Source organism: Gossypium arboreum, chromosome 8, assembly GCF_025698485.1.
Source record: "Gossypium arboreum isolate Shixiya-1 chromosome 8, ASM2569848v2, whole genome shotgun sequence".
NCBI classification, from domain to species: Eukaryota; Viridiplantae; Streptophyta; class Magnoliopsida; order Malvales; family Malvaceae; genus Gossypium; species Gossypium arboreum.
In genome coordinates, this window is record NC_069077.1 from 91,553,487 (window position 1) to 91,625,575 (window position 72,089).

The following is a 72,089-nucleotide window of genomic DNA, read 5'->3' on the forward strand; positions in this document are numbered from 1 at the left end:
GTGTTGAATGTCTTGGTTGTGGATGTTAGTTGTATGTATATGCTTGGATTTGTGCTATGTTATGTTGTGTAGGTATGTGCATTAAAGGGTGGCAAAATGGCTTGGTAAATAGCCTTATTTTTGTCCACACGGGTAGCCGTGTGTGACACACGATTTGCCCCATGGGCATGTGTTCCGGCCGTGTGTCCCCTGCACCCTAATTTTTGCAAAACAAAATGCTCAATATGGAGTACACGATAGAGACACGGGCGTGTCACGGGCGTGTGAAGTATGTTCCTATTAATGAAAAATCATAAATTCTAAATCGACCACACTGCCTAGCACACGGGCGTGTGACTTACCCGTGTGCCTTCAATTTGTTCTTGGGTGACAAACAGAGAGTTACATGGGTTCGGGATACAGGTGTGTATGACCATACAGGCTACACGGGCATGTCCCATATCCACGCAGGTATGTGACCCCTATTTAGTGAAAAAATTTCTAAGTTTTGTAAAATTTTATAAAGTTTTTGGTTTAGTCTCAAACCACTTCCAAAGTATGTTTTAGGCCTCATAGGCTCTATTAGGGACTTATAATTAAATGCAAAAAGTTTTAATTTGGACGCAAATGTATAACCCAAAATTGTATGTTTGTTCGTGTGATAAGTCCGGTAATACCTTGTACCCTGTTCCGGTGTTGAATACCGGTAAGAAGTGTTACAGTATTATTTTGTGTTCATATTTCACTTTCCTTGATATAATATATTTACATTAAGCAAATTCAACGTTTGTTTCTATGTCATTGATTTTGTTTTTATTCTTAGTTTTATTCTAAAACTTGTATAAATCAATATGACATATGTCCTAAATTTCTTCTTGATTTACTGTCTAATATTTTAATTTAGATAATTATTATGCTCAATACTTCCAGTGGCATGTATGTGTCATATTTAAATTATTGCATCTAGTTGGTATTTATCTTGTTGCCTTGAAGATTGTTGTCTTCACTTTTATCAGGTCATGGAGGACAGGTATGTATGCATGTATGTATGTATGTATGTATGTATGTATGTATGTATGTATGTATGTATGTATGTATGTATGTATGTATGTATGTATGCATGTATGCATGTATGCATGTATGCATGTATGCATGCATGTATGTATGCATGCATGTATGTATGTATGTATGTATGTATGTATGTATGTATGTATCTATGTATGTATGTATGTATGTATGTATGTATGAATGTATGTATGCATGTATGCATGTATATGCATGTATGCATGTATGCATGTATGCATGTATGCATGTATGCATGTATGCATGTATGCATGTATGCATGTATGCATGTATATGCATGTATGCATGTATATGCATGTATGCATGGATGCATGTATATGCATGCATGTATGCATGTATATGCATGTATGTGCATGTATGCATGTATGCATGTATGTGCATGTATGCATGTATGCATGTATGCATGTATGTATGCATGTATATGCATGTATGCATGTATGTATGCATGTATGTATGCATGTATCATTTATGCATGTATGTATGCATGTACGCATGTATGTATGCATGTATGTATGCATGTATCATTTATGCATGTATGTATGCATGTACGCATGTATGTATGCATGTATGCATGTATATGCATGTATGCATGTATATGCATGTATGTATGTATGCATGTATGCATGTATGCATGCATGTATGTATGCATGTATGTATGCATGTATGTATGCATGTATGTATGTATGTATGATGTGTATGTATGTATGTATGTATGTATGTATGTATGTATGTATGTATATATGTATGTATGTATGTATGTATGTATGTATGTATGTATATATGTATGTATGTATGTATGTATGTATGTATGTATGTATGTATGCATGTATGTTTAGAAATGAAAAAAGCTTGTTCTATTCTCTTACCACCAATGTTATAATTTAAGTATGTATCTGTTGAGTTGGACCTTGCCAATCAGGTATTGCAGCACCAAGGATTTTTGTTGTTAATTTAGGGATATATATGGTGTGAGAGGGTCGAAAAGGGTTTTTTGCTGTTAATTTAGAAGATTGTTTTGAATGTTATTTTGCTTCTCTTTTTGCTAAAAGGTTAAAGTTTAAACATCATTTACTAATTAGTTGAGTTAAGTTGGTTTATGTGTTTTGTTTTTGGCTTGTGGATATCGGTCCATCGACTAAACTAATCATTGAGAAGCTTAATTTTAGTATTAGAATTTTCTTTTTCTTATTTATCCAATACATATTTTCTTACATCCTGTCCAATATATTTATATAACTAGTTGCAAATTGCTCATGGTTGTAATTTTTAATCTTTTATGCATCTTTTCAATGTTGAATTAATTGCCTCTGTTAAAAGTTATGTGAATCCTTTTGCTTTTAGAACTTTTGACCGAGTCTTACATACATTTCAAATGCAGACTTTTTTGCAAATCCTCAAGACTCTATTGCTAGAGCCAACAGTGGATCACAGCGTCTAATGCTCCACAATTGGGATCCAAAAGCTGTTTCAGAGGTTTAAATTCATCATTGAAGCTTCTAATGAGCAATTGTTCTTTTTTATTCTTTAACAGTTTTCATAGTGGCATGTGCATTTGAGTGTTTGGGGTTGGAGTAATGAATGGGTTGGAGTAACAAAGATAAAGATGGGGTTTGATCTTTAGGAAGTGAGAGCCATGAAACCGAGAATAGGGTTTTTATGTTCTAATGGACCTGTTTTTTACTTGTTTGTGATCTATTATTTTAGGAAATTTTTCATTTGTTAGAAGAAATAAAGAGAAGCCAAATCTTGGGCCTTTTAGGGTTATATCATTTGGTATAATTGTTTAATCATTTCCTTTAGAGCAATCATTAATGCAAAGCTTTCTCATTAACATCATCTTTTCCAATTCTATAATGTAGATGAACAAACATTTTTGTTTCTTTTAGTGGAAAAAAGAAAAATAAAAAGATGTTGTTTTTCTTTTCGATGCTTTGTGACTTTTTCCTTTTTTTAATCAAAATTTCGTGTTTAATACAATTAACTAATTTTAGATTATAACACAAGTAAAAAGTTTTATATAAAATTATGTAAATAACAAATGAAGCTTTTGTAAATCATAAAATTGAGATAACTTGATATGCAATGGATTCAAATAATAGTGTACTATTTTAAAATGTAGTAAATAAAATATTTTAAATATTTTAATATAATTACATATAAAAATAAAAATCTTTTAATATAATTTAATATAAAAATAATTATATTAAGAATGTTATTAAATTATATTTAATAATAATCTTATTAAAATTTAATAACAATAACCATATCTAAAAAACAATTCCGCTAAGGGTATTATGGTCATTTTAGTTTTTCCTTATGCTATTACATATCTATTCCATTTAACCAAACACAATAATACTATTACAATTTTATTCTATTACATTCAACCAAACAATTGAATTACTTATTACAACTCTATTCCACTATAGCCCTATTCCATTCCATTGAACCAAATGTGCCCTTAATGTGATGAGTATGCATGCATGAAAACCCAAATGAATAAAACTCGAACCACAGTCCAAATAACTTTACAATCCAAAAGAAAAACCAAATGAATTTAAATAAAACTTATGTAATGCATGTATGCATGTATGTGCATGTATGCATGTATGCATGTATGCATGTATGTATGCATGTATATGCATGTATGCATGTATGTATGCATGTATGTATGCATGTATCATTTATGCATGTATGTATGCATGTACGCATGTATGTATGCATGTATGTATGCATGTATCATTTATGCATGTATGTATGCATATGCATGTATGTATGCATGTATGCATGTATATGCATGTATGCATGTATATGCATGTATGTATGTATGCATGTATGCATGTATGCATGCATGTATGTATGCATGTATGTATGCATGTATGTATGCATGTATGTATGTATGTATGATGTGTATGTATGTATGTATGTATGTATGTATGTATGTATGTATATATGTATGTATGTATGTATGTATGTATGTATGTATGTATATATGTATGTATGTATGTATGTATGTATGTATGTATGTATGTATGCATGTATGTTTAGAAATGAAAAAGCTTGTTCTATTCTCTTACCACCAATGTTATAATTTAAGTATGTATCTGTTGAGTTGGACCTTGCCAATCAGGTATTGCAGCACCAAGGATTTTTGTTGTTAATTTAGGGATATATATGGTGTGAGAGGGTCGAAAAGGGTTTTTCTTGTTAATTTAGAAGATTGTTTTGAATGTTATTTTGCTTCTCTTTTGCTAAAAGGTTAAAGTTTAAACATCATTTACTAATTAGTTGAGTTAAGTTGGTTTATGTGTTTTGTTTTTGGCTTGTGGATATCAGTCCATCAGACTAAACTAATCATTGAGAAGCTTAATTTTAGTATTAGAATTTTCTTTTTCTTATTTATCCAATACATATTTTCTTACATCCCTGTCCAATATATTTATATAACTAGTTGCAAATTGCTCATGGTTGTAATTTTTAATCTTTTATGCATCTTTTCAATGTTGAATTAATTGCCCTCTGTTAAAAGTTATGTGAATCCCTTTTGCTTTTAGAACTTTTGACCGAGTCTGTTACATACATTTCAAACAGACTTTTTTTGCAAATCCTCAAGACTCTATTGCTAGAGCCAACAGTGGATCACAGGCGTCTAATGCTCCACAATTGGGATCCAAAACTGTTTCCAGAGGTTTAAATTCATCACTGAAGCTTCTAATGAGCAATTGTTCTTTTTTTATTCTTTAACAGTTTTCATAGTGGCATGTGCATTTGAGTGTTTGGGGTTGGAGTAATGAATGGGTTGGAGTAACAAAGATAAAGATGGGGTTTGATCTTTAGGAAGTGAGAGCCATGAAACTGAGAATAGGGTTTTTATGTTCTAATGGACCTGTTTTTTACTTGTTTGTGATCTATTATTTTAGGAAATTTTTCATTTGTTAGAAGAAATAAAGAGAAGCCAAATCTTGGGCCTTTTAGGGTTATATCATTTGGTATAATTGTTTAATCATTTCCTTTAGAGCAATCATTAATGCAAAGCTTTCTCATTAACATCATCTTTTCCAATTCTATAATGTAGATGAACAAACATTTTGTTTCTTTTAGTGGAAAAAGAAAAATAAAAAGATGTTGTTTTTCTTTTCGATGCTTTGTGACTTTTCCTTTTTTTAATCAAAATTTCGTGTTTAATACAATTAACTAATTTTAGATTATAACACAAGTAAAAAGTTTTATATAAAATTATGTAAATAACAAATGAAGCTTTTGTAAATCATAAAATTGAGATAACTTGATATGCAATGGATTCAAATAATAGTGTACTATTTTAAAATGTAGTAAATAAAATATTTTAAATATTTTAATATAATTACATATAAAATAAAAAATCTTTTAATATAATTTAATATAAAAATAATTATATTAAGAATGTTATTAAATTATATTTAATAATAATCTTATTAAAATTTAATAACAATAACCATATCTAAAAAACAATTCCGCTAAGGGTATTATGGTCATTTTAGTTTTTCCTTATGCTATTACATATCTATTCCATTTAACCAAACACAATAATACTATTACAATTTTATTCTATTACATTCAACCAAACAATTGAATTACTTATTACAACTCTATTCCACTATAGCCCTATTCCATTCCGCTGAACCAAATGTGCCCTTAATGTGATGAGTATGCATGCATGAAAACCCCGAAACAGAATAAAACTCGAACCACAGTCCAAATAACTTTACAATCCAAAAGAAAAACCAAATGAATTTAAATAAAACTTATGTAGAATAATTATATAGTATAAAGTCCGTCATATTCCATGTGTCGTGTTCGGTCCTAGTCTTGAGCATTACTTGAGATGTTTGAAACTATGGGGTGAGCTAACTAACTCAATGTGAGTCTAAACAATAAGAACATTCAATTATCCATAAAAATATCAATCAATAAATTAATACAACATGTCACATAGCATAAAACACTATCTTTCGAGTGTGTCATGAACATAATGCATTACAAAAAGAATCTTACCCAACCATCTACTACACACCACGAGTTCTCTAGAACCCATTTTCAAAAATCCAAACATTGCGAGCTAAGTTCGATGTGGTTAAACCACCATTATACGTAATGCAGTTAAACTACCATTCAAAATGCCATATAATCGTCATTCTCCTCATTACTCCCAGTGCAGTGCACTGACAACATATATTTGGACTTAATAATCTGCTATTACTCCACAGAACTCCTCCGTCATCCACAATATAACACCCCATGCACATGCGATATGTCATACAAAGTACAACAAAGAACATGTTTCCATTACATTTACATTTCAATAGCATGCTTTACACTCCCTCATTATATCATTCAATTTCATTCAGTAGTAACACTTATCTAGCATTCGATTTCACCATCAATATGATGACATTCTAACAAGCCTTAGTTTCATAACCATTTCATAAGCAATCTTTCCAGTGCATGTATAACGGACTTTCATTCAATACATTTCATGGCACATCACTCAAGCATACAATTGTTATTTACATATTAATACATTTTATGCATACCACCAGCATTCATTTTATATATAAATCATCTACGTCATTTCAAACAACATTTCACATATAAATAAGTAATTAATCATGAAAATTTTACAATCGTACCATTTAATTAGGGCTCGAAACATACTTGATTCGGCCACCTTAAAATCACTTACTTAGCCATTTAAATAAGCCCGACCAGTAAACTTAAATATCAATTTAACTACTAAAAATATGATTTAAACACTCAAGTTTACAAGTTAGAACTCACACTTTAATTTCGCACAACCGCTACACTACTTGCGAAATCTGCGATTCCTCCTTTAAACTTAAATTGAACTTAAGTTAAAATACAACATTTATTGAGTTAAGATGATGTTAAATTAGCTTTAAAACACCGTCCATGGGATTGACCAAAAAATTGCCATATCTCAATTAAGAAATCCAAATTAGTTAGTTCACTTACACTGATTTAGTGAGAAACGGAGGCGCAAAGGGTGAATGTCTCACCGTTTGTTTTGAGCATTTAAGTCAGTGCCTAACACAATAAAATACTAAAAAATCAGTAACTAATCATTCATTTAAAACCTTAATTCAATCAACTAACACATTCCCTAATGATAAAGTCGAAACTATCAATCTGTTAGATCTAAGTCGCCAAATGAAGGAAGATCGAATTTGCCTAAATCATACATGATTAAAGGCTGATTAGGAAGTGGTTTAATAGATCTAAACCTTTCTGGAAATAAGTGGTAAAAATAATAAAAGTCGGTAGTCCCTAATGGTAGTTCAAAGAGATCTGTATTAGGGCTGAAAGGAATCTATTTTAAACTTGAAAAAATTAAGTAAATCAAGGTTGGACTCAGTATTTTAAATCGACATTAGGGCTCAAAACGGCAGCCACAAAAAGAAAGGCTTTAGGGGCATCAACCACTACCAACGACGGCTATTTTGGGGCTGCTTTGAAAGATTAATAAAAATTAATTTGAATGTTAGAAAGTTATCATTCAAGTCATTAAAAAACATCAAAATTTTAGATTGGGAACAATAGGTCTTTATTAAAAAAAATTGATAAGATTTATTAGAGTTAAATTTATGATAAATGGTGAAATTTTAAATACTCTTAATATTCGAGGGTGTCAAGCTCCTACTATAACATTTATTAGGGTTAGGTTAACAAACAACAAAAGTATTAATACAAAGCAACTCAACATCCACAACTATTGAGCTTTATTTGTATACATTAGATATTGAAATTTTGTATAGTAATTACAATTAAAATTACCTTCATCATTAAACGCTCTAACATCGATGGTCTTTTAGATGTTGAGATTACTTAATCATTACACGATTCTTACTCGAATTCTTTTCGGAGATGCAAAGTTAACACAAGTTATGAAGATATAATAAAAATAATATGATATATTCTAGTAAAAGAACCATCACACCAAAACAAAAATATACAACCACTTAGATTAACAAACCAAAGAAAAAAGGAATCGGTCGCGTGAAAGAAGATTTAACTTACACGTGTCAACATGGGCAAGGATTAGTCAAATTTCCTACCCCAGTAATGTATAGCTATTTTTGAATTTGATATTCTGAACCTCTATTTCTTTTTGCAAATTAAAATAAATGAAACAAAAAACAGTTTCAACGAAATTGCTTTTCTATACAGTAATTAAATAAAAACTTGGGGAGGCGATAATCAGATACAGTCAGACTACACCTACAACCTATGCTTATTCATCAAAAAGTGCTTTAAAAATAATTGGTTCTCAAATAGATTAGTGCCACGTAAGCACACACAAATTTTTAATAAAAATATGATATTGAATTTTCTCTGGTTTTCGCTATATGTACAGGTTAACAGAATTGTAGCAGAAAGGCCTAAAATATCAATCTCCCAGAGAGAAAAAGAGAAAGAAAAAAGAAAAAAAAAAGGTTCAGATTTCTTCGCCGGTAAAAAACCCGGAGGCGTTTCTCCGGCGAGGCGTTAGGGTGTAGCTTCCAAGTAGCATGAAAAGTCATCGTCGTCATCGAAAAGTTGCGACGGTGAAGAATGATTATAAGCAACTAGATCGATTTGAGTCAGGTGAAGGAGATAAGATGAAGAAGCAAAGATTTAAGAGGAAATTGTTGAGGTACGAAGAGTTACCGGATTATTTGAAAGATAACGAGTTCATCTTGAATTATTACCGATGCGAATGGCCATTGAAGGACATTTTATTAAGCGTTTTCTCATTGCACAACGAAACGATAAATATCTGGACGTAAGGGACTCGATCCGAATTTCAAAGGTTTCATTGGCTTCATTTTTTTTTTTTTGATGATTATGTATTATTTTTGTAGGCATTTGGCAGGGTTTTTAATATTCGTTGGATTAACGGTGTTCAGTTCCATGGAGGATTTTGGAGATGGAAGTTTGATCACCAGTTTTTCCAAGTAAGGACCTGATTGTCATTTTCAAATTTTTCTGGGTTTTATGGATTTTAATGCAAGAGAAAGAAGCCTAATCTTTTGCGTTGGATGTTTCCAGAGCTCAAGTATCAGGACCGTTGATGATGATGATGAATGATGTAAACGCCTCTGATAACAAGCATAGCATCTTCCAGGTCAGTTCTTTTTCATTTTCTTTATCTAGCATTTCAAACTTTCTCTGTTTTTTTTTTTCATATTTTGAAAAATGTTGTTCATCTATAATTAAATTAACAAAAATAAATTCGTTAATGCTAAAAGAAAAATTGGGAGTTTTGGAAGGGAAATGGGCATGACGTGACAGCTAGTTTTGTTTAGATGCGTTAGTGGATTACGGTCAGAGATAATATCCTGAATTAAAAGATTACTGGGTCACACCATGTGATTCTTTCTATCGGTCGGTGAAAAACACACAGTTCTTTGTTAAATAATATTATTTTTATAACCAAAAATTTAACTTTCTGTTAATTTTATAAAGTTGACATCACATGCTAAGTTCAATCACTCACATTATAACAACCAAAATTTATCATCTATTTACACTTAATTAAGTTTAGAATGAATGATACCAATTTTATATAATTATAAAAGTATATAGAATTCCAATTTAATTATAAAAACAATGATTTATTTTTTATCCACTAGTAAAACTACACAATCAAATCTAAATTTATGTCAGGAGTCTTTAAGATTAATAAATTAATAAAAATGAATATTTATTTGTCTTGAGTTTGTTGTATTTAAAGTGGGCAGAATAGTTATTCATTTATAATATATATTTATAAGAATAATTTTTAAAATTATAAATAAATTTTGATTTAATATATATTTTGATATATGAATTTTAATTTTATGTAATTATATATATATATATATATGAAACTTTCATTATAATTCAAATGTATATATAAAGTTTTAAATTTTAAATTTTTCAATCATTAACATTTGAAAAAATACATCAATTTATTTTATATTGAATAAAATGTAATTATTTGTGTATGAAATATATAAACATAAAATAATGGTATATCAATAATTATATTAATAACTTGTGAGAATTAGATCAAATCAAAATTTAATGAATAAAATAATACAAAACTAAATTTTAAATATAAAATTACACATTAAATTAAAATTTATCCCTAAATTTATAAAGTTATATTAGTAATTTAATTTCTTAAAAGAAGTATCTCTTATTAACCGCTCATTTTAGTTTCACTCTTCTAACAAAAACTCTAGAAAACTATTAGTTTAGTTACTTCTGTTTTTCTACTATTTCCTTTTTTATTCTAATTATTATTTTATAAATATAACTAAAAATATTATTAAAAACAAATCAGATTTAGAGTAATAAAAATAATGTGAGTATTTAATCCTTTAAAATTTAACAAATAGCTACCACTACAAATAATTATTCAATATATATAATAAATATAAATAAATATAGATTTATATTATATTGCAATACTTACTTTACAATAATTAATTTAAATATTAATCTCAAAACTTTGATTCAATGTGTAATTTAATACATTAATTTTAATTTTATGCAATTATATACATGAAGTTTTGGTTGCAGTTCAAATACATACATGAGACATTAATTTTAATTTAATTGTGAACATTTAAAAATAAATACATTAGTTATAGTGATCTAAAAATATATTAATTTATTTTCATATTTGATAAATACAATTATTTGTAAATGCAACATGTAAACTTAAAATAGTGTTATATAAATAATTATGTTAATAATTTATAAAAATTAAATCAAAAAGAAACGAAATTCACATATAAAATTATAAAATTAAAGTCTCTCTAATAACTTTACATATCAGATAAAAAGTTCAATATAGTTTTAGATTTATATATTAAATTTATTAGGTGATAACATATTTTCTGAAAATAATAAATTAAAGTATCAAACGGATTTTTATGCTTTGTTATTTTTCAAATGGGAGTATTGAGAAAATTAATAGCTTTTGGTGAGTAATTATTTTTGAAATTAAAATAATAAAATATCTTTATTTTTATTATTTTGACTTAAATTTATTTTTATGTATTTTCTTTAATAATTATCTATATATTTTATGTATAATAATTTATTTGGCCCTTTAATTTTACAAAAAAAATCATTTTAGCCGCTCATTTAATTTTTCACCTTTTTTAGCTCTTACATTGTTTGTTAAATCACCAAAAATAAATTGAAAAGTTAACATACACGTGGATACCATTAAGCAATTAATTAATTTTAAAATTTTAAAAATTATAAAAAGTATTAAAAGTATAAATATTATTTTTAAATATATTTTAAAATTTTATTAATTGTTGATGCTTCCACATATAGGTTGATGCCATGTCAGCAAAGTTAACAAATATTAACTTTTGTAAGTTTCAAGGCTAAAAGAGGCAAAAAAAATTAAATGGAGGGTTAAAATAACTTTTTTATAAAGTTTAGGATCAAATAAATTATTATGCATTTTATTCAAAATTTTCACTTATTTGGTACCACTTTCAACTGGGTCCAACTCACTTATGAAATTATTAAAAGTTCAATATTTTATAAAGCAATAAATATAATTTTGAGTGTATTTTTTACACTGTAGCAAAATATGTGCATATTATGATATTTCAACTTAAAAACTCAAAATCTTCCTTCTCTCAACTTTGTCATTTCAACTAAAGCCACAATTAATTTTTATTGTTACATGCCTTTTAGGCATAATAATTTATTTGACTTTCTAACTTAAAAAAATCATTTTAACCCAACGTTTATTTTTTATGCTTTTAACTCTTAAATTTGCATTATTTGTCAAATTATTTTAAAATGAATAAAAATTAACGTTTGTTAACTTTGTTATGTGACATTCGCATGGATTGTCATGTTAGTAATTAGTTAATTTTTTAAAATGTTAAAATTTTAAAATTCAATAAATTTTAAAATATTTAAAATTATTAAATAAGTATAAAAATATAAAAAATATTTTAATTATTTTTAAGTGCATGTCAACAAGCATCAATTTTTATTTATTTTGAGATGATACAAATTAAAAAGTTAAATGAGAAAAAAGAATTATATGAAAAACTAGAATAATTTTTATAAAATTAAAATTCAAATAAGTCATTACGGGTAAATTTTTGACTCATGATCTTGTACTAAATTAAAAATATTACTTGGTTACTCCAAATTCAATAATATTTTAATAATAGTATAGAGGTGCTAACCTTGAAAATTGACTAGACTAGAGATTCTCTTGACATCATCAGTGATTTTGTTTTTTACGTTTTGTGAACCTCATTTTGCTAAAAAAAAAAAAAATCTAACAACCAACCTTCTCCACTGATTGTTAATTCTTTTGAAACTTTTTGCTGATTTTTTCTTCTTTTTTTTTGAAAAAAGTTACGTCTTTTGAATTTTTCTCTATTTTTGAATTTTATGCATTTTAAAAATATCCTATTATAGTTTTCAGGATATCTTTTATAATTTTAAACTTTTTAATATTTTAAAAATTTGTGAGATTTTTTCTATTTTAAGATTTTCCATTTTTATTTTTTAAATTATTTTATGTAATAATTTTTTCACGTGACATTTTGTTAACTCCTTAACGTTTCGCAACTTTAGGTATTTGATAAAAGGAATTTAGAATTAAAGTGATAATCACATAAAGTTTAGGACTAAATTAACTTTTAATCCTAATTAATATTTGTAAGATTTTTTATAATTCAAAAAAATTACATCTTAGGAGTAATATTAAATAATATAAATTTAAAAATATAACTTTTAACTAATTTTAACAAATTGTAAATATTATATTGCTGCAAAAAGTAAACGGATTGATTCCATTGGTCGGGGAAATGAAACGCATGGGTGTTAGCGATTGAAGAATCTGTAGTTGATGACTTCTCGAAATACTCCTAAACTTTGCTTCTTCGAGAATTTCAGTGCCGTTACTCATTGGCTCTTAGATATATTTAATTTTCATAAAAATTAAAATAAAATTTCATTTTTAAAAGGAAAATAACATTTAAATCACTTATTTGAGATTAAAATACAAACCGCAATGACAAGTAACCAGTATAATTATAATTAGACTTAAGTAACACTATACGCAAACGGAATTATAATTGTAATTCACATATATCTATAATTACAACTAAAATTAAACTAATACATGCATAAGCGAATAAATTGATAATAAAAATTTTAGATTAAAACTTACACAAACATCGATGCATCTAGTGGAACTTAAACTTGAATACAAAGCCTCACTTATAATAGTGTTTAAATTATTAAATATCCCTATTGAAAAAAAATTTAAAGTATTAATTTAAAAATCTAAAGTATCAATTTTACTTTTAAATTTTAACCTAAATAGTTGAATTTTTCAAAAATCAATTGAACATTTACATTTTTTTCTATTTAATTGAATCATTGAGCGATAAAATTTTATTTAATAAGCCCTTTGACCATTAAAGAGTAAAGACAACCATTTTATGGGTTATCTTTACCATGTTGTACCTAGGATTGTGTCACATGACACAATTTAACATTTATATTAAAACTATAGAAATTATAAAATTAAAAACAATTATAAATATATATATAAAGTGGAAAAAATATAAAATGATTATAAATGAAAAAATTATATAAATTATAAAATTATTAAAATTGCAAAAATATTAAAATTTATTAAAATGACAAAATATTAAATAAATTAAGAAAAATAAAAATATAAAAAATATTTAAAATGTAGATAATTATTGAAAATATTGTAAGGATATAGAAAAAATATGAAATACAAAATTATATAAAATTATAAAAATTTATATGCTTCTTTCGTTGTGACTTGCCTTCTCAACCTATTCCCTACTTTAGTTTGCATCTCAAAACATTCTATTATCATCGGCGAAAAATAAAGGGAGTGCAAACTTTGGAGAGATCCACGATAAACGAGCATAACAACTACCTTCGGGGATAAAATGTTAGTTAGTTTTCAAATAAATAAAAAAGTGGTTCTTACAATTTTGTTTCATATATTTTAATTTTTTATAATTTTATGCTTTTCATAATATATTGTAAATTTTATTAATTTGTAATATTTTAATAATTTTATATACTTTTAAATTTTTCCATAATTTTTACAATTTTATTTCTTTTTAATTCATTTCTTTTATAATTATATAATTTTTAAATTTTATTTTAATAATTTTAAATTTTTAAATTTTTAGTATTTAATATAATTTTTAGTTATTTATATATTTTTTATAATTTTCTATATCTTTTATAATTTTTTACTTTTCTATATTTTGTACTTTTTAAATATTTTATATAACTTTTATGATTTTTATTGTTTTATGATTTTTTAATAATTTTAAATATAAAATACCATATTTCATCATGTGACATAATTCTGGCATGCCTTATAGCGAAAATAACCCTTCAAAATGGCTTCAATTATTCTTTAACGGTTAAAGAGTTTAATTGATTAAAATTTTAACGTTTAAGGACTCAATTGAATAAAAAAGTATAACCACTTAATTGATTATTTAAAATGTTAAATGACTTTAAAGGCCCTTTAGTTTTAATTTCATTAAAAGATGTTCAAAATTAAATTGCTGTGTAAACTTTTAATTTTAAAATGAATGCAAAAAGGTATACTAATAAATTTTTAGTAAATAGGTTATAAAGTTGATGATGCCGTTCTGAAGTGATAATTTAGATTTATTCCAATTAAAATTTCTAGATAGATAATACTATTGGAAAATATTTTGAATAGTATACAGTTAAGGCATAATGACTTATTTGATTCTTTAACTTTATAAAAAATTATTTTAGCCTTTCATTTAATTTTTACATTTTTAACTCTTAAACTTGTATTTTCTTATTAAGTCATCCAAAATTGATGGAAAAGTTAACTTTGCTAAGGTGACATACACGTAGATGACACGTCGACATTAATTTTCTAAAAATTTTAAAAATTCAAAAGATTATAAGAAATATTTAAAAAATAAAAATAATTAAAATTATAATAAAATATTTTAATATTTTTAAATTTTAAAATTAATTAAATGATATGTCGTCCACATGGAAATTCACATGAGCAAAGTTACAAACTTTAATTTTTCCATCCATTTTGGAGTGATTTAATAAAAAAAACAAATTCAAAGGTTAAAAGAAAAAAAAATGAAGGACTAAAGTAATTTTTTTATAAAGTTGGAGGGCTAAAAATTATTATTCCTACAATTAAATCTCATTACATACGTCAGAACCTAAATCAATAACACTTTTAAGTTGTCTAAATTATATATTTCATATGATGCCTCGATCATATATATATATTTCAAACCTAAAATTTTAAAACAAAATGATAATTATTGGACTAAAAGAATTAAATAAAGTATATTTGTTAAAATTTATTTGTAACCAATATTATCTTAAATTAATATATTTATAATTAAAATTAAATAAAAAATTATTTAATAAATAATAATTTGAATAAAGTTAAACTGGATTAAGAAAATCCTATCATAGTCAAATGTGTAATTTGACATCCCAAATAATCTTCTTCTAATCAATACGCTGGAAAGCCAAGGACTCACAAAGCTTGAAACATTTTGGCTGGAGGATTAAATATTATTTTATCATTGTTTTTCAAAGATGTTAAAATATATGGTTTAAGATCATGTGTATGGGGTTGTAATAAAAATATTTAAAAGTTAAAATATTCATTTTAGATATGATTATATAAAGTAAATATAAATTAATTTAGATGATATTTAAATTTAGTAATATTTATAATAAATAAATTATAAATTGACTCTTGTAAATTGTTTGTAAAATGAATATATAAATCATATTTTAGATATTAAAACCATACAAAACTAAAATTATTGTAAATTAATAAAAATTTATAAGTAATTAAATAATTGACTTCATTATCATCATGACGTCATGCTATTTTTTTGTATTAAACAATATTTAAATTATAAAATAAATATAATAAAAATTTATAGTAACTCTTTTTTAATTAACTCATTATTAATATTATGATATATAAAATATAAAATCTTAAATATTTTTAAGTAATTAATTAATACAAATTATTTATAAAATTTAATATATAAATCATATTTATAATTTATAAACCAACGATAGATTTATAATTTCATACTCAAACTAACTTTTGAAAAATCAAAAGTAATGGTGACTGGTGAAGTGATTCAGTCATTTGTGACTGCATATTAACATGCTTGATATCCCGAATAACCTAGGCCTCGGTATATATATCTGCTGTCCTTTGATATGTAATCAGTGGCAGATATTGGGACTAATTTTTGAGGGGTTCAGTAAAATTTTAAAAAAATGAGTTTTCTTTTTGAAAAAATTGGGGCGTTCAATTAGAATTTTTAATTTTTTTTTGAGATTAATGAGAACTTTTAAATATTTTAAGTGAGCTTAATTAAGATTTTTAAAATAAAATGAGAATTTTCAAAAGTTTACGGAAAATTTTCTAAAAATTTCAAGAAGAAAAATCATGATTTCCCAAAATTTTGAGGGGGCAAGGCCCTACAGGGCTTTTAAACTGTCCGCCTTTGGATGTAATTAACAATTCAGATGATGTGATCTCTGTCAACAGAGAAATTTTGCATCAAATACTGTAAATTTCAATGTTTTCTTCAATGTGCATTTCCCACTTCCATTTTAGTAGGAGCAGTAAATCATGGGAAGGAACTGAAATGCAGTATGACTTTGAATTTGATGTTTGGTTTGCAGGGTTCAGAGTTGAGGCACATTCCTCAGTTGGACTTGAAGAAAGACGGGTATAACGCAATTCCAAAGTGGCCCTGGTTTGTTTTCTTGTCTGGTGCAATGGGGTGCTTGGTTTGCAGCTCGGTCTCACACCTCTTTGCTTGCCACTCCAGACGCTTTAGCCTCTTCTTCTGGCGCCTAGACTATGCAGGCATCTCTCTCATGATAGTCTGCTCCTTCTTTGCTCCCGTGTACTACGCTTTCTTCTGCCATCCGTATTCATGCTTTTTCTATCTTACTTCCATATCGGTGCTCGGAGTCCTTGCCATCATCACTCTGTTATCACCAACTCTCTCAGCATCCCGTTTCCGATCTTTTCGAGCTTCCTTGTTCCTTGCAATGGGCTTCTCAGGGGTGATCCCAGCAGCACATGCAGTTTCTTTGCACTGGGGCCATCCGCATATATTTGTATCTCTCGGTTATGAGCTCGTGATGGCGTTCCTATACGCTGCAGGCGCTGCGGTTTATACCAGCAGAATACCGGAGCGGTGGAAGCCTGGTGCATTTGATATTGCAGGGCACAGCCACCAGATCTTTCATGTGTTTGTTGTTCTCGCGGCACTTGCTCATTGTGTTGCTACCCTTGTGATTATGGATTTTCGTCGGGAATCTGCAACCTGTGCGTATTAGCATTCTACTGTTAGGTAAACAATGTTTTGATGATCAGGGGGATTTCCTAGTTCTCCCAGTTTTTGGCTTATTAAATTCTATCACTTCCAACAACATTTTCCTTAACAAACTGCAATTGGTGACCTCCAAAATTATATTTGATTGCCCATTGATTTTCCATCCATAGCTTTTAGGCTAAGTTATACACTTTTATAGATGGAAAAGCTAAAAACAGAAATGATGTTGTCTTATGTTACTCCTTAAAATTAAATTTACCTTGTGCTGACTTATAACTTATCAAAAATTATTTTTTGAGAAAACTTAGGCCAAAAACAGTACAACAAGCAAAGATGGTAATGATTCGATTTTGAGAAAATTTGAACTTGAAAAAGTTTGTGTCCAAAAATATATGAGTCTAAGTTAATTCAATCCCAAATAATTCAATCTTGATACAAATTTGACCTCAAACCTGTAATGAGGTAAGTTTAAAATTGATTCAATCCTGAGCTCAAGATAGATCCGATCTCAAACTAAAAAAAAAAAATTTGAATTTAAAATTAAATAGACATTAATAATTAATATAAGGACTGTCTCTTTGGCTTGAATTTATTATTCCATACACAGGCAGTAGAGTCGTCTCTTCGAGTGCCGTCTGACATATTAAAAAATAGGTGAAACATGGCTAAAAAAAATGTTAATGAAAAAAATCAAAGTGAACTTAAGTTTTTACACCCTAAGATATTATAAATTCAAAACAGTTAATTAAAATGCCTAATTAAACTTAGACAGAAGTTTAAAATTAACAAATTTATAAATCGAGAAAAATGGTGGGATTGAAGATATCAACTCTGACAACATTATTTTTGAGAAAAAATAGTACTAGTTTCAGGCTTTAGTGTTTTCATGCCTTAATCATTTATAGTTCAAGCACTATAGAGAGATTGATATCAAGGCCATGACATTTAATAATTCCAACTACATTAATTGAATGAGCCAAAGAACAATGTGAAAGATATTATTAAAAGTCATTTTGAGTACAAAAATTTTAAAAATATTTTTATATTTACTTTTCAAAGTTTTAAAATTTTAAAATATTTTTAATAATTATGACTAAAATGATAAATTTTGTAATATTAAAGGCTAAATTTGATAAATTTTTAAATTTAAAATCAAATTGATAAAATTTAAAAACATTACAAAATTAAATATAGAGCAAACTTAATAGTTAAGTGACGATTTTTATACATTACCTATTTATATATAATATAAATATTAGATAAAAAGATAATTATAAAGTTTACAAATAAAATGCACTAAAAAAGTTTACAAATGAAGGATAAATAAGTCGCCATAAATGAATACATCACAATAAATAAGAAAACATCAAATGCATTTGAATTTAGACAACCTTGTAGAAGTAAAAACTTTGTTTTATATTTTTATTTTTTAAAATTATATATATTTAATTTTATAATAATATAAATAACTTGTTATTTTATAAATAAAAACGTATAAACTTATTAAAATACATCTAAAATGAATTTAAATATATGGTTGTCCAAATTCAAATGTGTCAGGACAACAATTTATTCATGTTCATCATTGATATAAAAAAATATACTTTTCATTAATTAATATATTTTTAAAGTTTTATTTTTTTATTTTTTCAATACATGGTATACTGAGGCTGTCACCATTCACCATTGGATTGAACATCAGTACTATATTAGTATAAATTAATAGTGTTAGTGTAGAGATATTAATATGGGTGATAAAAAGCAAGTTCAAGTATCAACTAAACTCAAAAAATTTAGATACCAATTAAATATTTTTGAGCAAATTTAGAGCATAAATTATATATTAACAAAAAAAAACATCTTTTCTTTGTTTCCATTTCCAAATTTAGAACTTTAATTGAAAGTATAGAGGAATATAAAAGTTTGTATTGATTGTTTGAAGTGATGAAGTAAGAAAATAGATTTATTTGAGATTGGTGGTTGATATTGGTCATTAATTCATTTTATTTGTATTATCATGATTTCTTTTTTCTAAACATGCTTAATTAGCTGTTAATCAAAATGTACCCAAGCTGTTAACCAAATTTTCATATTACATATTAGGAAATAAATTCAAAAGAACTAAGGCCACAAACAAATGGCGAATATTCCGCAGCAGCATGGCAATCCATGAGGACGCAACGTCTGAGACGGCAGTTTTCTGCGGTTCTATCCTAAGCTACTACTTTCCCACATACAATAATAACATCCTTAGCTTCAACACATTCATTTCATTCTTCCTCAATGGCTTCTTCTCTCAATTTAACCACTCTTTCTCTTACTTTACCCATTCCCCATCCTCATCCCCATCCCCATCCCCATCCCTTCTCATCCACTCGACTCCCTCGTGGCTCGCTCCAACTCCTCCAATTCAACAAGGTGGGCAAAGCCTTGAAACTCAGTTCCTCTCAAACCATCTCTGCTTTCCCTTCCTTTGCTTCCCAGGCCCTTCCCGCTTTCGCCCCTGCCCCCCAAACACTCCAATCCCCCACTGTCTTTGCGGCTAAAGGCTACAAAATGAAAACCCACAAGGTACTTCTCTCTTTCTTCTCTTTGCTTCCAGTGAATTTGGTTGCCATATCCAGGAAAACTTGTGCCAAAAGAATCCACATTTTTAGAATTCAGCAAATTTAAAAAATTTTATGAATAGATTTAGTTATTTGCTTTGCTTTTCTAATGGATACCATGTTGTCATATATATGGTTTATTAGGCTTCAGCAAAGCGATTCCGGGTGACAGGACGAGGGAAAATAGTAAGAAGGAGAGCTGGGAAGCAGCATTTGTTGGCTAAGAAGAACACCAAGCGTAAATTGCGCCTCTCCAAAATGGTCAGTCTTTTTTCCCCTTTTCGCCTCAGATTCTACTTTGTTATTATTATTAATAATTATTAAAATCCTTTTATCTTTTAGATAGCCTGACTGCTAATTCCTCCAAATTAATGCTGCGTTTTGGTTCTTGCATAGAAGGGATAAGCAACTGTGGGATATGGATTTGTAGCTTATACTTTTAATTTCTTAATTCCAAGCTCCTTATCATGACTGTTATCTTGTGTCAAACAAATAAAACTTAAACTGCAAGGAGTGGTTGGTGGGATGTAAGAAAGCAAATAAGACATTGCAATGAGAAAATTCGTTAAGGAAACTGAATAATTATTGTTTTTACTTTTGAAAGTCTTAGAATGAGGCTCACTTTTTTCTAAAAAAAAAAAATCTCCCAAGTTTTGGTGGATCTTCCCCTTCTTCTGGTTTCCCCAACTTGAATAGGAATTTAGTCCTGCTATTCTGTCTCTTGGCTCTAATACAGTTTACCAGTGTGGTTTGGATATGTAGATGAGCTCTGCCTTGGCATTTCAAGATTTTCAATCAGACAGGCTTCAAATTACTTTCTTTTAGTTTCTAAGTTATCCAGAGAGAGCAAATATTCCTGAAGGAATAGTTATTTTAATTGCTACCCCATTTAGGCTATATGCTGTCTGCCATCCTAGGTCCATTTTTCATCTCGTATCAAGAAAAGAGTCAAATGTCTCTTAGAGAAAATCTATATTAGAAATAATGAGCCTATGTTCTTGTTGGGGTATAGCAAAGTCAGGTTGGTCTTTAGGAGGTTTTGATGGGTGGAATCATGATTTTTTTTTTGTTACCTTAGTTTGGTGAGTATGGTAGGATTCAATGCAGATTAAACTTGTTTTTCTGATAAGTTGGCAGAGTGAAAAAGTGGTATATAATTTATCAAAGGGTATTTGAAAGTAACATGCTGCACCACCAGAAGTGAAAAGGCTTGCTTAAATGCTCAGTTGCTATCAGTTGATACCATGATTTGTTTTTTCTTCGTAGGAAGTCATATAAAGATTAGAGTTGGAGATGTTGAACCAAATATCTTAAATCGAATTTTTCTATTTTCAGTTACTGTATTTCTTGGTGAAATCATAGTGTCGTTATCTTACCCATTGTATGGTACGCGTGGTGGATGAGAGGAAGAAACTGGAAAGCGTTCATGTTAAACAAACTTAGACTATTCATAAAAAATGCAAATTGAGTACAGCTAATATCTATCATTATCATGACGAGAGCTTTGTTCTGTCTAAATGCTTAGTTTAATAGTTCATAGCTTCAGGCATGATCTGTTTGTATTTCCACTGTAACTCAGATAAAAACATCTAGGTTGCAGATCTTGTAAGATATTGTAAATTAAATCTCTCTTTCTTTCTTCTCTGAGCATAAACAAACCTCAACATATGAACAAAATCAGGTCATACTGAAATATATTGAAAATTTATTTGACTAATATTGAGAATTTCTTAAACCTAGAGGCTTACTTCAGATGCCCAGTTTAGGGTCATGAATTTTCCATTTGGTGTTTCTTTTAATCAAGCTGCTTGGAATATAATAGAAATTGATCCATTACCAATATTTGGTCAAACAGACTGTTCAAGTTGCTGATATAATCTCAAATGAAATTCTTTTATTTGATGCATAAGTTTGAACGTTGCTTATGGTGTATTTGTGTCAATTTCCGTCTGCAGCACGATGTTAGTCGGAGTGACTATGATAACGTGATTGGCGCCTTGCCGTATCTCAAAGTAAATAGAAATGCCAAGTGAAGAGTTGCCATGTGATGAGTTATTTATGTTGCTTTCTTGTGGTTTCTCACAATTATGTTAGAGAAAGTTGTGTTTATTGCTTTAATCTGTGGTGCACTTAGTGGCCATTGATAAAATTCCTAGTTGAATTTTATTTATTTCAATCATTTTGGCACTCGTTTCATTCCAGTTTAGACATCACAGGTAACATTACATGATCTGAACTCCTATGCTGGATGCTTTGGGTGTTGAAATAGGCTCAGAACATCTAGACTAAACTGTTTTTAAACTTCTCAATCATTTGCAAATAATAAGATAGATAGGAGAGTAAACCATTCGACTCAGTCAAGAAAAGAAGAAAAAAAAGTAATCCGAATTCAAACGGGATCAAATTTGATTTGATAAGAAAAAAAGAAAACTAAGACTCAATTTTTGGTTTCAATAATATTTTTTTAAAGAAGAGTATTAAAAAATTGTGTTTGGTTGAATATTAAAAAAATAAAAATGAAAATATGTAAAAGCAAAGTTGTGTCATGGTCCGATGGAAGCATCGGATTGTTTCTGGGTGGAAGGGTGCCCGTCAGATGTCATGGAGGCGGTGGCTCAGGACCATCATCGCTTTGCTTGAACGGGGTAACGCGATGGATGGTAGTTTTCTGATGCAAACATTTTTCTGGTTTTCATCGTTTTGTTTTTCTGTTTGCATTTGTTTGGTTCTCCTGGTCTTTGGGAAGGGTTGTATTAAATTTCAGACTACCACTTCGGCTTTGGATTGATCACAGGTCTACGTCTTGGACCATGAACTGTTTGGTTTCGTAATGGATGCCGGCCATTGTCTTCGACCAAATATTTTTTTAATTTAATTATTGAATAGACTAAAAGTTATTATTAAATAAAGAATAAAAAATAGAAATAACAAGAAAAATATAACAAAAGAGTGTCTTTAAAAGCTTTTCTAAAGTTTATATTTATAGGAATAAAATAAAATTCTTCTCTTAATAATAAATTTTTATTCTAATAAACATTCACTTTATAATAAGAGTTGATATATATTGAGGTACCGATTGAGATAATTTATGCTTATTTGGTATTAAATTTTTTTGAATTGATATCTAAATTTAAAATTATAAGCCAACTTAGTATTTTTTAGGTATTTGAATAACATTATTAAAATATGCTAACGTGACTCGATGACTAATAACATGGTGACACGTGCTAGTCTCATATTTTAACACGTGGTAAAAAATAATAATTTTTTTAAATTTTTTCCATTATCATCATGTTATTGGTCGTCAATGGCATCATGTCAGAGTATTTTAATAGTGTTAGTCAATTACCTAATGTTAGTCAATTACCTAAAAAAAGTATCAATTTGGCTTATAGTTTTTAAGTTCAGGTATCAATTAGGTCAAAAAAAAGTTTAAGTATCAAATAATTATAAATTGACAATTTCAGGTATCTCTGTATATATTAACCCTTATTTATTTGTAGTGCTTTTCCTTGGATATCCATCAATAAATAATGTGCCTTGTTAAAACTTTACTAAGATAAGAACCCAAAATTATTAGTGAAGGAAAAATAATAGGCATATCTATAGTACGCATATCATGTTCTCATAAAAACCTTGTAAAATTCAGTGGGACAAAAACTCAGTTAAGAGAAGAAGAGTACAACGCATATTTAATCCTCTTCATGACAATATCAAATGATATCTCATATTCTACATATTCAATATTGATTACTAGCTTTTTACATGATCACTTGAACGGATTTGCTAAACATTTATATCATCGTTTTTCTGAAAGTCTTGAGTGAAGAAGAATTTTGGGGAAATATATTTTGATCTCTCCAAAGGTTTCAATAATAATCATAACAAACTTTGATCATGATTCTTTTATAATAATAGATATGTTCAATCAATTCAATAAATATTTACGCAAACGTATCAAACAATTTCTCAAAAATTTCTATATGCTTTTTGCACTTTAAATCCTTCAAGGATTTTAATATAAACTTCCCTTATATAGTGATTCATATAAAAGTTGTAACAACAATTATAAGACGCATGCCAAATCTTTCATGACCTACCAAACTAATAAGAAATCTAATGGTTGTTGCATGCACTACAAAATAGAAAACAATATCTTTTTATAATCAATGTTAAGATTTAGCGAAAAACTTCATTTATTTTTATTTTGTTTTTAGCAAAACTACATAAATTTTGTATAACCTTACTAACTTTATACCTTTAAGTGTTTAGACTAACGGTTCATAAATTTTATGAATTTGATAAAATAGAAAATAAATATTATATTTTAAAATGAAAACAAAAATATATTTTCAAAATTCAAATAGAGTTTAATATGGTAAAAAAGTTAGGACGTTGGTTGGTAGGAATTGAACTAGAACGCTAGAGTAAACTGTATTATGATTGAATAAATAATCTTATCAAGATTTAAACTAATTAATATCTTATTTCAATTACTAATCATTAACTTATGATATTTTAATCACTTGAAAGAATTAATTCATATGAAAATTCAAATAATGAGTAGTTTTTAAATAGAAAACAAACCATATTCCAATGAAACACAAGTCTTTTAAATAGCAAATTTAAAAGTTGATTGAAATTCATAAGCAAATTCAAGCAATCACAAAGAAAATATAGAAGAGAATAGTTTTTGGGTTATGAAGAAGGAAAATTCATGAAAAGTTCAAAAAAAAAAAAAAAACAGAGTATTGTTTTTACTCTAATACTTATCTATAAACGACTCTCTCTCTCTCTCAAACTATATGTCGTATTTTACATTGGTTTTCAGGGGTAAAAGATGGTGTAGATAGAAATGGGCTCCGTAAAAAACCAAAGTGCTGGGGGTGTCGTGGCTTTCTACCCTAAGTTGAGACTCTTGTGGCTGCTCTCCAATTTTCAATTTCTACTTTTTCCTTGCTTTATCATTTTTTTTTCATCCATGAATCTTCAATCAAGAACTTCATTTCATCGAGGGGTCAAGCAACATGAATAAAAAACACAAAAAATAAACAATTTACTTACTTTCAGTAAGAAAATAACCTCTCTCTGTAAATTGGTAAAACTCTTAATTTTCAGAAAACAAAATTTATTCTTAGAAATTAGTTGGTAACGGAAAAATAATGATGCATGAACAATGTATGAAGTATTTTTAGGTCAATCGATAGATGAAAATACAAGACTCCTAGTTGAATAAGCCCTCGACAAATAATATTATTTAAATAGAAAACATAATCTCACTCTGAAAGAAGAGGGTGGCTAATAACTCTAAATTATATAGACTTTCTAAGCAGAATTTATGCAATTTTCGAGCATTTTGATAGCAAATTGTGCATTTTTAGTACATATTGAGAAATTGGGCATAATTAAAGTAAGATTGTAATTTTAAGTAATTAAATTCTAATCTTACATAATTTTACTTTATGTTGCTACATTTTGGGATATACATAATTCTGTGCTAAATTTGCTGCAACTTGGTACACTGATGTGTTGGATATTTGAAGCCATTATGGACGATGCATGGACATGAGTTGAATATTAATCAGCATGGGACGACAAAGCCTGATTATTGGACTCAAGGAATTAATTCTAACCCAGCTTGGAAGTGGGTTAATGAAAGGAACAAGTCTGTTCTTCACATTAAAGCCCAAACCGTCCATTAGGGGGAAAGAGTCCAAATTCGGCAATGAGCAACCCAACTGGCTTTGGAACAATTAATTAAGGGTCTTTATATGTGTAAAAATCACAAAATAGTTTGAACAGAATCCCATGGTTGTCGTCCAACCCTTTTCCTTCAATCAAGCAACAATCAAGCTAAAATCAAGTAAAATCAACCTTTCTTTCCACAAATTATCGCCGTCCATGCATGAGAGACTTTCAAGGGATGTTCATGCTATTTTGAGCAAACTCTCAAGCCTTCCTTCATGTATAAATACCACCCCTCATTCACTCACCATTTACTTTTCTCTCAACATCTTCATTCTCCCTTCTCTCCCATGCCTAAGCTTTCCATATTCTCTCATATTCTCCATTCTCTCTTTGAGAGTTCACCTAGTAAGCAATTATTGAGTTGAAGATCTCAAGGTCGACCACCTTGAGGAGTATTTTGCATCAGAGCAATGACTGGGTTGGGAGGAAACCACTACGGACAATTTTCAGAGAATCACTGAAATCTTCTTAGAGTAATTCCTTCATTTCTCTTTAAATTGTTCTAAGTTTGAAAACATGCTTGCAAATTATTTGATTGTTGTTCATTTAATGATGATGACTTAATTCATTTTTGCTAGAATGATTGTGATCTTTTGATTTAATAAGTTTAGATTATGTTTATAATGTTCTGTACCTCAATTATTTATGCTTCCAATTAAAATAAATTATGTTGTTCATGCATTAAAATATGTTTGAATGCATTAGAATTAGTTCCTTAATCAGAATTGGATGGTGATTAATGGACACAATAATTGGAAGATGCATGTTTAATCTATATTTGACAAAAATAGGTTAAAGGTTTGTAATAATTCGAAAGAACCCTGTTACCTTGCATAACTTTAGATTTATGTGATTAAATTGTTTCAAACTTACATATCCCTATTACTTTGCATAATTTCTAAGGAATGATGAATTAAAAGTTTTTCTAAGTAAGAAACATAAGACTTCGATAGAAGCTTATAAAGTTTAGGTTCTGAGTTAATAAATAGTCGAGTTGTCATGGAATTTTTTCAAAAAAATTGTTGTTAAGCATAATTGTGAATGAATTAAATCAAGATTTGTAATTGTTTTAGCTTATTCATGTCATTGTTGTTAAATCTTGCGAATTACTGTTTCACCATTTCATTGTATTTTATTTCATTCTCATTTGCATATTAGCTGTTAATTTAAGTTAATTAAAACATCCATCAGTTTCAAATATTTTATTTTTTTATAACCAACTTGGTAAATATTAATTTCACAATTGTTGATTATCAATATAGTCCATGTGAAGACGATACTCTTTTTACTTATGTATTACTTGATAACTAATTGGCTGCGCACGTGTGAATTAAAACACTGAATTTATATAATAATTTTTAAAGTTGGGTTTTACTGAAGCGTACATGTCAATTGTAATATTTGTAGTGTTACAATGAAACACCGGAGTATTCCAAGGATCGAACACAATGGAGTTGGCAATTTAATGATTTATATTAAGAAATACATGTAAGAAAGGAGTCTAACTATCTACTTACCAAGAGCTATAGTACGGCAAAGTATAAAAAGAGATTTTTAACACTAATTTCTAAATTAACTATCTTAAAGACTAAATTGCAAGGAATGTAAAACTAAAGTACAATCCAACAAATAAGTAACGGTGGTTGGTTGATTTCGATGTGGTTCACCGATCCTCGAACAAGGGACTTAAATCGATTAAATTACTAAGTGGCTTTGTTTTATCTTCCAATCTCAATTTTACCAACTTAGACGAATTAGGTCTGGTCTATCTTCCGGTCTTGCCGGTTAATCATAGACTAACAAATGGGTGTGCAACAAGATAACCTTTCGGTCTCACTTTATCTTGATATTCCCTTAAGGGTGTCATTACCTAAGTGTTGGGAAATGTGCCCATATTGTAGTAAACATGTAATTATTATTTTTTATTTATTTGAATGATGAATAAATAAATAAAGTTAATTTCACATTTCATTATTATATCTTTTGTATTTCTATCTTTCATATTTTGCATGAATAGTGAAATTGTAACAAGCAAATATTAACTCATTAATTTTCTAAGTTCAAACTAATGATAAGTGGAACTATAAGAATGTTTACATTGCGAGAAAGATAACTTACTTTAGTAGATAATCTAAACGAGTCTGTAATCCCGTAAAAGAAACAAAATGAGCATTTGATTTAAATACTTAGAAGGATGATTATGTCGTCTACAATTCCAATTGAGGAGATGGCTAGTCTTGGCTATCGGAACAGTTGACTCCACGGGTAGAGATATAGATGTATTCATTGAAAGAATGATACTTTGACTAGACCCAAGATGAATTAATTTTGAATCCATTTGTAAATTAATTCACCTATGATGTTCATGGTGTGATTTACCTAAATCATGAATTAGTCACTGACCATGTGTATGTAATCCATGTACTTTGATATAAGTGGAGGATTATGCTCTAAACATGATTGAGCTGATAGCCGATATGTTGGGTACATAACTTGTGAATGGCATGGCTTTACTAGCAACAGTGGAATTAATTACTCAATTAAAGAGTTAATGATATCCTTCCATTGGCATTGTATGGATTGATAAATATGAAACGTAGTCACGAGTTGCTTACTCTCAAACGTGCAATTTATCATAGTCATTTGTTGGCAATGATCATATTAATTATTAAGAAGACACAATGGTGACAATGAGATAAAATAGGATTGTATTGAGTAAATGGATTTAACTCAAAGTAATCAAGGATATCATATGAGGGTAACACATACATGACAAGGTCATTGGACGAAGCAGTTGGATGAATTGCTTTCGTAAAGAGTTACTGACTTAATGATTAAGTAATTGCAAATTTTCGGAACGATTCTTCTAGACATAATTGCAATTACTAGAGCCTAATTGTATATGTCTGATTAGTCCTTTTGCTAGCTCAAAAAAAGCTCGATCGTATTGTATTTGAATCAGAAGAAAATTCTACAACTTTGAAAATAATTTAATTGAGTCGATTTATTCAAAGTGGAATTAAATGGGCGATCGCAAGAATTGTTCAACTAGGGAATTTGATTAAAGAATTTTCTTGAAAAACTAATTTGGAAAATCTATGTGATTTTTGAGAAAATTCATTTAGATCAAGTAAAATTAAATTAATCAAATTAATTAAAATTAATATGGTATTTTTGGAAATTAAATTTCAAGTCAGACAATTGGCCCAATGAGTAATTGAACTTGAAAATTGGACTCGAAATCATAAATTGGGCTAGGGAGCCCAAAATTGAGACCAAGACCCAAAAATTGATCAAACCAAGCTTGGTATGTAAAATCAGGTCGACGGTCCAACCGGTGGTTGATTGGACTGATCGGGCCATCACTAGCCTGGATCGAACTGGCAACAGCTGAACCAGCTCAAGGTGCTAGCGGCATTCCGGTGGCCAGCAAATGGTCAGTGGCAGTGGGTCTTTGGTGGTTCAGTAATGGAAGAATTATACTCCTACTAGGATTCTACCAGAGGATTTGATTTCAAATTAACTACTCCAAAAATAATATTATTTTAATAGATTTAATATTAAATTAAATTTAATACTTATTTTAATAGTATGTTATTAATTTAATATTAAAGTGATTATTTTAATATTAAATTTAATCTAATATTTATCTTGATAAGTATTATATTAATTTAATATTAAAGTGATTAAGATTAAATTATAGTTGAACTCTCTAAACTCTCCTTATCTAAAGAGAGCCTTGGGTCATTATTTTATACACTTGAATTCAATAGAAAGCTATAGAGAGAAAATTCACTGAAGAAATTATATCAGAAAATGTGTAGAGATATTTTTCTTATTTACAACTTGACCCAAAAATTTATAAAAATTACGAAATTATCATATTGGTAATTTTTGTGATTTTTTTTATTCGAAGCGAGCCCACACTAGGTAGACGTGAGCTTGAGGATAGCGGAGAAGACTACTCGATTGAAGCGTTCATCCTAAACGAATAAAAAAGGTACAGTTTTGATTAAGTGTTTATTACTTTAGATATCACAACGAAGTTTTTATTTTGGAAAAAAAATTAAAACTTTGGTTTTTCCTTCAATTTATTTTTCCTTCTGTTTTCCAAACTCGATTCTCCAACACCAAGATCTATTCAAATTAGTCCAATTTGTTATGATTTAGTCATTTGTCCAAAAATCAGTTTATCTACATCTCCATCAGCCAACCCCCTTGGGTTTAGTTACCCATTACCATATTAAAGATAACAAATATGAAAGAAACAACTAAGATATCCATAAGCATCAAATACAAGAAAATAAAAACAAAAGATTAAATTTTTACTGGAGAAAACTAAAAGCAAAATAAAGATGAACAATTAGCAGTAAGGCAAGAAGCAAGAAACATTAAAGGTAAAGGCTTTTAATAACTAAAACTAAAGAAAACTTATATAACATTAAACAAAGATTAAAGAGTGATTACAATAAATTTTAAAGTCTTTAACTTGTAAATAAAACTAAGCTACAACAAAAATTAACTTAACTAACAACTATGAAACTAAATAAAACCATAAAGAAACATAAACTAAAACCCTAAAACTATAGAGAAACTAAAAGATGAAAGAAACCCTAAAACTAAAGAGCTCTTTAACCTAAAACTACAACCTCCTTTTTGCTCAGCCAAGAGTGACTTTAAATAGCTTATTTCTGACCCAAAAATATTGATTAAAGTGCCCTTAAATATTAGCTTTTAATTGGTGTTTTGGGTGGACAAACTTTGCTCTTGATGTCATTTTTTGTCCCTACACGATAGGGATATTGCGATACCTAAGGTAGGGTATTGCGATATCATTGACAGTCTCCAAAATGGGGTACTTCAGATGGATGTCGCGATATCCAGGGTTAGATATCGCGATATCACTGTAAAATGCCTCTTTTCTTCTTTAAATATGGCATGTCAAAGGTGTTGTGACTTTCATGCTTCGATGTCATGATACCCCCTTCTAGGAGATGTTTTCACTCATATTTGGGCCTTTGATGGCTCCTTACAACACTTAATCAATTGCTAGGGTCCCCAATGGCACAATTGGCCAATTTAGGTAAAAAAAATAGACAAAAATAAGATATTTTCATTTATTAATTGAAAATACGAAAATAACGAAAAACTATGTTAAAAACTTTATTTTTGTAACCCTCTAACCTATCTCTGTTGCCTGATTAGGGTTACAGAGCGTTACAATACATATCAAAACAATTAACATCATTAAACCATTCTTTTATTAATTTAAATAACAACATTCAAATCTATACTTTCATTCATAGCATAATTACATTTACATACCATAAAAGGAGCTTACGTGGCCTTAAAAATAGTTTGGGGACAATCAGGGACTAATTTGAAATGAAACAGAAAAATATGGAAAAACCTTAAAATTTTGGAAATGGAGGTTACATGGCTGTGTGGTCAGGTCGTCTGTGATGGGTGTCAAAACCACCAAACAAAACCAAAATTTGATAGGCGTCGAAACCACCAAATAAAAATTTCTACGATAAAATAATATGAGTTAGCAGTATAGAGCAATAGGGTCGATTCCACAGGGATTGGTTGTCTAATTTTTCCTTTTCTCGTGAGCATATTTATTGTCGTGGTAACAGTCGGCCCATGACTAGTGACGAGCTTGCTAAAATAAAGTAAGTAAGGGGGAAGTGAAAATGTTCGGGAAGTAAATAAAATGAAATAGCAACAAATAACAATTATACTAATCGAAAATATAATAAGTAAATTAGTTTGTAACACCCCAAAATAGGGCCTAGGAGTTTTAGGGGTATTTTAGGAATTTTAGCCTTAGAGTGTTCAGAAATTCACGACATGGTATATTGATAATGTTCTTAATTATAATTTTTAGAAAATAAAATCAATTTTTGGAAATGTGTTTTGGAAACCTTTAATTTTAGGAAAATGGCTGATTTGTAACAGAGTCAAAATTGTGAGCATTTATGTTGGAATTTTTCCAATTTTTAAAATTGAACATATTTTTTCCCCCAATAGCAAATTCACATTAGTTTCTTCTCCTCTCTCTTGTTGCCGTCGCTTGTTCTCCCAACATTAAACCACCTGGTTTTGATTTCCAAACTATAAGCTTTTGATTTCTCTCAACACCCAAGCCTTAAATATTCATAGAATCTCTTTAAAACACCCGAAAACTCTATTAATTTAACAATTATCAGGTTATTAGGTTTTTTCAGGTTTGTGTCAAAAGTTCAATTTTCTTCAATCAAAGGTAATGTTTTGATTCCTTATGAGTTTTTCATGATATATAGTCCTTAAAACTGAATTATTAGCCATTGAATCGCAAGTTTTAAATAAAAGCCAAAAATTAGGACATAATGGTGGATATCGGATTTTGAGTAAAAACATGGTTTCAAAGTGTTTTTCAACTCGTTTTATCATGATTAGAAGGTTTTTAAACTTACTTTGAAGTTTCGTTAATGATTTCTCATATTTTAATGAATTTTTGGAAAATAGCTTTAAAACATGTCGAAGAATTCGCTACCATGAATTACGTAGTTTTGTGTAGTTTAAAGGTTGAAAATTAGCTATAGGTGAAATATAAGATGAATGGAATTGGTTTTCGGTGAAAAGACTAAGTATAGGCTGAGATATTTGAATTCAAAGTTTGTTATGTTAAATATTTTGGTTGCATGAGAACTTAGCTTAGGTTTGTGTTTTGGTTGGTTAAAGTGAGTCATTGGTTGCTATTTGACTGTATTTATTGTATGATTGTTGTGTGTGAAGCATCAGATTCATTAGAGCCTGCTACGAGTTAAGGAAAAGTTAGTTGAGCTTTCGGCTTTTTGGCGAAAGCATAAAATGGTAAGTGTTTGGGATCGCTACTTGTAAACACGAGTCACGTGTTATTCGAGAATTTAGTAGTAGCCTAAACCCCTACTCTAAATTTTGAGTGCAATTTTTCTTGTATCTATATTCATTTTACGGTTTTGTGCTTATATGGTTATGAAATTGTGCATAGTGATGAGAAGCTCAAATATGTGACATGTGGATATGGTTATTGTTGTGAAAAGTGCAAATGTATACATGGTATATATATGATATATGATAGTGAGTGTTTTTGCAAAAGATGCTAACATGCAATGTTAGTGCACGGATAATCGGTAAGCGATATGTAATTTTTTTTTTTTGGATATTTTGGCCTTGTGATCTTGAAACCATTGGATATATTTTGCATGCCATAAGGGATACATGCACGGGAACGATTGAAGTGCATTCGAGTTCATTAAGTGGAACAAACTCTAAGTTGCTCATTTCAAGAGAGAATCCAATTGAAATTCTCATCGAGTTTATAACACGTGCTAGATTAAAGAAGTTTAAAGAGGTGATGATGGGCCTGGTTTAGCAAGTTTGGGCTGAACATGGATGTCCAACTCTTATTGGACCCAAAGTACGTTCCAAGTCCATGCAATGTTTTGCATGTGGCTGTTTGTTTAGTTTAATTAATTCTACAGCTTTTAATTATGTCTTGTTTATTATACGCATCTTTAATTAATGTCTTGCATTATTAATCTACATATTTTAATTATGACTTGCACTATGTGTTTTGCATTTAATAAAGTCATGCATTATGTAACTCTCATGTTAGTTAAGTTTGCACCATAAATTATGATATGCATTATGTAACTCCTATGTTAGTTAAAATTTGCATCATTAAATTAAGCCATGCATTAAGTAACTCATTTGTTCATTTAGTTTACATCTTAAACCATGCATTTAAGCATCTTAGTTGTTAATATGTTTGAGTTTGTTTATATAAGTATGTTATTTAATTTGGCTGTTAATTTTTAATGCATAAGTTATAGTGTGTTTAATTTTTCTTAAATAAATTAATTGTGTGTTCAATAGTTTGTTGTAGGAAAGTCCAAAAGGCTTGTCACATATTTTAAAGCAACAATAGGGCTGTTTGTTTGCCAAGAAGAATCAAATGCTGTAACATTCAAATGGCTGTTTAGTTTTGGCATAAAAGAGTGTGTATTTGGTCACTTAATTGCTGATGCATAAAGGGAACGTTTTTGGTGGATATTGAAGCACTAAAAGCTCCTTATGGTGGCTGTTCAAATGGACCAAGAGTGACTCTTCAAGTCTGATTGGTTTCATGCACTTAAAGCTAGTTATGGTGCCAATTAAAGAGATGAATACACAAGCATTAAGGCATTTGGTTAAGGGGAAATGAAGGGACATCAAGCAGCACATTTAAAGGACCATTAAGCCTTCATCAAGTGAAGAGACATGACTTTTCAGCTATGCATGAATCAAGTGAAAATACATGACGTTATAATAGAAATTTAATATTTTGTTAATAACTGGTATGAATGTCGAATTTGAATAGTCATATTAGTGCCTATTAATAGCTTGTAAAAGGACAATGTTAAAAAAAGACTATGTTCAATGAATTTTGAATGGATATTTTTGAGTTATTGTGAGAATTCTATCTCATTGTTCTTGAAAGAACTTAGACTTATCAAGGTATTCCTTGTGGCGTCAAACCTTTTTCTTTTGAACTTATCACTTCCTTTATTTCTTTGTTCTAAAGTATGACGTTCTAACATACTGCTGGTTCTTATTTTGCCAAATAGCGGGTCACAGTTTACTTCTTATTCTTTAAAGACTTGTTTATTATTTCACTTTATAGAAATCGGGTCACGATCTTTCATATCATTGGTTCATTTCTAAGTGTCCATTTCATGCAAGTTATCCATCCAACACCATTTCCATCCTTTCTATCAGATCAATAACCATTAATCCCATTTTGATGCGGTCATTGAGAGCACTAAAAATATCCTATTTCTTACAAAATAATGAAAAAGAACAGTAAAGGGGAAGTAGGGTTGAATCCTCAGGGACCGGATTGCACGAATGCTTGTTTCTCGAAATCCTGGGCAGAATCGTGCCCAAGAAAACTTGTGTTCTTGAAAAAAACAAAAAAAAAACAGAATTTTAATGTTTTGATCTAGTAGTGAAATAAAATAAAAACAAAATTAAAAGTTGAATTGAAATTTTAGAAATTAAATGTAAAAATAAAGTTGAGAAAAAGATTTCTTATGGTGATTTTCCAGCCTCCGATTGTCTCGATTCGCCTTGGGTTCAATCATTGGCTTTTAAGTGACCCTTTTCAAGCAGAATAAGCCAATTATAGTGGAAGAGGACGCCTACGATCACCAGCTCCAAGAATTTAGACTTAAGATTTGGCGAAACCTGACTCTAGCCAATAATCGCTTTTGTGGGACTATCTTCTGCTAGATCATCACTTCCCAATGGCGAATACCACGCCATTTTGTCTCTTGGACTCATCAACCTCTGACACAGAAAGCCAACGAACCGACTGTGCAACCTTTCAAAAACGTACAAAGGGGTCGTTCCTTGCACAAGTTGAAAAGATCACCTATTAAGGGACATGGACGGAAGCATCAGCCTCGTAATGCGGAGAAGCGATGAATACCCTGAGAAGGCTAAGCACGGATTCTAAGCCTCATGAACTTTTTTGGGGAATTTTGACAACCTTCGGCTAGATTAGATTTAGTGGCTCATGGTTTTTGGCGAAAATCAAATAAAAATAATGGAAAGGGAATTTTTTTTGAAAGAGAATATGGAAAGAACAAAAAGACTAGATTTATGGGAGAGAGAGTGCTTATAGCCAAAAGATGGACCCAATTTGTGTCACTTTATCCCTTATTTATAGTACTAAGAAACCTAGCCTATTCCTAATTAAATTCTAAAAGATAAATACAAATAAATAAGGATAATTAAAGATAATTAAAGATAAATAGAAATAAATCCTAAATTTAAATCTAAATAATTATCCTTAATAATTATCCTAATATAATTAAACATTAAATAGAGTCTTGTGCTATAAAATCTCTTTTTTTTTTGTATTTTTACCCCAAAAGTCTTCCACACTTTGCATTTTCGGCACCACTTCTCTCGTACTTCGCATGTTGGCCCACTTTATCTCCAAATTTACGCTTTTCGCCTTTAAATTTACTTTTGCCTTCAATTTAGTCCCTAAAAGATAAAAGACCATAAAATAACCCAAATTAGTAGGATCATACTCAAAATAAACATGCAATTAGCACATAAAATATGTCGTTCTAGAGTATTATCAAATTTCCCCTACTTAGCCCATGCTTGCCCTCAAGTATGGTTCGTGTCCACTGTGAAAATTAAATCCTGTCATGAAAGAAATACTACAAATTTTTATAAAAATTAGTCAAAATGCATATGAAAAATAAAGAGAACCCTTAACTTGCTTTAAGTAAAATTGAAAACGTATTCCAATTAACACACACAAAAATTAAGATCAACTTGGATTATTTCATGAAAATTAGGTAATTTACCAAACCTATCAAGACACCCTATTCGTTTCTACCTTTAGTCCTCACACTTTATTAATATGTCTTTTTTTTTTCTTTCTTTCTTTTTATTTAATTTAATTTATTTATTTTCACTTAGGAATATATTGAACCTTTTGACACGAAGAAAGATGACAGCCAAGCACCCCACCCCGGTTGCTTAGCCCAACATACTCCTAATTTTTATTTTTCTTAAGAACATATTGAACCTTTTGACGTGAAGAGAGATGACAGCCAAGCAGCCCACCCCGATTACTCAGCCTAACATATTCTTAAAAATTAATTCTAGTTAGAGGAGTTTTACCTAACACGTCACACAACCTTTTGACGCGAAATAGGATGACAGCCCAAGCACCTTACCCCGTTTACTCAGCTAGTCACATCTTAAGCTGTACTCATAACCATAGAAACATTATTATTTTTAAACGAAATTTTAATTTTGGAAGACTTAGGAGCAACAATCAAGTGTCAAAAATAAGTTTCAACAACCACCTTAATAGTCATGAACATATTTTAAGCATGCAATTATATTAAGTGTCCTTTTTTCATTTAGACTTAATCAAATTTACTAAAAGCAAATTAGGGTTAACTCTTTTAATCATAATTATTCAGCCTAAAAGATACAAAACAATGGAGATGCAATCAAACAAGCAAAATCATAACTAACTCAGTAGGAAAAAATCATGCGTGTGGGTCAAACAGTGGGCAAGTCGTGGTCAAATTCTTGGGCATGAAAAGAGGCAGAATATTCTTAAAAAAATTATATGGACAGCAACAACCAAAGCAGCAACAACAATAATAAAAAAATCAGCATCTAAAATGACATAAACAATAAGGAATTCCTCCCCCTACTTAAAACACATAGTCCTCGATATGGAATAAATAAATAAATAGGTAGAAGAAAAGTTTAGAAGAACTCCCCATATAGTTACTGTTGTTCGCGCATAATGGTAATGAGTTCGGCTAGCTGTTGGCCAAAAGTGTCAAGTCGAGCCTCGATGCGTTCTAAGTATTGCTCGACGGTCATCAAAGGTTGGGCTTGAGTGGGTACTTCATTCTGATTTCACTGTTGAAAGACTCGTTCAGCTGGTGCGGAGCGAATGCCTGGAGGGACAAAACGGAAGGAGGATAGAGTGCCAAGAAGCAGTCCCATCGAGTCGAGGCATCAAGCATCCAAAGGATCAGCCTGATAAGCAACATGCAATTCTGAAATAGGAGCATTAGAACCATGCAGAGAAAATAATAGTTGTGTAATGAATGAGCCTAAAATTAGAGGATGCTTTGCATTGATAACATGTTAGAATTGAAGCGCATACTAATAGCCCAAATTTACTGGACGACCAATATACAACACTACAATAAGAATAATTCTGTCTTCGAGTCGGTAGCTGGAGCATCTCGACGCCCTGAAAAATTGTAAGCCAAATAACGGTGTATGTAACATAAGGCGGGGTCATGAAACCATAAATCCTTTGATGTTTTTGGGCTATACATGGATTTGACATTATTAGTTAACAAAGCAAAGGCCTCGATAGCCTTAAAATCTACAGGAAAAGTACATAGGCTATTTTTATAATCAATAGACATGGTATACTCATCAGTCACAAAAGATAATGCAATATTAAAACCAGTAAAGGACAAATTATGTATGGTACAAGGCAATCGAAACTTGACAACACCAGGTGTATCTAATGATATTTGACCAAGCCACTGAAAATGAAATGTGGAATAGAATTCCAAAACTAACTCATAATAGGAACAGTGAGCAATATCAAAATTTCTAACCCAACCAATATTGCGAAAATAAGTATTAACATCAGTCGCAAGATGTAAAGCATCCAAAATAGGTAATGACAAAAATTTGCAACGCACGAGTTGTTTATGACATAAACGATCATACCTGTTTTGGCTGGTAGAAGTATCAAAGACTAAGTTACCGTGTAAATGGCACTCAGGTGGTAAAATAGATGCGCAAAATAGGTAGGTTCGGCTGTGATTGGGCAGTGGTTGCTGGTTTTCATGAAAATTGGAGGTGTCGGAGCGTGAGGATTGGTCGTGGATGCTGGTGTCAAAGTTGTGCGAAGAACTCGTGGGTGCCTCAATTGGTTGGGTCGAATGGTGTGATTGACTTTGTTGGAGTTAGTGTCTACGTCGCGTTGGTGTGAGAGCTGTGTCTGAGGGTGGCAATGACGTGTGTGTGGAAAAAGGTGGGGGTGACGGTGGTGGAAGGCGAAAAAGAGGGGTTATGAGTGGCGGTGTGTGGTTGGCTTGGGGAAGGGGAGAGGATAAAGAGGCGGTGCGTGAGGAGGAAAATGGAGAGGGGGACGACATTGTTGCATGCGGTGGAAAAGAGGAAGAAGGAGGGGCCAACTCACTCGGTGAAGAGGAGGAGGTTGAGTCGTGCGGCGGCGATCGAAGGGAGGAGCGCGAAGAAGACGAGGACAATGCCTTGTCGGTCAAGTCGACAGATTATGGAGCGGAAAAACGGCACCGGTGGTGGTTGACAGTGAAAGATGGCTCAGCGACGACGCGGCTCCTAGTTCACACCATGGTCGGTAGCAAATCAGGGATGAGAAGGGTGGTAGAGATGACTCGGCAGCTAGGGAGAGAGAGAGAAGGAAAATTTGAAAAAGAAAATGCAAGGTTTGGGGTTTTATTTGGTTGAAGGTGGGTGTTTGGCTGCTGGTTGGGGGATTCTAGGGTAGGAACACACTATTCCAGACTGAAATATGGATAGAACAGAGGCTCTTTTGCTGCAAGTTTTAGATATGCGGGGTCAGGAACGCATTATTCTTGGCTAGAATAGGGATGAATTAAAGGCTGTTTGGCTGTAGGTTTTTTTGTTTCCCTCTTTGATTTTCTCCCTATTGTTGCTTCGGTTTACCTAGACAAAAGGAGAGAATTTTATCAACATAAAAAAATAAAATAAAATAAAATAATAAAATAAAGTAAAATAAAATAAATAAATAAAATAAAATTAATAAAAATAAAAATTGGGTTGCCTTCCAATAAGCGCTTGTTTAACATCATTAGCTCGACGCAGTGAATGGTTCTATAGCGGCTCTAGATGAATCTTTTCAATTGAAGAAAAAAAAGGATTCAAATCTCATGTCTTAAATAAAATGAATGGACTAGAATCAGCAGTATCCTATAAAACTCGATAGTATGGTAGAAAAAAAATATGAATCTTTCTACTATACTATCTATATCTATTATTGTAATGTAGAAAGATACAAGCTTAATATAGATGAACCCACAATATGTATCTTCAAACATGTCGATATCAATTACCATTGGCCATTGACTATGAACCGCTTCCCTGATTCTTCACTTTTATCTCAATCGCACCATGTGTAAATACTTGGGTCACAATAAAAGACCTTGCCATCGAGATCGAAGCTTTCCTGGAAACAATTTTAATATGGAGTTATAAAGTAAATCTTTTTGTTCTACCAAAAAATACTTCAAAGCTATATTTTTATCATGAAATAACTTTGTCTTATCTTTATAAATGTGAGCATTCTCGTAGGCATCATTACAAAATTCCTCTAATTCTTGAATGTCCAGTTTCCTTGCCTTCATTGCTGGCTCTAATTCCATATTACATTGTCGAACAGCCCAATAAGCTTTATGCTCCAACTCTACCGAAAGATGGCAAGCTTTGCCAAAAACAAGCCGATATGGGGTCATGCCAATTGGTCCTTTATACGCCGTCTGATAGGCCCAAAGTGCGTCATTAAGTCGAAGACTTCAATCCTTTCGATTGGGTTTGACTATTTTCTCCAAAATAGACTTGATTTTCTTGTTCGAAACCTTTGCTAGGCCATTCGTTTGGGGATGGTAGGCCGTCGCTACACGATGATGAGCATATTTTTTCATGAGTGCCTCCATGACTTTATTGCAAAAGTGGGTACCACGATCACTTATCAAAGCTCGAGGTGTGCTAAACCTAGAAAAAATAGTTCGCTTTAGAAACTCCAAAATAGTTTTAGCAATGTCATTTCGAATAGGCTTTGTTTCTATCCACTTAGAAACATAGTCTGCTGCAAGGATTATATATACGTTTCTAAATGAGGAAATAATTGGACCCATGAAATCAATGCCCCATACATAAAAAATCTCACATACATGAATCGGGGATAGGGGCATTTGATTTCGTTTAGTGATGTTACCTGTGTGTTGGCATTTATCGCAACACTTACAGAAATTATATGCATCCCGAAAAATTGTGGGCCAATATAGCCCACACTCCAATACCTTGTGAGCAATCTGTTTAGGGCCAAAGTGACCTCCACAAGCTTCTGTATGACAAAAAGTAAGGATAAAGGTTACCTCAATTTCTGGAACACATTGTCTTAGTATCTGATCTGAATAGTGTTTCCACAAGTATGGGTCATCCCAAATGTAATATCGAGCTTCCCGTCTAAGCTTGTCCTTCATGGAACGTGCTAATTCAGTGGGCAACGAACTTGTGGTTAAGAGATTTACTATATTTGCATACCAAGGGTAATGAGCCTCGATCGAAAATAAGCTCTATCAGGGAACTCATCTTTTATAGGAGTGTCGTAATCGGGTAGTTTTAACCTACTCAAGTGGTCGGCTACCAGGTTTTCGCACCTCTTTTTGTCACGAATTTCGATGTCAAATTCTTGGAGCAACAAAATCCATCTAATGAGCCTTGGCTTTGCTTCCTTCCTCGCGATCAATACCTGAGAGCTGCATGATCAGAAAAAATAATCACCTTAGATCCCAATAAATATGACCAAAATTTATCCAAATCAAATACAACAGCTAAGAGTTCTTTTTCTATGGTAGTGTAGTTGCTTTGTGTAGCATCTAGGGTTTTTGAGGCATAGCAAATGACATGAGGCTCTTTGTCTATCTTTTTCCCTAACACGGTCCCCATACTACGTTCGCTTGCATCGTACATAATTTCAAAGGGGTAGTTCTAATCTGGTGCTTATACTATAGGAGCGGATACCAACTTTTGCTTGAGTGCATCGAAAGCCTCCTTACATTTTGGGCCAAACTCAAATTTCTTATCTTTTTGCAATAACTCACATAGTGGTTCAGCTACTTTAGAGAAGTTCTTTATAAAATGCTTGTAAAATCCTGCATGACAAAGGAAAGAACATATCTCCCTTACAGTGGAGGGATATGGAAAAGAATTTATAATCTCAGTTTTGGCCTTATCGACCTCAATTCCCTTAGCTAAAACTATATGACCTAGAATCAAACCTTTGTCTACCATAAAATGACACTTTTCATAATTCAAGACAAGATTAAATTCTATGCACCTATTTAAAATTACCGTGAGATTTTTAAGGCATTCATCAAAATAATTCCCATGCACAGTAAAATCATCCATAAAATATTCAATAATTTTTTCCATATATTCAAAAAATATACTCATCATGCATCTCTGGAAGGTGGCCGGTGCGTTACAAAGTCCAAATGGCATCCTTCTATATGCAAATGTGTCGAATGGGCACGTAAAAGTGGTCTTTTCTGGTCCTCTAGTGCAACTGGGATTTGGAAGAAACCTGAGTATCCATCAAGACAACAAAAGTGAGTTTTACCAGCTAATCGTTCAAGCATTTGATGTATAAAAGGAAGAGGAAAATGGTCTTTTCTAGTGTAAGAATTGAACTTCCTGTAATCAATGCAGACACGCTATCCATTTTGCATTCGAGTTGGTACCAGGTCACTTTCAGCATTATTCTTTACTATCACGCCTGATTTCTTGGGCATGACTTGTACCGGACTTACCCATCTGCTATGTGAAATAGGGTAGATTATGTCAGCATCCAGCAGCTTGATTATCTCCCTTTTTATCACCTCCATCATATTTGAGTTTAACCGTTTTTGCACCTCTCGTCCTGGTTTAATGTTTTCCACCAAGTAGATTCTATGCGTACATGTCAAAGGGCTTATCCCTTTTAAATCGGCAATGGTCCAACCAGTCGCCTTTTTATGATTTTTTAGTACCTGAATCAAACTTTTTTCTTCAAGCTTAGAGAGTTTATTGGAAACTATAATCGGTAGGGTATTACCTTTCCCCAAAAATGCATACTTAAGATGTTCGGGAAGCGACTTTAATTCCAAATCTGGAGCTAGAAGGTAAAAGTTTAGTGTTTGATGGAGACAATAATTTGTTAACAGATTCATAATCATTAACTATAAATTCAAATTTATCTTCATAAATGGACTCAACAGTCTCATCTACTAAAGAGTCAATTATGTTGACACGATTTATGCTCAATATTTCGCTTGGATGACTAATAGCATCATAGACATTGAACTTCATGATCTCCCCATCAAATTATATTGTAAGAGTTCTGCTTCGAACGCCGATTTTCGTGCTAGCGGTACTAAGGAAATGTCAGCCCAACAAGAGGTCTGAAGATCCGGAAGTGCTATCCTCCTCCATTTTTATCACGTAAAAATCTGCAGGGAAAATAAGTTCATTAACTTTTACTAGTATGTCCTCGAGGACTCCTTTAGGATGCACAATAGACCTGTCCGCCAGCTGAATGATAACTCCTGTTTTTGTCAAAAAACCTGCGTTTAGTGATTCATATATAGAATAAGGCATGACATTTATTGAGGCCCCTAAATCACACATAACCTTCTTAATTCCCAAATGGCCTATCTTGCTTGGTATTGCAAACATGCCCCCATCTTTACATTTTGCTTGGATTTTCTGCTGTAACACTGCAAATACATTCTCACAAACACTTACCTTTTCATTACCTTTTAATTTTCATTTTTTAGTGTAGAGTTCTTTAAGGAACTTGGCATACCGCAAAATTTGTCTGATGGCATCCAATAGTGGTAAATTGATGTCGACATTTCTGAATGTTTCGAGGATATACTTGTCTTTTTGGCCCTTCGACATTGATTTAATCGTCCTAGAAATGGAGGTTAAATTTTCGGTAATGGAGGTTTCACTCGAACCTATTTTTCATTTTCAGGATTTTTCTGGGTGTTTTCTTGGCCAAGATTTCTGCCAGGAATTGGTTCTAGTACCTTTCCACTTTGCAGCGTCACTGCATTCGCGTTTTGTCTCGGGTTCAGTTCTATTTGTGATGGCAACTTACCTTGAGAACTCATTTTCTCAATTGATGTGGTCAATTCTTTTATAGATGCCTTCGTTTCTTTTTGGAAATTAAGAGTTTGCTGGTGGAAATTAAGGATATTAACTGCTAATTTATTGACCAAAGTTTCTAGAGAATTACCTGAATCTTGTGGCTGTTGTAGAACCTGACTTTGGTATGGCTGGTTATATCGTGGATTGGCCTCATAACTTAAGTTAGGGTGGTCCCTCCATCCTGGGTTGTAGTTATTAGCGTAAGGGTCGTATCGTTTTTGTGGTGGCCCAGGGAAATTTCTCACAGCAACTAAATGAGCCATAGTATCATCATATAGACTAGGACATGCATCAGTTGTATGTTCAGGTGTAGCACATATTCCACATACTCGGGCTGGTTTTATTTTTTCTGCAACAAGAGAATTCACAATATTAGTAAGTCTATCCTGTCTATCCTCAACGGTAGAATTACTTAGCTGGTGAACCCTTCTAGGGGGTTCAGGATTGGCTCGAAATTGTTGAGAATTTGCAGCCATCATAGAGATCAAGTCTCTTGCTTGCTGAGGAGTCATGTTAACCAATGCTCCTCCACTAGTGGCGTCTACCATATTTATCTCCATGGGTTTCAGGCATTCGTAAAAGTATTGGAGGAGAGATTGCTCTGTTATACCATGTTGTAGGCAACTTGCCAACAACTTCTTAAATTGCTACCAATAGTCGTAAAGAGACTCTGTTTCTTTTTTTCTTATTCCAACAATATCTCTTCTTAACTCAACGGCTCATGATGCTGGAAAAAACCTGTTGAGAAATAAACGAGAAATAAGCTCGTGATGCTTGTTTCTCGAAATCCTAGGCAGAATTGTGCCCAAGAAAACTTGCGTTCCTTAAAAAAAACAAAAAAATAGAATTTTAAAGTTTTTATCTGGGAGTGAAAGAAAATAAAAACGAAATTAAAAGTTGAATTCAAATTTTAGAAATTAAAAGTAAAAATAAAGTTGAGAAAAATATTTGTTATGGTGATTTTCCAGCCTTCGGTTATCTCGATTCACCTTAGGTTCAATCCTTGGCTTTTAAGTGACCCTTTTCAAGTAGAATAAGCTAGTTATAGTGGAAGAGGATGCCTACGACCATCAACTCCAAGAATTTAGACTTAAGATTTGACGGAACCTGACTCTAGCCAATAATCGCTTTTGTGGGACTATCTTCTGCTAGACCATCACTTCCCAATGGCGAATACCACGCCATTTTGTCTTTTGGACTTATCAACCTCTGACACAAAAAGCTAACAAACCAACTGTGGAACCTTTCCAAAACGTAGAAAGCGGTCGTTCCTTGCACAAGTTGAAAAGATCACCTATTAAGGGACATGGACGAAAGCGTCAGCCCCGTAATACGAAAAAGTGATGAATAACCTGTTGAGAAGGCTGAGCGTGGATTTTAAGCCTCATGAACCTTTTTGGGGAATTTTGACAACCTTCGGCTAGATTAGATTTAATGGCTCATGGTTTTTGGGGAAAATCAAATAAAAATAATGGAAAGGGAATTTTTATTGAAAGAGAATATGGAAAGAACAAAAAGACTAGATTTATGGGAGAGAGGGTGTTTACATCCAAAAGATGGACCTAATTTGTGTCACTTCATCCCCTATTTATAGTATTAAGAAACCTAGCCTATTCCTATTTAAATTCTAAAAGATAAATACAAATAAATAAGGATAATTAAACATAATTAAAGATAAATAGAAATAAATCCTAAATTTAAATCTAAATAGTTATCCTAATATAATTAAACATTAAATAGAGTCTTGTGCTATAAAATCTCTCCTTTTACATTTTTGCCCCAAAAGTCTTCCGCACTTTGCATTTTCGGTGCCACTTCTTTCGTACTTCGCATGTTGGCTTACTTTATCTCCAAATTTATGCTTTTCACCTTTAAATTTACTTTTACCTTTAATTTTGTCCTTAAAAGATAAAATACCATAAAATAACCCAAATTAGTAAGATCATACTCAAAATAAACATGCAATTAGCATATAAAATATGTCATTCTACAGTATTATCACATTTTCACCTTAAAATCTATTTCAAAATGATATAGCATTAGACGATCGGGCAACTCATTGTCTTGCAATAAAATTCACGATTATGAGGACACATAATTAGGATTGTGAGTGCTCACCTATATGTACAATGATTTTGGGTGTTAAGGCCCCGGGACATGATGAAGGGATAAGGGAATATGAGCTAAGCTCCATTCAACGGGATATGTGAGGGGAAATAAGGAGAGTGTTAGCTATATGCTGCATTTTTGAGATATGTTTGACTCTATGAGTCGATGTGGTGTGTTGGGGATCCGTGTATCTGATGAGTGATGATAGAGCTTACTTTATGTGTCATACCTCAAGTGCCAATTTGTCGGTATATGTGACTTGTGTGAAATGTGATATATGCTTGATTAAATATGTGTTACATGATATATGTTGCACGAGTATTTAAATGATGTGTAGATGAACTAGTAAATAATGCATGGATAAGTACTCTTTGACACTAGACACAAGACTATTGTACTTGTACTTAATAAATGATTGTCTTAAGGATGCATGATAAAATGTTTGTAGTGTGGTTATTCTAATCATTCACTGAGCTTGTTAAGCTCACCCACTCCCTTCTTTGCCCATTTCAAATTAGTTGCGTACCGGTGTGAGCGGTGTAGTTTTTCGAGAGGTTATCCAAGCCAATTTTGTGTCATTTTGTAGGTGTTTTTATTTATTTATCTACGTTTTAGGAAAAAGGGAATTTTGTAGACTTGTTAAAGCCATGTTGATTTCTATACATTTTGCTAGTTTTTGATTTGGTTTGTAAGGATTACATGTTAGTAATATGCTTGGTTTCATGAACATGAAAATGGTTTGACGATACTTGCTTCGATGTGATTTTGTGATTTTGAACTGCTGATTTGGCTGTTTGATGATTACTTGCTGAAGTAATTGATGCATGATGCTTAATAACTCATTTGGAATGAATTAATTGCATATGTAGCTACATTTTTTAGGTCTGGAGAAGAGGTATCGATAATCGGGTTTTAAAAATCAATACATCTATGCTTGAAACGTGTAGGAAGTCAGAATAGAGTTTGGTATTGATACCTTTGCTCAAGTATCGATACTTGGGGTTAAAGTATTGATATTTCATGACAGGTACTGATAATTTTTGAGATTTGGGTTTTTAATCGAGAAATAAATGCAAGTTTGGTATCATTTTTCCAAGTGGTATCGATACCACTTAGAGAAAATATCGATACCTTAGTGTCAGTATCGATACCTACGAACATGTTTTGAAAATTCTGCTAAATAGACCTTATGCATGTTTAAAATTGTTTATAAGAATAAAAATTGTGAGTTTAGCATGTAGCAATTGTAATTATCTTGAATGATTAACTTAAAACCGATACGAACAATAAAATAATGGACATTTTGTTTACAATGACCATTCTAATTGATGTATGTGACATGAGAAGGTGGTGTTGTAACAACCCATTTTCAATAAAATCGAAACAGTGATTTCGGGACCACAAATTCGAGGTCGTAAGAAATTTTATTTTAATATTATTTTATGGTCTACAATATGTTAGAAATTTCGTATAAAAATTTCGTTAAGAAATCTTTTTGTTTACATCCCTAACTTGATAAAAAGGACTAAATTGCATAAAGTGTGAAAATTGAATTCTAGTAGTTAAAAGTATCAAATAGCTATGGAATTTAAATTTTGAGGTCCTTATATAGCAAATATACCACTTAGAGGAGTTAGTGGATAAGTATCATTATTCATCATTGGAAATTGAAGAAAATATTAAGGTTAATTTGGGAAAGTAAATGATAAAATGATGATAAATAAATTAAATAATTATTATTATCATCTATTCTCATCATCTTTCATAAAAAATATGGAAACCTTAGCCATGGAAACTTGAATCATTTGGGTAAGTATTCTAGTCTCGTTTTTAATGATTTATATGTTTTCGAGATCGTAATAGCGTAATCTAGTTATCTCGAGGATTAATTTGCAAAATTGTTAAAGTAATAGGGTTTTGCCATGGATGAGTGTAGTTTAATTTTGAAGTTTTATGATAGAAAATGAAAGGTTGTTGTTAGATAAACAACTTTTGTAAAGAGAATTTTGATGAAATTGTCACTTAGGGACTAAATTGAAAAGATGAAAAATTTATGGAAAAATTCTAAATTTTGTGAAATACATGGGCTGCTAATGATATGTTGAAAATCGACTATGCTTGAATAAGGATTAAATTGTATGAATTTCATTATTTGAGCCTAGGGACTAAATTATAATTAATTAAGAGTATAGGGGCAAAATAGTAAATTTTCAAAAGTTGTGTGTTGGATTAAATTGAATATGAATGATATTAAATTGAGTTAAATTCTTTTGGATAGATCCGGATAGACCTAATACGGAGTTAGATCGAGGCAAAGAAAAAGTGTCAGATTAGTAGCCTTCGCATCTACATATACTTCTCGAGGTAAGTTCGTATAACTAAATTGTAGATTTAAATGTTTTACTTGAATCTTGTTGTGTGTGATTCGTACAAATTTCCATGTGTAATTATGATCATATATCTCATAATTATCGAGTCCCGTTTAAACCTTTGAAATTCGAAGGATACAAATGACATGTCATTAGGGTTTCCGATATGGTTGTAATTCTGCATGTGTTGCGGATACGCCATAACTCTCTTAAGCTTCCCGATACTTGCCTCTCATGAGCTTTTTGATATTCGGCTCGCAAGAACTTCCCAATATACAGCTCGTATGAGCCTCCCCTTACTTAGCTCACTTGAGCTTCCCGTTATATAGCTTGGAAGAGCTTCCCCTTTACATGCTTGTATAAGTATACAAGTACATGAATTGGCGGATTACAGATTTATACACTTTGTGTGTACTACCCGTGTATCCAATGATATTTTAAATAATTCAACGGGCAAAGTTCTGATAGGAAACAATATGAGTTTGAAATGAACAATTACGGGTATATACTTGAATTACATGGAAATGATATTATATGATATATTGAAATATGAGATGGATGATACATGTATGTGAATCTTACTTAGTGGTTATGTACATCCATGTTTATTAGTTATGGAAAGTGTTACATGGTTAACATGTTGAGGATATGTGTTTAGGCTTTTGGCCAAATTGGTTTGGTTATATTAGCATGCTTACCTTAAATGCGATTAAATGGTAAGTTAATTTCCTTGTTATATGAACTTACTAAGCTTAAATGCTTACTCTGTGTTATTTTCCATGTTTTATTGCAATTCAGAAGATCATTTTGGTTGAAAGCTGGTCTAAGTAACTTCACACTATCCATAGACCTTTTCAGTATAATTAGTAAGTTAATTTTGGTTATAATGGTATGTATAGGTTAATTTTTGATGTTTTCTAAAAAATTCTTTGAGTAACCAATTTAGTCCCGACATATTTCCAATGTGTATTTTGAGCCTCGAGGGCTCACATAAGGGACAATATAATTGATTTTGATTGGTTTCTAATATGTATGCTAGATGATATAGAATTTCTGTTAATTAATCTGTAAATTCAGGTAATGCTCTGTAACCCTGTTTCGGCTATGGATACGGGGTAGGGATGTTACAGGTGTGACATCCCGTATAACAGCTCGATTTTTGGCCTAGTCAGAACAGTGGTTTCGGGACCACCAATTTGAAGTCGGAGAAATTATTTTATTATTATTTTAGACTTATAACATGTTTATTATAGTGCATGTAAATTTTGGTGAATTAATTTTAGCATTTGAGAGCTTAATTGCGAAAAAAGACTAAATCGCATAAAATACAAAAGTCTTAATTTGATAGCTAAGGGAGTTAAATTGCCATGTATCATAAACTAAAGGGTCTTTAAAGTGAAATTAGGCCCTAAAATAGTGCTTGGCCGACCATGATACAATGATTTTAACTTAGTCAAATGTTAGGTGAAGTTGGTGACTTATTTGACAAAAAAGAAAATAAAATAAACATAGGATGATATCATCCCTTTCCCATCTTCTTCTTGATCAAAAATATTAGCCATAGGACGGTTTTGAAGCTTGGAAATTTCAGCCCCTTAATCTTTCTACAAGTAAGTGATCTTGATGGTTTTTCTTGATGATTTTTGTACTTTTAGAACCTTTGTAACATGAGCTTTCAAATGACAGGACTATTTTGCAAAATGGTTAATAGTCTAGGGTTGTACTAGGAGTGTGTTCATGTTGTTTTCTGAAATTTTATGTAATAAAATGCGCTATGGTAGTGTAATAAATAACTTTTGTGAAGTAGTTTTCATGAAAACTCTAACTAAGGACCATTTTGCATAAGTTGTAAAATAGGTGATAAATGTATGAAATAATAAGAAATGTGGGATACTTTGTAACACCCCTCACCTGTATCCATTATCAGGATAGGGTTCGAGGTATTACCGAAACTTTACATTTAAAGCATACTGAATCGACTCACCAGGTTTAACTCAGAATTGAAACTTTCAGGCATTCACATCTTGTCACTTAAATGGGCCTTCAAGACCCTAAATATACATAGATATAGCTCGGGATAGGACCGGGAACATTTAATAACTTTAGAAAATTTTCTTATTTAGAGGTGTCACATGCTCGTGTATAATGGGCCGTGTGGTAACCCACACCCATGTGGCCTAGGGCATGTCTATGCCTTTAACCCGTAGGCAACACTGACATTAGGGCACGACCAAGTCACATGCCCGTGGGCTCACCCCGTGTCCAAAACTTGAGCATTCTGTTAAATTAACACGGCTTAGACACACACCCATGTGTCCTACCCGTGTGCCAATTTAACTTAAATTTTTAGGTGTAGGGGACACACGGCCATGCCACACGCCCGTGGATATGAACCGTGTGTCACACACGGCCTAGACACACGCCCGTGTGCCCAACCATGTGAACCCTAATAGGCTATTTTCCAAGCCTTTAGTCACCCTTTTTTACTACTTGTGCTTAGTGGTTACCAATTTTGAGAGGAAACATAATTTTACATTTGTAAATAATCTTAATGAAAATGGTTGTATGAAAACCTCATATCATTGGTTTCATACATAAATGGTTATTTCCCTTTTAATGTTATGGGTTCCCATGTTGCTTTAATTCGTTCGAAATTGGCTCGTTCATGTGACTCATTGCCAATTAGTAGAAACCCATCATTTGTAATTAAAACCATGCATGAAATCATAGGTCATAGCCTACTTAAATGGTTGATTTTGGCTTGATTTTTCCCATTTTATTTCATTAAAAGCCAAATGACCAAAATTCCCTCATGCCATTTCTTTAAAATTTTAACCATGCAAGCCCATTTTTGTCCAAAAATTTAGAATTTGGGAAATTTGCTCTCCAAGACCTTCTAATTCATAATCTAAATCAATTTCATACAAATTGCTTCTAGAATTCAAGTTTTTCAATTTATTCAATTTAGTCCCAAATTTCCAATTAGACACCTTATACTTAGAATTTCTTCATGAAACTTTAACACATGCATATACTCATATTCTAGGCCTCATAACAATAATAAAATAAATATTTTGATGTCAGATTTGTGGTCCCAAAACCACTATTCCGACTAGGCCCTATTTCAGGATGTTACATTTCTCCCCCCTTAGGGACTTTCGTCCTCGAAAGTCTTACCAGAAACTAGATTCGGATATTGACTTCTCATAGTTTCTTCCGGCTCCCATGTAGCCTCTTCTATACCAAGTCGATGCCATAGTACTTTTACAAGAGCCACATCTTTGTTTCTCAACTATTTAACTTCGCGAGCCAATATCTTAACCGGTTCCTCTCCATAGGTCATATCCGGTCGAATTTCAATTTCAGTCGGTGAAATGACATGAGAGGGGTCTGATCGGTATCTCCTTAACATGGATATATGGAACACGTCATGAATCTTTTCCAGTTCAGGTGGCAACGCCAAACGATAGGCTAACGATCCAATTCTTTCGATAATCTCGTACGGTCCGATAAATCGTGGACTCAGTTTACCTTTCCGACAAAATCTCAATACCTTTTTCCATGGAGATACTTTCAAGAATACTCTATCTCCAACTTGAAACTCAATTTCCTTTCTTTTCAGGTCAGCATAAGACTTTTTCCTATCTGATGCCGCTTTCAAACAATCACGTATCACCTTAACTTTTTCTTCAGTTGCTTTAATTAGATCAACTCCATGAATCAGATTTTCCTTAAGTTCTGTCCAGTATAATGGAGTTCGGCACTTCCTGCCATACAAGGCCTCGTAAGGCGCCATTTTCAAACTTGTTTTAAAACTATTGTTGTAGGAAAATTCTACCAATGGCAGGAAATTTTCCCAGCTACCCTGAAATTCAAGGATGCAACAACGCAACATGTCTTTGAGAATCTGAATCATCCGCTCAAATTGACCATCGGTCTGAGGATGAAAAGCTGTGCTAAAACTTAACTTCGTACCTAAAGCTTCTTGTAACTTCTTCTAGAATCTCAAAGTGAACCTCGAGTCTCTGTCGGAAATATCGATAGTGGTACTCCGTGTAATCTTACTATCTCAGAAATGTACAAATCAGCCTATATATCAAGAGAATAATCCATCCTTACCGGAATGAAATGAGCCGACTTTTTCAATTTATCCATTATAACCTATATGACATCTTTCTTTTTCGGAGTCATAAGTAATCCTGTCACGAAGTCCATGGTAACTCTGTCCCACTTCCATTTAGGGACCGATACAGGCTGTAACAAACCTGAAGGCACTTGATGTTCAGCTTTAACTTGGTGACATACTAGGCATTTCGATACAAATTTAGAAACATCTCTTTTCATGCCGTTCCACCAGTACATCTTCTTTAAATCGTTGTACATCTTGGTACTTCCCGGGTGAATAGACAAATGACTATTATGTGCTTCTTGCAAAATCTTCTGAATAAGTTCATTGTCTTTGGGTACACAAACCCTATCTCTAAACATTAAACATCCATTAGGACTAATTTGGAAATTTGAATCAACACCAGACTCACATTGACCCCTTTTTGTTTGCAAGTCATCATCATTAAGCTGAGCATCATGAATTTCCTGCAGAAATGTTGGCCTAGCTTCCAGCTCGGCCAGAACTAAACCATCATCAAGCAATGTCAAATGAGTATCCATGGTTCTCAAAGCATACAGAGATTTTTTACTCAATGCATCGACGACCACATTCGCCTTTCCCGGGTGATAGTCGATAATCAAATCATAATCCTTAATTAATTCTAACCATCTCTGTTGTCTCAAATTTAATTCCTTCTGAGTTGTCAAGTATTTCAAACTCTTGTGGTCCGTGAATATATGGCAACCCTCACCATACAGATAATGCCTCCAAATTTTTAAGGCAAAAACAATAGCGGTAAGCTCTAGGTCATGGGTTGGATAATTCTTTTCGTGAGGCTTTAATTGCCGTGAAGCATAGGCTATCACCTTGCCATCTTGCATAAGCACACAACCCAATCCATTTAAGGATGCATCACTGTAGACCACAAATTCTTTTCCCGGTTTAGGTAGTACTAAAACAGGAGCTTCGGTCAACAATGTTTTTAATTTCTCAAAAATTTGCTGACACTTCTCTGTCCATTCAAACATAACGTCTTTCTGTAGCAGCTTTGTCATCGGAGTCGCCATCATGGAAAATCCTTTTACAAACCTTCGATAGTAACCGGCTAAGCCTAAAAAGCTTTTAACCTCAGTTACATTCTTAGGCAATTTCCATTCAACGATTGCAGAAATCTTACTTGGATCAACTCGGATGCCTTCACCCGAAACTATATGACCCAAAAATCTAACTTCTTGGAGCCAAAACTCACTCTTGCTAAACTTAGCATACAGTTGCTTTTCCCGCAAAGTCTGCAACACAATTCTTAGTTGCTTCGCATGCTCTGACTCATCTTTAGAGTAGATCAAAATGTCGTCAATAAACACAACGACAAACTTATCCAAATATTGCCGAAAGATCCTATTCATTAAATCCATGAACACAGCCGGTGCATTCGTTAGCCCAAACAGCATGACAAGAAATTCATAATGGCCACACCTCGTTCTGAAAGCTGTCTTGGGTACATCCGAGTCTTTAACTTGCAATTGATAATAGCCAGACCTCAAGTCTATCTTGGAGAATACTGTGGCTCCTCTCAACTGGTCAAACAAATCATCGATCCTTGGAAAAGGATACTTATTCTTGATAGTCACCTTATTCAGTTGCCGATAATCGATACATAGCCTCATCGAACCATCTTTCTTCTTTACGAACAACACGAGGGCACCCCAAGGTGAAAAACTTGGCCTAGCTAATCCTTTATCCATCAGCTCTTGCAACTGTGCTTTTAACTCCTTTAGATCAGTAGGTGCCATTTTGTACGGGACAATGGAAATGGGAGTCGTCCCTGGCACCAATTCAATTCCAAACTCTATCTCCCTTTCAGGAGGTAATCCGGGTAACTCCTTTGGAAACACATCTGGGTACTCACATACTATCAGCATAGACTCAATCTTCAGCTTTGTTTCCTTAGTGTTTAGTACAAATGCAAGGTAGGCTTCATATCCTTTCCTCATATATCTCTGGGCAACCATTGACATGATTACAACCGGAGGCAAACCCAATTCTCCTGATTCGACCCGTAGAATCTTACCATCCGGACATTTCAACTTAATATACTTACTACCACAATTCACAATTACATCATGAAGGGCTAACCAATCCATACCAAGTATTACATCAAATTCATCAAATGGTAACAACATAAGGTTAGCCGGAAAATAATGATCTTGAATCGTCAAAGGACAATTCTTACAGATTCTATCAACTAGGACTGATCTGCCTAGTGGGTTCGACACTCTAATGACGAATTTTGTAGATTCAACGGATATGTTCATACTAGACTCCAATCTCCTACAAATATATGAATAAGTTGACCCTGGGTCAATTAAAGCAACAATACTTATATTAAAAAGAGAGAAGGTACTTGTAATAACATCAAGAGCAGCAGCTTCCCCTCGGGCACGTATCACATACGTTCTTACTGGCGCTCGAACTTCTAATTTTGCAGCGTCTTTCATCATAACTCGACTGCCACTAGCACTTCCAGAGTATTTCGGAGGTCTACCTCTTGGAATGGGAGCATTCGACTTCAGAGCTAATTCCTCGTCTTTTTTAGCTTGTTCTGGGTAGTCTCTGAGAAAATGATCAAGAGAACCACATCTGAAACATGCGCTGCTTTTCGTTCGGCACTCTCTGAAGTGAAATTTGTTGCAGCTCTTACACTTCGGTTTTTGATCATCTACACTCCCCACACTAGTCAGCATCGTGGAGGAAGACTTATGACCTTGTCGTTTAGAGCTTCTTAATCTACCCGAATATCCCGTTGATAAAGTGGAGCGTTCATGTTGGCTCTTGGCTTTCTTCGTGGAGAACGAGAGTGTTTTACCGCTAGACCTCTTGCTCGCAACTCAAGCCTCTCATTTAGGTTGTTTTCTTTCATTATTAAGTTCCTCGTCCTTCTTGGCTCGATCGGCCAATGCAGCAAACTCCCATATTTCCAAGACCCCAATCAACAATTTGATGTCCTCATTTAGGCCTTCCTCAAAGTGTTTATACATTTCCGATTCAGTTTGGACCCATTTAGTTGTGTACTGACTTAGTCGTATGAACACTCTCTCGTATTCCGCTACAGTCTTGTTACCTTGTTTGAGTTCCAGGAATTCCTTCTGCTTCGAGTCCAAAAACCGTTGGCTAATGTATTTCTTCCTAAACTCTGCTTGGAAAAAATCCCAAGTTATATTTTCTTTCGGCACTACTGAGGATACGGTCTTCCACCAATTGTATGCAGTGTCCTTCAAAAGGGTCACAACACACTTCAAACATTTCTCAGGTGTGCATGACAAATCATCTAGCACCCGCGTAGTGTTCTTGAGCCAGAACTTGGCTCTTTCAGCATCATCATCAACTTTTGCTCTGAATTCCTCAACCACATACTTTCTAAGCTTATCTACAGGGGCTTTACCGATTCTCACTGGTGCCATACCTCTTGGTACATCCTCATCAAGTTGGTTAGGGGGCGGAGGAGGTCTCAGTATATTGGGGCGATTTCTTAGATAATCCCCAAACCATTCATCCATCATATCAAAGAAGGCAGCTCGGGCCTTTTCTCGGCCTTCTGACATCATCCTTCTACTACTACTAGATACAGACTCATCTTGTGCTTGATTGGAAGACATTTACTATATTCTAAACAATTTAATCAATTAAGAGACGTCAAACTATCAACATTCAAATAATGGCATGTGTAGCGAACTTTAACATCCTCTACGGTAGTCCTAGAACTGACTAAACCGTAGCTTTGATACCAATAAATGTAACACCCCTCACCTGTATCCGTTATTAGGATAGGGTTTGAGGTATTACCTAAACTTTACATTTAAAGCATACTGAATCAACTCACCAGGTTTAACTCAGATCTGAAACTTTCAGGCATTCACATATTGTCACTTAAATGGGCCTTCAAGGTCCTAAATATACATAGATATAGTTCGGGATAGGATCGAAAACATTTAATAACTTTAGAAAAGTTTCTTATTTAGAGGTGTCACACGCCCATGTATGATGGGTCGTGTTGTAACCCACGCCGTGTGGCCTAGGGCACGTCCATGCCTTTAACCTGTGGGCAACACTGACATTAGGGCACGGCCAAGTCACACGCCTGTGGGCTCACCCAGTGTCCAAAACTTGAGCATTCTGTTAAACTAACACGGCTCAGACACACGCCTGTTTGTCTTACCTGTGTGCCAATTTAACTTAAAGTTTTAGGTGTAGGGGACATACGGTCATGCCACACGCCCATGGAGATGAACCGTGTGTCACACACGGCCTAGACACACGCCTGTGTGTCCATCCATGTGAACCCTAATAGGCTATTTTCCAAGCCTTTAGTCACCCCTTTTTACTACTTGTGCTTAGTGGTTACCAATTTTGAGAGGAAACATAATTTTACATTTGTAAATAATCTTAATGAAAATGGTTGTATGAAAACCTCATATCATTGGTTTCATACATAAATGGTTATTTCCCCTTTAATGTTATGGGTTCCCATGTTGCTTTAATTCGTCCAAAATTGGCTCGTTCATGTGACTCATTGCCAATTAGTAGCAACCCATCATTTGTAATTAATACCATGCATGAAATCGTAGGTCATAGCCTACTTAAATTAAGCCAATTTTCATGGCCATATTCAAAGAGATAAACATATTTTTACATTCCTTTACTTGGCAAATCAAATGACACATATAACAAAATACTCAAAAATACTATACATGCCATTGAACAAAATAAATAGAGTCTTTATACCAAAGCTTGTTTAAGTGATAGTGTGTCGACTCTCCAATTGTCCTCCAATCCTTTCGAGTCCTCGAGCTTTGTGAGATAGGGAAAAAGAAAGGGGTAAGCATTTACATGCTTAGTAAGCTCGAAGAATCGAAAAGTAAACTTACTGAGTAATTAGCATATATCCATACTTAATTCATGAAATCATCTATTATGAAATGATTTCCTATCACATGCACTCAATCAATGAGTTAGTCACATAATCATGTATCATGTAATTTAACTAGAAGAGCTCATCATTCAACATTTCATTCACATATGTATACCATGTTAATCTAGTTGAGTTACTAGGAAATCTCGATGGAATACCCATTATCCGTCAATTCATACGAATGATTATTTCATATATACACTCCTGTGAACCTCTCATCTCATGGCAGGATTACAGTCCAGGCTAAATCCCCTTTATCATGAACTCATAAGGTGATGTCGGGATTACTAGTCCAGGCTAAATCCCTTATGATGACAAACACCCTTAATGAGCTCAGATCTAAATTACCAGTCCAGGCTAAATTCAGACCCTAATCGAATTACCTGTCTGGTTTGAATCCATAATGCACACATATTCTTCGGGAGGCTTGATCATTCAAGGAACACCCATCCGGGATAGATTCCTTTTCATACTTGAGATCTAGGAATACCCATCCGGGCTAAATCCTTATTGCAACACATGTAGGATCTCAGTTCACATGTTAAACAAGGTTTGTCCATCGAATTCCTTTTTTTAACCTCAACCGAGACATTTTTCATATGTTATCATCAAATATGCACTTCTATTATTTTTCATGCCAATAATAAATGCAATCATCATGCATTCATAAATAATACAATTATGCATATTAGGGGTTTACTTTAAGTTATTCGAACTTACCCGGTATGCTTTTCGGGATTGTGTTTCGATTACTCCGAAACTTTGCATTTACCTCGATCGACCTCCGGAATTTGTTCCTCGGGGTCTATATCAACAAAATTAACTCATTAATACACTACATTATACATTTCAAGTCTAATTCTCACCCTCGGTCCAAATTACCGTTTTGCCCCAAACCTTTCACATTTTTACAATTTAGTCCCTAGGCTCGTATAATGAAACACATACACTCTCTATCTTAACCAAGCCTAGCCGAACACTTTTCCTTCTTGTGGTAGCCCACATTATCCATTATTTTCTCATTTCTACCATACATTTACATCTTTTGCAAAATGGTCCCTATAAGGGTTTTTCATGAAAATCAACTAGAAAAAGATGTTTAACACACATTAATCTTTCATATTCCTCCATAACCTATCAAAATACAAGCAACTCATGCATGGGTAAATTTTTAAACATGAACCCTAGCATGAAATATGGGTAGTAATGGAGAGAGCAAGCTATCGGGATTTCAAAAATACAAAGAGCAATAAAAACGGGGCCTGGGAGCACTTACTATTGAGCTTGGAAAGCTTGAAAAACCTAGCTATGGTGACAAGAGAATTTCAGCAACTATGGAGAAGAAAATGGCTTGATTTTTCCCATTTTATTGCATTAAAAAGCCAAATGACCAAAATTCCCTCATGCCCTTTCTTTAAAATTTTAACCATGCAAGCCCATTTTTGTCCAAAAATTTAGAATTTAGGAAATTTTGTCTCCAAGTCCTTCTAATTCATAATCTAAAGCAATTTCATACAAATTGCTTCTAGAATTCAAGTTTTTCAATTTATTCAATTTAGTCCCAAATTTCCAATTGGACACCTTATACTTAGAATTTCTTCATGAAACTTTAACACATGCATATAATCATATTTTAGGCCTCACAATAATCATAAAATAAATATTTTGATGTCAAATTTGTGGTCCTGAAACCACTATTCTGACTAAGCCCTATTTCGAGATGTTACATACTTCTGGTATAAAAAGTAATCGGCTAGGCTTGGTTAGTGAGAAAATATGATAAAATTGATTTTCGAACCAAGGGGTAAAATGGTCATTTTGTGAAAGTCTATGGGAAAAACGATCATATTGCCCAATTATGAATTTTTGAGTGTTTAGAGTAATTTGCTAATGAGATGAATGAATTTCTATCATTTTAGATCAAGAATTACAAAATCCGGGCCTAGACCGGGGAAAAGCGAAGTAAGTGGACTAAGTTGAGCTAGTCATCTACAGTTTGTAATTTGAGGTAAGTTGTATATAAATAATACAACTACATTGTTATTATATGTGTTTGAATTGTTATAGCATAAATTGCTTATTTGTGGAAATGATTATGTATAATGAATTTTGAGATAGTAGAACTCTCGTATGAACCTTAGGAACAAATAGGATATTCTTGCCATGACATTTGGGTCATTTGTGTGCTAGTGTAAGACATGTCTGGGACATGCACCGGCCACATTATGAGAGCCATTGTAAGATCATGTTTGGGACATGGCATTGGCATTGAGATGAGAGCTAGTGTAAGACATGTCTAGTACATGCATCGGCCTCGCGATGTAAGCCAGTGTAAGACATGTCTCAGATATGCATCAGCTACAAGATGTGTCAATGTAAAACCATGTCTGGGACATGGCATCGGCACGTATAGAGGTGTTAGTGTAAGTGTAACACCCCAAACCCGGCCCAGACTTATGGCCGAATCTGACGTGCCACATTGAAGTTAAAAATCCATGTCTCGTTTTAGTATTTTATAAACCGTCTTCTGTTAAGCTAACAAAGTGAATGGAAGCTGGGCACCAGGTAGGAATCCATAACAGAGGAGGTGAGCCATGAAGGCTGCTTAAGTACCAAGCTCTTGATTGGATCCAATCCTAGACATGCCCACAACCGTTGCCACACTTTGGTGCGAGGTTAGGTTTTGAGAAAAACGAGTTGGAATTCATTTAAGTAGATATTTTTGATAAACTGATTAATTATATCATTGCGTTATTTTGAAAACAATTATCATTTTGGAAACGCGCCCTAAGTCTAACCCATTTTGGATTGTTATCAGTAAAATATAGGGTATAAAATAAAACAATCCCAGAAAAATAATTAAAATGGCCTTATTACAACCCAAAACCAAATAATAATATTAATAAGATAAAACTTATAAAGAAATAAATCGGCTATTTATTGCAATTAAAAGAAACAAAAAATGAGGTGTGGCCATCTCCGAGTCCCTCGCAGCTCCAAACCATCTAAGCTTAGGGATTACCTGCATAGTTAGAAACGGGGTGAGTTTACGAAAACTCAGTGTGTAATCCCCAACAACAAACAAACAATGAATAACACAGTGTCAGTACAATCTGGGCCAAAGCCCTATTCAAGAATAAGATGCAGTTTGGGCCTTAGCCCTTAAACAAGAGTGAGATGGGCCTAAGCCCAAATTTAGTCTCGACATATCTTGGGTCAAGCCTTTTCATAAATCATATCATCGGGCCAAGCCTTTTCATAAATCATATCATCGTCAAGCCTTTATCAGAAGCGGTATGACCCATAGGCCCATTTCAATATCACATGTAATATCAATGAATGTATACAAGCCCATTTGGGGAGACTACTCAACCCCACCATCCGCTACTCTCCACCTGTACCAACTAACACACCATGTGGGGAATAACTCAACCCACCCAACCAAACTCTCCAATTGGCAAAGATAGTCGCTTTATCATATAACTGGAGGCCTAGCCTCTTTTAATAATTGGGTCAAAGCCCTTTCTGATAAACTAGGGCAAAGCCCTTTTCGGTAAACTGGGGCAGAGCCCGTTTAGCACTTCCTCCATCAATATAACCCATATCCCATGCAATATGTCATGTATGTAGAATGTCATGCTGATATTTGAATCAAACAATCACAGTCAAGTCATTCATATCACCAACATATATTCACAATCAAATCCGTCAACTACACAGTCCAAGTCAGCCACTTGCCTACAAGGGCAAAACGGTCATTTTTCATATTATAAGGGTATTTTCGTAATTTTACCAAAAATCAGGGTTTTCCATGTTCATTACAATTGTCAATATTTTCGAGTGTTTAAACAATGATCTTTAACCCACTTTATCAAATTCGGGCTTTTGGGCCCAAAACCCCTAATGGGCCTTATGAATGCTGATTTAGCCCACTAAGCCTGCTTAACCCAAGTTTTACAACAATACTAACTGTGTTAACATGCAACTTTTCCAAATTCCATTTTCTATCAATTTTACCCAAATGGGCCCAAAAGCCCATTTGGCCCAATTCCTGTCCGTTGAGGCCCAACTTACCATCGTGCACAAAATTGAGTTCTTACCCGTTCCATCGATCCAAACACCGATCTTATCGTATTTATTGCATCTATACCCACACACAACATTACAAGTTCCCGAAATACTGGTATTTTAGCATTTCGGCTTCTCAGCAGATATTAATCTAAGCTACTACGAGGGTTAGTACACACCTGTTATGGGTTGAAGTTGAAACGTTTCCATAATCAATCACCTATGATAACCACCACCTGTCACTCAAACTTAACTAATCCAATATCAATATATGTAAATCCTAAGCACATCAGTCATATGGAACATAAGGGCGTATTCGTCATTTTACCATATAAGGGTATTACGGTCACTTTACCCTACAGGGGCTTTACGGTCTTTTTACCTATTAGGGGTATTTTAGTCATTTCATCCTACAAGGGTGTTTTGGTAAATCTACAAACCAAGGGTATTTTAGTAATTTTGTAAACCAATAGTATTTCTATAATTTTTAGAAAGTCAAGGGTATTTCTGTAATTTTGTAAATCAGGGGTATTTTGATAATTTTACAAATTAAGGGTATTTCGGTAATTTTACAAACTAGTGGTATTTCAGTAATTTTACAAACTAGGGGTATTTTGGTAATTTTTACAAACTAGGGGTATTTTGGTAATTCTATCCTACAGGGGTATTTCAGTAATTTCACAATCGAGGGTAAAACGATAATTTTGTAAACTGAGGGTAAAATGGTAATTTTGTAAATCGAGGGTAAAATGGTAATTTTGTAAATCGAGGGTGAAACGGTAATTCTATAAATCGAGGGTAAAATGGTAATTCTACAAATCGAGGGCATTTCAGTAATTTAGTAAACTAAAGTATTCTAAACAGAGATAACAATATAAATGGGCCTAAAGCCTATTCTCGGCCCAAATGGGTCCACACGCTCGTGTGGCCCTTTTAGCCCAAATCTAGCCACAAATATGAGATTCACCTAGCCTAGTCCAATATTTACTACACAATCAAACAACTTATCCAATTGGGCCCGTAGGCCCATTAGGCCCACATGACCCTTTTCGGCCCATCGCGGCCCGAAGTAGCCATCCTATAGCTAGAGTAGCGAGGAAATATACACCTGATAGGAGACTAGAGTTAATCCACGCTCTGAGCACTCTTAGCCGATGCCCAACCCAAACGAGCACGCCATACAGCGAAAGGGGTCAGCCAAGAAAGGTACCCTTACTCTCCTCATGGTTCCTTCTATTTAAAGCCAGCTTCGCAACCACTCTTATGTTAGCTTCCCGATGTGGGATCCCTCCAACATCAGAGTTTAAATTCAACACCAACTCTTGCCGCCCCCTGTTAGCAAAATAAATGCTCCTTGCTTGCCATGGGATTCGAACCCATGCCTCCTCTTAAATGCTCCACACGCTACTTGCCACTAAGCCACAAGGCTTTTTGTGTCATATTTTATCCCCAATTAATTATAAGGTCTAAAGGCCAAAGTCCAGGTTCCCTTAAAAAAAAACCCAAAATAAATTGCAAGAGCCAAGGCTTGAACCCAGGCTCCCATACAACCTTAATGACGCCACAACCACTAGACTACATGCTTCGTTGTGTCTTCTATTTAACACAATAATTTAAAAGCCCTCATCCAAGCATCCAGGTTTTTTTTCTCTTAATACCAAAATTTTTGCTAAAGCCCAAGTTTGAACCCAAGATTTCTCTAACACTTCTCAGGGCCATTAACCACCAAAGCAGACATTTAATTGTGTCATTTCATTGCACAATTAAATACCTATATACAACCTCCTTACGGACCCGCACTCAAGGCCCAATACTTCTAGGCCCAAATTCGGGGTGTTACAGTAAGACCATGTCTGGGACATGGCATCGGCACGGAGATGTGAGAGCTAGTGTAAGACCATGTATGGGACATGACGTCAGCTTTGATTTTGTTAGCTAGTGTAAACCATGTTTGGGACATGGCATCGACTTAATGGATGAGCCAGTGTAAGACTGTGTCTAGGACATGTCATCAATATTACACCATATGTTTGAGGCTTAATGAATATCCGATAGCATTCCAAATGGCTCAATAGTGAGAGTTACAATTTTAGTTAAACGAGAAAAGTATAACCATGTTGTGAGTGGTACAGGTACCTATTTGAAATGTATGAGACATGAGCTCAATATATATATGCTATGTAAATTGTATTGGTTAGTGACGAGTAAGTTGTGCTTATGCCTACTTTAGTACTATGAGCATAATGATGAATGGTAAAATTGTTGTTATATTTATTGCATGCAACTTACTAAGCTTTATGCTTACTCCTTTTCTTTTCCATTTTCTTATAGTGCCGCCTAACTAGTTTGAGGATCAACCAACGTCGGAGGCATCGATCACACTCTCAGGTGAAGCACTCGGTATAATTAGACTTATCATTTTGAATATGGCATGTATAGGAACTTAGAATTTTGAGTTTTGTGTCATTGTTAATTGGCCAAATGTGATGGCTTAACTTAGCATTTGATTTATTTTGTATAAGGCCATGAAAAATGGCTAATATTGAAAGTTAGTAAATGAATGAAAGATAATCTTTCATTAATGTGAAATTGATGGCATGTTTGAATATATGAAATGTACATAAGCCTTATCTATGGTTGTTTGGTTGAGAAATCATATTAAGTTAGATTTTGATATGTTGGTTGGCATTATATTGTGTTTCAGGGTGACAAAAGGCTTGGTAGATAGCCTCATATTGTCCACACAGGTAGACACATAGGTGTGTGTCTAGGCCGTGTGTGACACATGGCTAGCCCTATGGGCGTGTTGTCCGACCGTGTGTCCCCTGCACGTAAAAATTTCAAGTCAGTATGCATGGTAGTACACACATAGACAGAGACATGGTTGTGTGTCTCAGCCGTGTGAAGGGCACGGCCTAGCACACGGGTGTGTGCCTTGGCCGTGTGACCCTTAAGGATTGCTGACGTTAGAAATAGAATGTTAAGGTTTTTGAACACGGGCTGAGACACAAGCATGTCGCAGTCGTGTGAGGGACACGGGCCATGGACACGGGCGTGTGCCAAGCCGTGTGAAAACCCCTATAGGTTCAATTTGAAAAATAAATCTGCACGGGTATGGGAGACAGGCGTGTCCCTTGGTGCTTAGGCCGTGCGTGCCACACGAGCCATCAGCACGACCATTTTCAAGTCCCACATGGGCGTGTTGCCTATCCACATGGGCGTGTGCCCTGTTTCAGGGATTATTTTTCTAAAGTTGGTTAAGGAGCCGAACTGGTCCCGAATGGTTTTCGATGGACGTTTGAGGCCTCGTGGGCTTATGTTAAGGAATTTTAAACAAGTTTGAAAAAGTTTTAAATTTGGTCAAGTCTTGATGATTCAAAAAAGTTAGAATGCATGTGCTAAGTGAGGTGATGCCTCGTACACTGTCCCAGTGTAAGACTCGAGTGTGGGGTGTTACATCCCGTATTTGGGCTTAGCAACCAGGCTGGGTATAGTGTGTTATAGAGTTGGACTTTGTAAACAATAATATAAATTCTTAGCCTTAGGCTCAATTAATTCCGGTTCTAAATCAGTCCTTGAAAATAAGTTTTCTCCCCCAAATAATAGGCTGATTATAGCGGCTAAGAATGTCCTAACCTCTAATTTTTCCTTTTTTAGTTGATTCTGGTACAACCTGCAAACGAACCCTTACCAATTGTCTAACTGCGATACAGGTTTTCACAATTCAAGACCCCAACAACCTTGCGTTCTGAAGAACCTAGCTCGGATCAACAGCTTCAACCGCGTAGGTCGTTTAAATCCGATCACTATTTCCCTTGACAAAAGTCCCACTAGTTTGACCCCACCGAGATACACCAATTTTTTCATGGGAATTAGAATACAACACGGCTGACTCAACTTCTCAACTGTGTGCCAAATAACTCCAACCCAACGTGCACTTTTTGAATTGAAATTGAATTAACTTTTAGGGACGAAAGTACTATCCCATATTCTGGAGAGATGGTGAATACCAATATGAAATATTTTTAGTATGGGTTCATTTCTCACGATTCTTATCCAAAAAGAATATCGCCCTAAAGCTAAGTAGAAGTTTAATGGAGCATGAAATTAATCATGCTTTGTTGGCTTATGAAATTGGATTTAATAGAAATGATGGAAGATGGAAAGGGAAGGGAAGGGACTTGGAAAATAATTAAACAAATTTGTAAAAGTAAATAAATATGGAATGAAAAAAAGATGGCAGAATGCTTATGAAAAAAAATGGCTACAGACACATGAAATAGAAAGAAATAAAAATAATTTCATTCAATTTCCAATGTATTCAAGTGTGTTTTTCAAAGGCCAACACATACCCTACTTATATCCATACCATATACTCAAATTAGCCTAACCTACCTAACAATTAATTACATGTAATCAGATTTTATTTTCTAAATATGGCTTTTACAAAGACAAAAATCTAGTTAGCCCTCAAATGTCTCCAAATTTCTGATTTGGCCCCTCTTTTTTATTGCTTGTGCCCCAATTTAGTCCTTTTCTACTTGTTTTTTATTTAAAGCATCCAAATTTCATTCTTGACAGAATTTAAACATAAAATCATCAATTTAGCAAGAATTAATTTGATTTGAACACATAAAACATGTAAAATAAATATGCTACCAGTGTGATTGAGTCCAGACCGTGTGGCTCAGAAACATGACCGTGTGGCCAAACCGTGTACAGTTTGAAATATGGGTCACACGGTCATGTCTTAGCTTGTGTGCCTGCTCGTGTGAAAATCAAAATATGGTCACATGGCTGTGTCGCACACTGTGTGCTAGACAATGTTAGTATTCGAAATAGGGTAACACGATCATGTCTCAAGGCCGTGTAACAACCTGATGTCGTGTGGAAAATCCTGCACTTCAAATCACGACCGTATGGTGTAACTATGTGTGGCACACGGTCGTATGACAACCCATGTCCAAAGCCATGTGCACCTAAAATAGCTTCCAAAACAAGGTAAAACAACACCAATTCCTTAGGTGCCAAGCCAAAACCAAATCAGCTATAAACATGCTTTCAAAACACATATAATTAAGCCTAAAACATACCAAAACATGCCCTCATTGACACCGCATATAAACAACATTTATCAAACAAATCAATTCATCCAATCAAACCATCTAACTATCAATAACATACCACTTTTTACCAAATAGTCATCCACAAACACCATTAAACAACCTTAACTACACATTACCAAGATGTCAAACATGCCATATATATATGTACCAACTTTGCACAAAGGTATATTTATAACCAAAATACTAAAACATGTCCAAACATTTGAAAAATGAGCATCCTATATACATGCCACAATTAACCATATTTCAATACTTCAAAATCTACCGGTGTTAGATGACGACAGGTGTGAGCTCCGCTGATCTGATTGATAAACTTTACGTATTCAAAATCTACAGAAAATAATAACAGAAGTAAGTATAAGAAATACTTAGTAACATTTCAATTCATTAACTTACCATACACATTTAATAGCTAATTGCATATAACCATTCAAGTAAAAACCTTATCACAACACGAATCAACAACTTCAAGTCAGTAACCAATAAATAACCATTCAAATCATGTTCACTTTTATAAAACCATTTAACATTGTATATTCAGTAGTTTTCCAATGGAACTTCATAAAAGAATTCAATATACAAGTCTAGAAAATAGATAAAACTCGTATGAGCTAATCTAGTATAAAGATATATGTGTCAGATTACCCGTCCGGGCTAAACCAATGACAACATAGAAAAAATATAGCCTGACCAGGGTTATGTATACATGTAAGGTTACCAGTCCAGGATAAACCTTTAAAATTACCAGTCCAGGCTAAATCTGTTTCACATGTATATTTGAGCCCGTAACAAATGTTGGAGCTTGGTCTAGAATGAGAATAATTCAGAAACCTTGTATGTGATACTTTTACTCATTCCATTGGAAGTATTTTAGAAATCCAATTTATTACTATAAAGTCTGATTTTCCAATTCAAAAATATATACAATTAACAAATTTTAATATCAAATTATAAACTTAGAAAGTAGTATGAACTTACTTGTCAGGTGATTCAACTATTAGGGACTAATCGATAATTTTTCTTTTTCCTCGCGCGTCCTCCATGCGTTGTGATTCTTGATCTAAAGTATAATTTAGTTTAATTAAATCAATTCAAACAAAATAAATAATCAATTTATGCATTTAAGCCCTTTTGTCACATTTACAATTTTACCCCTAGAATTTACTTTTTATACAATTTAGTCCATAAACTCGAAACTATCAAATTGAACATAATTAATCTTCAACCAAGCTAGTTGATTCTCCTATAACCCAAGAATATCCCATATATTTTTATATTTCACAATATTTTCATGAGAATTTACAACTTAAACATTTAAATCCTTAAACATCAAAATCACTAAAAATTACTTTACAAAATAGTCCTACGTAACAAGCAAGCTTAACAATCTATCATCAAACTTCAAAAACACTTCAAAATCATCAATGACATAGTCTAAAACATTTAAAATATTTACAAATTAATCCCCGGGTTATCTAGATTAAGCTAAAACGATCACAAAAATACAAAAATAACTAGAAACAGAAAAAAATTATATACCATGTAAATAAATTTACCCAAACTGAAACCAAGGTTCTTTAATGGTATTTTCCCCTTTCAAATTTCGGTAGTGGAATTTTTGGAAGATGATAATTCTTTTTTGGTTTAATTTGTTTTAGTTTTATTTATTAAATTGCCTTTTTACCCTTAAAATTTTTACCTAGCAAATAACAACTAATGTCTATCATTGTCCTCTATATATCTATATGGTATATTTATCTTTTAAATTCATAAATTTATATTTCTATATTCATTTAACACCTTTATCTATTATAGACTAACTTTTGTAGCTTTTATGATTTAGTCATTTTTACTAAATTAACTATCTAAACATTAAATTTCTTAACCAAATTTTAGTATGACTTTGTAATAACCCTATAAATAATAAATAACTAATAAAACATTGACATACTAGTTGGAATGGTGTTCCCAAAACCACTATTCTCGAAACCACTAAAAAAGGGAGGTTACAATTTTGCTCGAGAAAAAGCTCCTTAAGTGCGTCGGAAAGGCCTAATTTACAACATTGATTTGTGGTAGATCAATAACGACTGTGTATACTTACACATTTAGTTGCGAACCACCAACACACCCGTATATTTTCTATTAGGATTGCTACCCCACATACTTAATGAGGGTTAATTTTTGGCCTCTCATTTATTGGGTCCAATTATGTGGTTCTTGGACTTTTGATTCAACATTTGATAATTTAATCCAACCCATTATTTATTTTCTATTCTCAAAATACATATTATTTAATAAATTATTTTAATTAATTAAATTAACTAAATTAGTTTCTCAATTAATTAATTTTCTCAATCTAATTCTAATTTCGTTAAATTCATAACAACTTTCCGTAATAGAATCTATAAGAGAATATATTTAATTACCTTATTCAAAAATTAATAATGAAAAATTAATTTAATTTCATTTTCAAACTTCAATTATTTAATTAAATAATAATTCAAAAACCTTAAATTAATTTTCAAGTCATTTCTGTATTAAGGAGAAACGCATTCACTGTGAATAGTGATTCGTGCATTCTATTTCTCTTATTTAATTGTTTCTATTCATTTCCACACATTAGTTCTACATGTAATTCTCTTTTGGTTAATTTCGAGATAGTAGAAGGACCGATTAAACATATATAATTAGGGCTTAAATAATTTATAATTAAGTTTCAACTTTTTCGCCTATTAATTATAAACTTATTTAGTCATAAAGTTATTTCACTAAAGTATCGTGACTGAGCTCTCCCTTATAATATATTATTATGAAAGCTACTTAATTAGTGGTCATCTAATTACCTTATCAAAAACGTGTTACCCTCATAGAATGTCATTAATATCATTGGGATACATTCATTCTACCAATATGATCCAATTTTATCTCATGTTAATCATTACACTTTCCTTTATGAAAATTCAATTACTATCAAATAGTAATCAAATCATTTATCAAAAAGACAAATAACCCATGACTACATTTACTTTTCATCTATCATGTAGTCTCAATGAGAAGATATCATTTACCCTTTAGTCAGGCTATGAATTCTACTATTGTGTAATGAAGCTATATACTGCAGAAGTCGTATACACAACGCACTAGCTTTCGGTTCTTTATCTATTTAAACTCAAGCTTTCACTTACATCAAAGTCTACGAGTCACACATACATAGTCCATCATCCACTTAGGATTAAGGTATGCTGCACTATTTTCATCATAAGTGAATAAATCCAAAAATGGATCTATGATCTATTCTACTTGGGTTTTGTCTGATGTACTATCAGTCCAATTAGTCACATCTATGTCTCTTTCTTCTGAGAGTCATCCACTCCAATACCTAAGACAAGATATTTTTCAATAAGACTTTATAAACAACATATTAGTTTTTCAATTGGTTTGCTCATTTCCAATTAGATTAATGACATCTTTAGATTATTTAAAAATATAAGTTATCTTTCTAAATTACAATCCGACCACGTAATAACCCTTAGTATTGTTAGACGTTAGATAATAAATGAGCCAATATTTGCTTCCATTTTGCTTTGTGTGCAAAAAACATCGAGGACAATACTACACTAAGGGCACTAGATCCAACACAGTATTCTTTGTCACACCTCATTTAAATTTAGTTATCATTAAATTTTGAACAAGTTCGAGTGCTAGCTTAGTGGTTAAGAACAAGCATAGCTTCCCTTGAGACCCAAGTTCGATGCCCCTCTCCTTATTTTTATTTTGATTTCGACACCCCACCCTTGGTCAACCTTTTTTGTCGCCCAAATGGGTTGTCATCTTATTGAAATCTTTCCTCCATTTTTTTCCTCTTCTTTTCCTTCCTTATCCCCCTTTTCACTCTATGTGTTCCCTCTCTTATCTTTTCTTCCTTTTGTTTTCCTCCTTTCTTCCCCCCCCTTTTGACTTACTTGTGTCGCCCTTACCAAATAAAGTTATCATATTTTTCATTTTGCTACTCATCTTTTCTTTTTTTTCCTCTATTATTTCCTCCCTTCCATCACTTTGAACCACAACCTCAAGTTTATTTTTGCAACCACATCACCACCATTAGCCACAGTTGCAACACCAAACCACTAACATTGTATCGTTGTTCGTTCCTTCTCCTCCTCTCCTTGTCACCATCACACCACTATCAGATCTCCGCCATTACTGTCGCACCTCGTTTTCATTGCCACCCATTTTTCTACATTTTTCTCCTCTTTTCACTTTTTTGGTCAAAACCAAATTCTTATAACCCTTTCATCATTTTTTTCAATTAATAACATTATTTTTATACTCATCATTACTTTTTTTTTATTTCTCCATAGTCGCTACTCCTTCAATTTCTTTTCAAGATTCTCTAATTGAATCATAGTTTCCAATATATTCAGGTATAGAGTAAGTAATGACTAGTTAATCGATTCGTATCGTCTCTTTTCTTTTTTTTTCAAAGGTAGAATCTAGCATATATGTATGTAAATATTATTTTCAATAAAGGTTCTAATGTGAATCACTTGGATCTGCGTTAGAGCAAGTGAAACAATTGCTTCAAAATATTAACTAAATAAATACACTAAGTATTCTTGGTGGTTAGTAAATCCTTTATTAGGATTGATTTCAAGTAAATGCCTCTGATATGAAAAATACGTGATGTCATATTTGTATATATGATATTATATGACTCAACGATGTTTCACATAATATGTGGTATTAAAGTATGTTACTGATTTGTTAATAAGATTGATTACACGATAGATCATGTACACTGTTACTGAAATTTTAGTCACGTGTTAAAAATATGGTTTTTGATACTGATAATACTGAAAGCATCATTAAATGAGCTCATCTATTGTTTTATTAGATGTATGACATTTCATGCCATTGTTTCTGTCACCAGTTGCATGTCTAAATCATGCCTACTGATTCTGCTGTTGAATGCATATTTTTAATCATGCTTATTTTACTGTTCTAATATCATTAAAAGCATGCCATACTATATTAGAGTTGGGATAATTATGTAAGGAGGAAGAAGTAGCAGTTTATCTGCATTTCTAGTGGCTTGTCCACAACACTAGAAGATTGCTTGCAATACTAGCAGTTTATCTACATTACTTGTGACTTGTCCACATAACTGGCAACTTGCTCGCAATATTGGTAGCTTGTCCACATTTCTGGTAGTTTATCTGCATTACTAGTGGTTTGTCCACAAACTGGTGTGTTATTGACTGGATGAGTTCTAGGGAACTTGTATTATGGTGTGTAGCGGAGTTGGGTAGGACCTCTTTCTGAAAACACTGCATTAACATGTTCATGCACTACATAAACTGTGAATTTTGTATTGTTTACGATATTTTGTATATTTACTAGCTTGAATGTTATAATTATTGTTTTATTACTATTTACTGGAGTTAAGACTTACACAAAGCTTCTTAGTCCACTCCTTAGTTTTTGATTTGATTTCAAATAATCCTCGAGTTTAGTACTTGGACACGACTATCAAGGGAGCTTCTCAGTTGGTTTCATTATTAAATACTTTAAACTTAATTTTAATTATTGTTTTGGGACTGTAATAATTTTCTTTATAGACTATGGCATGAGACTTTATTTTGGGGATTGTTACATTGATTTGCATGACTTAAAGTTTTAGATTGCCTATTCGATATTTAAATGATTATGCATGATAAATTGATTTTTAACAAAAATATGATATTATCACTAATTTTTCTATTGTATTGAAAATACTTTTTAATAAAATACAACTTAGTTTGTTGAAATAATTAATCTTTATAATTGAAATTCTAAAGATGCTTGATTTTTGAAATTAATATGTTTCTCAAAACAAAGGCGAATAATCAAGTTCACTAGTTTTGAA

The 72,089-nt window shown here is 32.6% G+C and overlaps 2 protein-coding genes across 2 annotated transcripts; both read left to right on the plus strand.

The window, feature by feature from the left end:
• Positions 1 to 8,412: 8,412 nt before the first annotated feature.
• LOC108480544 (heptahelical transmembrane protein 2-like) lies at positions 8,413 to 17,635 on the plus strand. The gene is made up of 4 exons (XM_017783580.2): positions 8,413 to 8,881; positions 8,961 to 9,053; positions 9,148 to 9,223; positions 16,861 to 17,635. Exons 1-4 carry the CDS (start codon positions 8,628 to 8,630, stop codon positions 17,524 to 17,526), a joined length of 1,089 nt encoding a protein of 362 aa, XP_017639069.1. The 5' UTR covers positions 8,413 to 8,627; the 3' UTR covers positions 17,527 to 17,635.
• A 2,021-nt stretch (positions 17,636 to 19,656) lies between these two features.
• On the plus strand, positions 19,657 to 22,304 carry LOC108480635 (50S ribosomal protein L35, chloroplastic-like). Its single transcript, XM_017783686.2, has 3 exons — positions 19,657 to 20,093; positions 20,273 to 20,389; positions 22,084 to 22,304. The coding sequence occupies exons 1-3, from the start codon at positions 19,806 to 19,808 to the stop codon at positions 22,159 to 22,161; spliced, it is 483 nt and encodes a 160-aa protein (XP_017639175.1). The 5' UTR covers positions 19,657 to 19,805; the 3' UTR covers positions 22,162 to 22,304.
• Positions 22,305 to 72,089: the final 49,785 nt, after the last annotated feature.

What these genes read in the sequence shown, in the direction of transcription:
- LOC108480544 (XM_017783580.2), top strand. Translation starts at nt 8,628, where the DNA reads ATGAAAAGTCATCGTCGTCATCGAAAAGTTGCGACGGTGAAGAATGAT. An exon ending in GAAACGATAAATATCTGGAC is followed by an intron (nt 8,882 to 8,960) that starts GTAAGGGACTCG and finishes TTATTTTTGTAG; the next exon opens with GCATTTGGCAGGGTTTTTAA. An exon ending in TTGATCACCAGTTTTTCCAA is followed by an intron (nt 9,054 to 9,147) that starts GTAAGGACCTGA and finishes GGATGTTTCCAG; the next exon opens with AGCTCAAGTATCAGGACCGT.
- LOC108480635 (XM_017783686.2), top strand. Translation starts at nt 19,806, where the DNA reads ATGGCTTCTTCTCTCAATTTAACCACTCTTTCTCTTACTTTACCCATT. An exon ending in ACAAAATGAAAACCCACAAG is followed by an intron (nt 20,094 to 20,272) that starts GTACTTCTCTCT and finishes ATGGTTTATTAG; the next exon opens with GCTTCAGCAAAGCGATTCCG. An exon ending in AATTGCGCCTCTCCAAAATG is followed by an intron (nt 20,390 to 22,083) that starts GTCAGTCTTTTT and finishes TTCCGTCTGCAG; the next exon opens with CACGATGTTAGTCGGAGTGA.